The following is a 72,089-nucleotide window of genomic DNA, read 5'->3' on the forward strand; positions in this document are numbered from 1 at the left end:
CAAATCGCCCAAACAAGGGAAAAATGGGTGTTCCATACTAATCTGTATAAACATACCTAGCGGAAATATATACGTCATCTAATATTTACCAGAGTTTCTAACTGTTTCTCATATACATCCATACATAACTAAAAACATAATCTGCTATCCCAATTCCCAAAAGAGAAAGACATTGTCTAACATCTCACCAGCTCTGGCAAGGATTGTCTACTCGACCCGGCAGAACACTAGGCTTGATCCCTCGGAGGACCTGAAACAACATTTGTATGCTAGGGTGAGACACTTCTCAGTAAGACGGATTATATTATCATCAGTGTGTGGCTAACATGAGATTTCGTGTGTACATATACTGCTAACATTTAAATACATTTAATTGGCATTTTAAAATCTGTATTGCTCTGTAAATCTGAAATACATACTGCTAGCTCAATATAGCCCTTTCTATAGTAAATATGCCTATATATGCCTACAAGATACAAACTGGTCTGTAGGACTAGCATCGTCACGCCATCACATACACGTGCGACATGCTTCCCCCCATGACAGGTTGTGCAGTCCGGAGGTTGGACCTAACATATAGTCAGCCAACTATAGCTAAGTCAAACATAATAGTAGTATGATGGTGCCTACCCTGTGCCCGAAGGCAGAGTCATCTGGAACTCATAAACATAGCTGACATAATATAATCCCCTTACATGTTTTCCTGAAAAAAGCCCTAAAAGGCCAAAACCCTAGCTTTTGGGAGTGGGGATCGAAATTCCCGGATCAATAATCCACTCCGCTAGATATGTAGAGAACTACCCCTAGACCTTAGCGGTAACTTTCGATCATTGAGTTTGGTGACTATTGGCGAGAAAATAGAGGAGAGAGTCTGGATCGTGGTGAAAGAGAGAGAGAGAGAGAGAGAGAGAGAGAGAGAGAAAGATATTTATTTTTCTAAAATATCAAACCTTGCTTCACCTTTAAGTCTTTGACCCAACCACATTTGTCGAAAAAATGGAGTCTTCGTCGATGAACCATAGAAAGGTGTTCGTCGACGACCACCTGACTTCGTCGACGAACCTGAAGCTTGAATTTATTCCAAACTCTTGGGTTCTCTTCGTCGACGAGGACTTGAACTTCTTCGATGTTCCCTAGAAGGGCGCTTGTCGACGAAAATTGGGATTCTTCGACAAGGCCATGCTGCCCCTTTGTCATAAATTTTTCATCCCTCTCTTTATTAATTTATTCCTTTATCTCTTGGTTCGGGTTACTACGATTTCATTGGCTACACAAAATTCATGGAAACTTTTTCAAATGGATGTTAAATTTTCTTTTCTAAATGGTTATTTGGAGGAAGAGGTTTATGTTGATTGTAGTAATCCGAAAAAAAAAAAAACAAAAAACATTAATTATTAATTAATTAATTAATTATTAAATTAAATTAATTAATTTAATAATATTATAATAATAAGATAATACTTTTGTCTAAGTATATATATGTATTTACTTGAAGTAAAGGACAAATTGATATATATATATATATATGTCTATACATATATGTAATAATATAATAATAATAATAATAATATAAGTATTTATTTATTAAAGCATATGATTGCTTCTTTTGTAAGCATCAGAGAACCAAATTGAATTTGGTTTTCTTTTTTTTCTTTTTTTGTCTCTTACTCTCTGTTCCCTCTCCTCTCTCTCCTCATTTTCTCGACAAATATTCGGTCGATTAGAAAACCGAAGATACTGTTGGGTTCCTATCTCTGCCACCGACATTTCTACCAGAACGGATTTGTCGTAGGAGTAGCGTAGGTACCGCTCCTAGGGAAAGGTATACTCCATCCCTTTTCTCAATTTATCCTTAAATCTTTAACTAAATCGACGATCGGGCGCCACCATGGGGTCCTAGTCTCGATCGTCGTCATTTTGACTGGAACAAATTTTTAATTTGGGGGTCCTAAACACCACTCCAAAGCGAGAGTGAGATTTAGGGAATTAAGAAAATTGGTTATTTTCGGGAGTTTAATTGTTATTTGAAATTTATGGGCCTAGAAAATGTTAAAATAATATTTTATTTAGGACTGGTTTGATTAAATTAGGATTATTGAATTAGGGTTCGGGTGAGCACCACAGACATCGTTTTGGGGTCCCTGCTAGCGTAGTTTAGGAAACTAGGTAATAGGAATATATTAAATCAGAATTTTTGAGGAAATAACTGGTGAAAAATGGAAATATTATGTATATATGTATATGATTTTCATGTGAGTTCTGAAATGCCAATTGTTTAAATTGTAAATTTCTGAACCTAAGGCTATGGTATTAGATATTATTTATGAAAATGGAAAGTTAAATAACATATTTTGTGATTGATTGTGTAAGAGATTAAATGTATATTTTCAATATATCAACGATGATTATGGGTTGGCTTATTTTCAGTGAACGTATGAAATATGTTGTTAAATTGTGTGGCATGTATAAAATGAAAGTGTTGTGTTGAACTGTGATATATGTATGAGATATTGGAAATACTGGAAATGTATTGAAAATTAAAATGTGATATGATATATGTTGCATGTGTTTGGTAATTTTAAATTACAATGTATGGTTTAAGAACTCCAGTGGACCTGGAAAAGGGCACAGTACTATTGCAGATATATATGGAGCTTTAGTGCACCCACATGTTTTAGATAGAGTGTGGAGATGAGATGGTCGATGGTGCTGGGGAAGGGTAGTGTCCCCCTGGAGTTTAGACCAGTGTGGGAACAGCCAATCGTACCTACAGACTGTAGAATGTGGGTTAAAGCAAGCTCTTAGAGCTTGGTATACCTGGATTGATTCTTATTTTCTTTTCACATGGATTTTAGAGGTGTCCACATGAACACACTTTATATGTGAAAATTAATTCCTAGGGTAGTGTGATCATATGTTTGTTTGTGGATGATTTGATTATTTTTGGGAACTGCTCTGAGTTAGTTCAGGATTCAAGGAGGCTATTATAAAAGATTTCGAAACGATGTGGGTTTAATGTTTTATTTTTTGGGGCATTGAAGTTACTCAAACAGATGGTGGTATATTTATTTTATTTTAAAAAAAATATGTTAGGGATATTTTTAAAAAAATCAAGAGGGATAATTGCAAATTAATATTGACTCTGGTTGAAAAAAAAAATGAAGTTAGGAAAAAATAAGAATGGTAACTGTGTGAATAGTATATATTTTAAGCAGATTGTTGGCAGTCCGAGTTATTTAACTGCAACTAGACCAGACATTGAGTTTGGTGTTGGCATGATTAGAAAATTTATGGAGTTTCCTTATCAGTCTCACTTGCAAGCAACAAAGCATATCCTTCGTTACATTAAAGGTACACAGTTTGATGGTATTTTTTATTCCCAGACTGATAGTTTGAATCTTGTTGGATACAAAGATAGTGACTGGGTTGGAGATGCAGCATAGGTAGGAAGAACCAACAATTATTTTTTGTGATAATCAGTCAACTATTGCTTTATCTTAAAAAAAAAAATCTTAATTTTTTCTTTTTTGTGGAAGAAGAAAACACATTGATATCAAGTTTCACTGCATCAAAGAGCTAGTGAAGAGTAAGGAGATTGTCCTTGAATTTTTTAAACTTGAAAATCAGGTGGTAGATTTGCTCACGAAACCATTGAAGTCAAAATTATTCCTAAGGCTGAAGAAGATGCTAGGCATGGTGTCCATGAACAAGTTTGGTTTAAGGGAGGCAATGTTGGTCATAAACCAAGCCTAGAATTGATTTTATTAGTTAGCTTAATTTCTTATTGGCTTATTGTAATTGTGTAATATAGGACTACTCACACTAGATAACTACCCTAGGTTAAAACCTAAGTATATATATATATATATATATATATATATATATATATATATATATATATATATTGATATATTATTGCCACAAATTTGTATAGTGTGAATAGAAGGGCTGCTGAGCTTGTGTCTTCTCCTTGGACTTCTAGTTTTTTTTTTTTTCTTTGATCTTTATTAAATAATACTTCATTGAGTTTTGTTATTCTACATTATTCTTTTCAAATATATATATATATATATATATATATATATATATGCAAAGCAAGAACCTAAAACTAATGATAAGAAAAATAAAAATCATGTTGGTTTAATTTAAATTAATTTGGAATAATCTTGTCGAACTCAATTTCATAACTAAGGTTTTGGATATCGATCGGCGGATTTAATTGATTAGGAATAAATAAATATATGATGACTCTTTTAATCTAATCTAACATGTAAAAATACCTTACATCACTAGCTATATGTTAGATTCTTATTTTGTTCATATTTTGATACACTTAATCACCTAATCCTTTTTGGATTATTACTTAATTTTCCTGATGCAAAAAATGACACTTTCACATGTAACATTTGCTTTTTCTTAGAAGCATACACGCAATTATTTTTATTTTATTTTATTTTTGCGTCATGTTTAGTTTGTAAAATAGAATGGAACAAGATAGAAATAGAATGAAAAACTTCAATGGAGTGCATGATAAAATCAAGCAATAAATTCGATTGCATTCCTCTTGATTTCATTCCATTCATACGTACCAAACATGATGTTAACAAGAAGAGTTGGTTGTGTGTAGTTTGTACATCAATAATGTTCTTTTTGCAATTTTTTTCGTCTTTGAGAGATTATTGATATTAATTGGGATTCAGTTGAAATCAATTATGCGGAAACATATTAATGTGGGTGTTGTTATTCATAATTTTTCTCAACAGTAACATTTAAAAATGTATTATTATTATTATTATTATTAGAAAGGTTATCTTTAGTTATTTATTCTCTTTTTAGCATGCTTGAGGCTTTTAGCGTATTGCCTTTTCCAATTTTATTTTTCATGTACACTTCAAAGTTTGATTTCTTTTATGATTTTACTCCCTTTTGTTTTATCAAGAAAAGGCAATTGGTTTGTTTCCTTTTATTAATTTATTCCCTTCTTTTTTTTTTTATGTATTTTGTAATCCAACTACTGATATAGTGGAAGATTTGTTGGACTTTGTTATTGTGGTTTTTTCGTGCACATTGGAGGGTTTTCTTCTATGTCTCTTGTGGATAGATTTATGATTGTTTATATTTGATTAATGTTATGCTTTGATTACTTGGTAAGAAACTATTATGTCTATTTCACTTCAACAAAGAGGGGTACAATATTTCCTTGGGCTTGTTAAATTTTGGTGTAACCCCAACAAAATTGGTATCAGATCATCGGTTGTTCTTGGACTATGTTTTCTTGTCTGGGTTAAATGGAAGAGAGCTCTTGCACCATGTTCAAACTCATAGCTTCAAATTATATTCTACTTGGAAGACTAGAATGGAAGACATTTTTATGTTATAAAGACGTTTCAACCTATTAAAGTGAAGGGAATCAAATCACAAGAGGAGACCGATAATAATGGTTGGGAATTGTTGATTAGAAAATTTGCTGGACAAATTTGGCAATGGGTTGACCAAAGTATATTCCACCTTGTTGCACAAAAAGTTGAAGCTTATAAACTTTGGCAAAAATTAGAATCATTTTATGAATGAAAAACCGCACAAAACAAATCTTTTCTTATTATAAAGCTTGTGAGCTTAAAATAAAAACATGGATGTAGTGTTGCAGAGCACATGAACAATTTCCAAGAAATTCTAAATGAGCTATTCATCATTAAAATTGTGTTTGATGATGAATGCAAGTCTTTCTTCTTATGATTTTGTTATCAAATAGTTGAGAAATATTGGTGGTCTCACTTAGCAACTTGGCTACTAATGGTGATTTTACTTTGAGGGTGGTGAAAAATAATATTTTTAATGAAGAAACTAGAAAGAAAGAAAATGACACTTCTTCTTCACATTTGGAGGCACTCATTACAAAAAATGGAGAAGAAGTAAATTTAGAAAACCCAATGATAGTAATAATTGAGATAAGTCCAAAGAAAGATCCAAGTCAAGAAAGGGAATCAAATGCTACCATTGTAGGAAGCTTGTACATATTAGAAAGAGTGTAAAAAATTAAAAAGAAAGTAATCTAGAGAGAGATTTGATGAAAAGAAAGAAGATAGAGACATAGGAATAGTTTCATTTGATGGTGATGTCATCATTTGTAGTGATGATTGTGCAAATCTCACATGCCAAGACTCTACATGGGTTATTGATTCGACCACCTCATTTCATGTTACATCTCACCATGGCTTCTTCACATCTTATGACAATGGTGATTTTGGCTTTATTAGAATGGGAAATAATGCTAGAGCCAAAATTATTTTCATAAGAAAGGTTCATGTGGAAACTGATACTGGTGCAAATTGATTCTAAATCATGTGAGACATGGTCCTAAGATGTGGCTTAAAATGATATCCACTGGTGCACTTGATTATGAGGATTATGTTAATTGATTCGATTATGGGAGATGGAAATTCACTAAGGGCGTCTTAGTGGTGGCTAAAGGAAAGAAGAAAAGCACTCTTTACATGACACAAGCTAAGCTAAGCAAAGGAAAGGTGAATGCAATTGAACACTCTTCTACCGAAAGTGAGAAAGGTCTTGACATCCTTGGTTAAATGCAACATTTTCCTATTATAAGTATGCCTCTAGAAACTTGCACACATTGTTTAGCTGGTAAACCAACATAGAGTCACATTTCACATTTCTCCTCCAACTAGACAATCACCTGTTTTAGATTTGATTCAAACCAGAGTTTGCACTCTAAATGATAAGACTCTTGGTGGTGTTTCATACTTTGGTTACTTTTATTGATGACTACTCTAGAAATACATGGGGTTTTTCTTTTAAAATCTAAAGATTAGGCATTACTTGTGTTTAAAAACTTTAATGCTAGTGTTGAAAGAGAAATGGTAATGAAATTAAAATGTGTTTTGAGTGGACAACAGTAATAAGTACAAGGGTCCATTTGAAACTTACTACAAAAACCATGGTAGTAGGCATGAGAAAATGGTTTGATGTAGGATGGGTAAGGGTGACCTAGTCCTACTGATTTCAACCCTCATAAGCAAGCATACACACTCAAACACTTTAAATTAAGAATTCAGTTAATCAACATAAAAACATAAACCATGCTATATTTCACATATTCCAAGATTTTGAAAAGGTGTATGATGTTGTTCAGAAATAAGTCCCAAGAGTTCTTTCACAAAGGTATTAAGTTAAAATGCGGAAAGATGCTATTTTAATATTTCAAGAATAAAAGTTCTATGTTTAGCACAACGATATTTCCACAATTGATTTAAAGCTAGCAAGTATCAATATTGTAATCTAATGACTCAAATGTGCTTATTCAAACATGGAAGTTCAGATTTCAAGCATGGGTTTACACAAGATTAAGTAAGGACTCAAACAATGTGAAATAATATTGAAAGTTCAGATTCTGGGTGGCTACAATCGACTGGACTTAAGGGTTAGTCGCCTAAATAATTTAAGAACAAATTTCTAGAGTGGCAGTGTTGGGTCAGTCGACTAAGCCAAGGTCCTCAATCGACTGTCTGAGATTTAGAAAAAAAAATACCGAGAGTCAATAGTAGGTTAGTCGACTAACCATCAGGGTTAGTCGATTAACCATCAGGGTTAGTCGCCTGACCTGCTACGAGTTTGAATAAAAATGCAAGGATTCAAGGATATTTCTTATCCAAAGCTTCGGGAACTTTAAGCAAGGGTTCTCAAGAAATTTAAGGGTTAAATAAAGAAAAATCTTACCAAATAAAATCGTTGGATAGTTTGATTGACCACAAATTAGAACACACAAGAGAATTCCTTAACCAAGCCTTGAGTTGCAATGGAACTGTTGTGCACTTGTGATGGTCCAAGTGAATACTAACACTACCAATAACTATGAAGGATATCTTGATGTTATTCTTCACAAGTTAGACTAGCTCTGAAATCCTTTGTGCACACTTTGATAGATGGATGAATATGCAACAAATGAAATGATGTTTTGTTGGCCGTGTGGGGGTAACCTCATGGTGGCTGTGTGGGTGATGGATGGAGCTCATGAAAGAGGGAAATGAATGGAATGGCTGGATAGTTAGTGGTCTCTCACCACCTGATCTCCAGGGAGAACGAACGTAGCTTCTCGCCACTCAATCACAAGGATCAAAACAAATCTTAACAAGCTTTAACAAAGACAAAGTCTTCTAAATTCAATAACAAAATTTGATGTCTACTTTTCCAGCTATTAAAATGGAAATATATAGAGACTTAACATGGGAAAGGGGAAGACATAAACGTAACTAGCTAGCATGGGGGGACAAAATAAATGCACACAATTAATTCCCATGTAAGCATAGGAGACACACAACTCTTAACACACTCACAATTTTCAAACATAATAAAAACTCTCATTTTCTAGACACACTTAATAAGCACACAACTTACAATACATATTAAATACCAAGCACACTTGCAAGCTAAGTTATAAAAAAATATATATAAGTCAAAGGGGAGGCCTAGCTGTGTGGGCCCAATGGAGCCATGGGGGGGCCCACATGGGTCTTGATCTCGGATTTGATTTGGCATCTCAATTTGGAACTTTCTCACACAGAAACATCTTCTAGATACTCCATGAGTTCCTGTGTAGCAATGAATAAAAGGGGCATTCGGAGGTCATCCATGTGTTAGCATGTCGGCGAAGGAAACGTGGACATCTGGAGTTCATCCACATGTCATAATATCTGAAAATGACAGGGGTAATGCATGCTGATCCCCATCATGGTTCTAAAGACACCGCAATATAATGGGGTTGCAAAAGGATGAATAGTCCTTCAGCAGCACTTAAAGGTCATGTGCTAGAAAAGGTATGATGAGGCAAAGATGTATCTTATGATCACTTACAATTATTTGGTTCCGGGGCATTTGTACAAATTCCAAAAGATGAAAGAAAGCTTGATGGTAGGTCTAAACAATGTATCTTCTTAGGTTATGCACATGAAGAATTTGGTTGCAAATTACGGGATCTAGTTAGAAAGAAAATTATTAGAAGCATAGATGTGTTCTTTGAGGATGAAAAAATTGAAAACCTTAAGAAAATTGAGCAGTCAAAATTTGTGCAAAAAGGCATTGTTGACTTGAGTATGATTTCTACACCTATAATGAGTGATGAAAATAAAGGAGAGATGCAAGAAGATCATAATGATGTTCATGGTGATATTGACTGATGATACAACACCAAAATAGGATGTTGAGCAAGCACCTTCTTAATTACCTAGTGACTCAATTGAAGAGATCCTCCAGACAGAGACAACCTTCCCAGAGATATTCTTCTAATGAGTATTTGTTATTTACCAATGTAGGAGAACCTGAATGCTATCAACTATCATCTTACATGAGCACAAACAGGAGTGGATGAAAGCCATACAAGAAGAATAGCTTAAAGCTAGTTTGGTTGTGAAAGGATTTGGGCATAAGAAAGGAATTGAGTTTAATGAAATCTTCTCACTTGTGGTTAAGATGTCTTCTATCTGAGTTGTTCTAGCTTTGATGGAAAACATGAATCTAGAAATTAAGCAGCTTGATGTAAAGACCGCATTCCTTCATGGTGACTTAGATGAAACAATTTATATGGAACAAGCTGAAGAGTTTAAAGTAAAAGGTAAAAAATATCTTGTGCGCAGATTGCAGAAAAACTTGTAAGCAAGCACCTCAACAGTGGTATAAAAATTTTTATTTCTTTATGGTGGACCATGTGTATACCCGGATAACTTTAGATCATTATGTGTTTGTCAAGAAGTTCTTCGATGGTGATTTTATTTTTATTTTGCTTTATTTTGTTGATATGTTGATTGTTGGTCATGACACTAACAAAATTAGGTTTAAGAAAAAACCTAGTAAGTGTTTTGTCATGAAAGACTTAGGGCCAACCAAAAAAATCCATAGTATGAGAATTACTCGTGGCAGGAAGAATTGCAAACTCTAGCTATCTCAAAAGAAATATGTTGAAAAGGTGTTAAAGAGATTCAACATATACAAGGAAAAATTGGTTCATTCTCCACTTGTAGGCCACTTTAAGCTTTGTACTAAGCAGTCACCCACTAATGATAAAGAAAAATAAGAAATGGATATAGTGCCTTATGTATCTATAGTTGGTAGTTTGATGTATGTTATGGTTTGCACTAGGTCAAATATTGCAAATGCAATTGGTGTGGTTAGTCGATTTCTTTCAAATCTAGGTAAAGAGCATTGGGTTGCACTAAAGTTGATTCTTAGGTCTCTTAAAGGCACCTCCATGGCATGTTTATGGTTTTGTAATGATAACCCAATTTTGGATGGTTTTACTAATGCAAAGATGACAGGGAACATCAACACTAGGAAGTTTGCTTTAGGTTACTTAATGATATTTTCAAAGGGATTATTATCATGGAAATCTAGATTGCAAAAAGTGTGTTTCTTTGTCTATAATTTACATCAATTATATTGTTATTTCAAAATCTTGGAAGGAACTTGTATGGTTGCAAAAAATTTTCCACATGAGTTGAGCTTAAAGCAAGAAAAGTTTGTGCTTTATTGTGACAATTAGAGTGCCTAGGCGACCCAGGACTATCAGGTAGCCACCCAAGCTATAGAGGCTAGTAAGACAATGGTCGCCCAATCATCAGGAGATGATGTGAGCATGCAATAGGTGACAAAGGCCACGCGGCCATCAAATGACAATGACTGCCTACTAACCAGGTATGGCGAGGAGATCCCGAGTGGCCGCCACCCAGGCAATGGAGATCGTCTAGTCATCAAGAAATAAGACATATAAGCATTGGTCAAGTATAAATGTCAACTATAATATTTTTTTTTTTTATTTTTAAACATATTCTAATTTTTTATTTGGCTTTTAAAGTGCTAAAAAGGACCAAATTTATTAATAGTATTTATGACTTGAATTTTTTTGTAATATGTGGCTCATATGTTGAGTGGAACGCATGTACAAAGAGAAAACATGGTGAAACATAGAGATACTAACTTGCATAAAGAAACTAGGAATGATTTGCTGAAATTGTTGATGGTTTTGTCCAGGTGTAGAAGAAACAGTCGACAGATTTGCAGTGTTACATCGACTATTTGGTTTCAGCTTTAAACCGTCGACAATATGTCTGAAACCGTCGATGGTTTTGCTCGGTTACCCAGCACTAGTTTTTGAATTTTGAATTAGGAAGTTGTATAGGTTAGGTTTCGGGGGGGGGGAGGGGAGCTCCAAAAGGGTTATATATACATGTTTTATGTTGTAACTCTATGTCTTTGGACACAAGATAGTGAAAATTCACTGTCTTTTGCTCCCGTGGACCTAGGCATTGCTGAACCATATAATTCTTCATGTCATTGTTTTATTGCTTTCATATAATCCGTGTGATTGTGTTTTTCTGTATATATCACTGTTGGTTGTTGCATTGTGTGATTTAGGTTTTTGCTGTGCATTAATTTGCACAACAAATTGGTATCATAACAATTGGTTACAATAGCTTCTGGAATTTCTTCTGCAAAGTTCGATGTCATTAAGTTTGATGGAACAGGTAATTTTGGACTATGGCAGATAAGGGTCAAGGATCTGTTAGTGTAGCAAGGTATAGTGAAGGCCTTACACGAAGGTCAATCGAAAGACATGGATGAAACAAGTTGGAAGGAATTGGAAATGAAGGTTATGGCGACTATCAGGCTTTGCCTGGCTGATGACGTGTTGTATCAAGTCATGGATAAGGAATCTCCTGTGGCTATTTGGAAGAAACTTGAAAGTCGGTATATGTCCACGTCTTTAACGAACAAATTGTACCTTAAGAAGAAATTGTATTGGCTTAAGATGGCGGAGGGTTCGGATTTGAACCAAAACATCAATGTGTTCAATCATATTATAAGTGATTTAATGCGGATTGATATGAAGTTAGAGGAAAAAGACAAGGTATTGATGTAGTGACTCGAAGAATAATATTATTTTAATAATAAAGAGGGAGGAAAATGGAAACAGAACAGAAGGAGAAAATTTCAAGGAATTTTCAAGCTTTCTCGACGAATATAGGGATTCGTCGACGAAGGTCTTCAGGATCTCATCGACGAGGTCCCATTTTGTCGACGAGAAAATACTAAGAGAAGGATTGGGCTGCTCTAAATTTCGTTGACGAAGGGTAAGGTTCATCGATGAATTTACTAAAGGACTCGTCGACGAGGTGACGTATTTTGTCGACGAATCTGGCCTTACAAATAGTGAAAAATTGGATTTTTATGCAATTGCAGCGCCTCTCTCTCTCTCTCTCTCTCTCTCTCTCTCTCTCTCTCTCTCTCTCTCTCCTTTCTCTCTCCTATGGCCCCTCTCACTTCTCTCTTCGATTTCGGCCCCACCATTCACCGGATCGATGATCCGAAGCCACCACGATGCTCCTGGCGAAGTTCTCTACAAGTCTGCCGGAGCGGATTGTCGGTGAAGCGAAGTTAGATTTCATCTCAAATTTAGGGTAAGGCCTTTTAGTCAGTTTTGGCTTTCTGGCAGTTATAGGAAATGATGTAGGCTAAGAAATACTGATATTTTATTCTGAAAAATGTTGTTTTCAGGGTGTTATGTAGGAGGCCCTGCGAGTGTTAGGCCAGTATACTATAGGGGCTTTCCAGTAGTCAGGTAAGGGAAATATGTTATGCTAAACAATTTTAAAATATTATACGGTTTATTAAATTATGAATATTATATATTAAGTATGGTGTTTCTTCAGAATATGAATATAGTATGGAGATATGTTTACGAATTTCAGTACCATGATTTTATGAATTTCAGTGCCATGATTATACGAATTCTAGTACCATGATTATACGAATCTCAGCACCATGATTATACGAATTTCGGTATTATGATTATGCAGTTCCAGTGTTATGATTATACAGTTCTCAATATTATGACGTATGAATTACAGTTACAGTTTATTCAGTATCATGGTTATTACGGTTATTTCAGAATCATGGTAAATCAGATAGTTGCATATAAAGATATATTATATAGTATCAGACCCTGTTGGACTATGCAGTTACAGAGCACGGTACCGTTGCTACAGATATTTATGTTATGAGTGCAACCACTTATTAGATAATACGTGGTAGTAGGTCAATCACCTAGGCCCTTGATGTAGACAGGCTCCCCATCAGATATGGATTGAGGTGGGCAGATCAGACCGATGGAGTAAAGTGATTTATTCCTAGTTGGCCAGTTAGGGTAAATCCCGCCTATGGGCCGCACAACCCTGTCATGAGGGGTTAAATCATGACACACGGTTATCCACAGGGAAAGTTTTCAATTACTATTACGTATGTACAAATTTACAGAAACAGGGAACATACTTATGTACACTAGAAGTACTTTGAATAGTAACCTACAACACTGTTATGTTAAGCAACATGGAAAGGGTGGTGTATTTTATTACTTGTACTATACTTACGTATCCAGTTATACATGATTATATGAAAACATATTTTCATAATACTGTAGCTCATTTTCCACACACTAGTAATAGCATATTTCGTCTTACTGAATGTTGGCTCATCCCAGTATTAAATCATTTTTCAGGTGATCCAGGTATGCGAGTAGACCAGGCTCGCAGATAGAGGGGCTCCAGTACTACCCTATTAGCAGATAGTGAGTGTGTTTGTGGAGGATTTTTGTATATCCCAACATAGTTGAGGGTATTTTGGGAAACAGATATATGTGTATATTTTGGGAAACATGTTAGCACTATGGTATTGTATTGTATATAATTATATATGGTTATGTTTATTTAATTCTGCTTCTTGCTGCTTAGGTTAATGATTGGGTTTACCCCCAGTATGGTATCAAAGCATGTAGATTATCATAGTATAAAATAAAATAAAAAACCAGTTTATTAAGCAGGTCGTTACAGTTGATGCTATTGAATTCCCTACCTGCGTCTCATATGTATGAAAATCCAATTATGAATCTAACATGGAGAAAAGAAACCTTGAATTTGGAAGAGGTAACAAGTGCTCTGCTGGGTTTTCATCAAATAAAGTAGGCCAGCGATGAGATTTCACAAAGTGAAGGGCTTGTGGTGAAAGGTAACCAAGAACGTGGGAGAAGCAAGTTCCGGAACAGATCAAGTAGTAATAAGTCTCGATCGCAATCCAAGAAGAAGAAGGATATAAGGTGTTTTAAGTGCGGGAAAAAATGGCACATAAAATCGGAGTGTCTGGAAAGGAAGAAAGGAAATGCAAAAAATCAAGAGGGTTCTTCAAAATTGACGAATGTAGTGGAAGAAAGAGACTCAAAAAGCGGTGATGGTAATATGCTTTCCATTTCATCGTTCAGATTGCCTCACGAATTCTTGGATCCTAGATTGAGCCTGCTATTATCACATGACATCAAATAAAGATTGGTTCAGCACCTACAGGTTAGTTTATTCTAGTTCTATTTTGATAGGAAATGATTCTTCATGAAAAATTGTTGGAATAGGAAACATAAGAATTAAAATGTTTGATGGTGCTGTGAGAACACTATGTGATGTATGGCACACACCGGATCTACGAAAGAAATTAATTTCCTTAGGAACTTTGGATTGTAACAAGTTTAGTTACAAGTCTGAAAGTGGGGTAATTAAGGTGTGTAAAGACGTTCTAACAGTGATGAAGGGGTAGAAGTTAGCGGGAAATATCTATACACTTCTAGGTCTATAGTTGTAGGTGGAGCTACAGCTGCAAATTATGAGTTAGATAATACTATTTTATGGCATGTGCTGTTAGGGAATATGGGTGAGTGTGGGATGAAGGAACTTCATAAGAGGAATCTTTTGAAGGTTGTCAAAACATGAATGTTGAATTTCTGCAAGTATTGTGTTCTTGGGAAACAAAACAGGGTGCAGTTCAAAACTACCTCTCACAAAACATAGGGTGTTCTTGACTACATTCATTTGGATGTTTGGGGACCGATGAGAGTAGCATCACAAGGCAGACATATGTACTTCATGAGTTTTATTGATGATTATTCACAAAAGTTCTAGGTGTACTTCATGCGGCACAAGCCAGAGATGTTTTCCAAGTTTAAATTGTGGAAAGTTGAGGTGGAAAATTAGACCAGAAAGAGAATCAAATGCCTTGGGTCAGACAATGGAACTAAGTACGTTGAGTCGAGGTTCATGGAGTTGTGCGAGTAGCATGGCATAAGGAGACATTTCACAGTACGCAGGACACCACAATAAAATGGTGTAGCGGAAAGAATGAACCGAAGTCTAACTGAAAGGATTCAGTGTCTCATGTTGAATGTAGGGCTTGAAAAAACTTCCAGGCTGAGGCAGTGAGTATGGCATGTTTCTTAGTTTACCGATCGCCAAGGGCATCACTAGATGGGAAAGTGTCAGAGGAGGTATGGATAGGTAGTGCGGTGCGGTGGACTTCTCCAATTTGGGAGTGTTTTGTTGTCTAGCCTATGTGCACATTTCTAATGAGGAGAGATCAAAGGTTGATGCAAAGTTAAGACGTTGCATTTTTCTAGGGTATCACAAAGGTGTGAAGGGGTTCAAGTTATGGGATCCAATGGCAAACAAGGTGGTGATCAGTAAAGACGTGATTTTTGATGAGAAAGTCGTGTTGCGACGTACTTAGGAGGAAGAAGAAGAGAAATAGGTGCCAGAAAACTAGAGTAGAAATGAGCATGTGGTGTAGGTGGGGTTAAAGGCTCAAGTCAGCGATGAAAATATTCAAAATGAAGGGAGTTCTAGCTCAGGAGACCATCAGGATCATAGTACTGCTATACACAGACCTGGACACACTATCAAGTCATGACCCAGGTATGGATTTGATGATCTGGTGTCTTATGCTCTCATTACCATTTGCAAGGATCCTACTACATTTAAAGAGGCGGTGGATAGCCAAAAGAAAAGTATATCGATGGGTGTTATGGTGGAGGAGATGAAATTATTGCATAAGAATCAGATGTGGGAGTTGGTGGAGCTTCTAGAAGTGAAGAGGGCGATAGTAGGGGTGTACATGGTTCGGTTCGGTTTTGGCCAAAACCAAAAATCGAATCGAAATTTTTCGATTTTGGGATTTCCAAACCGAAATTATGCTTTAATTGAAAACCAAAATTTTGGTGGTTTGGTTGTGATTTTTCGGTTTTAAACTGATTTTTTTTTTTTTACAAAGAAAAAAAAACCTTTATTTTTCATAAAGTTGTTGAAAATTTATTGAGCATTTTAATTTTTTATAGGGACTCATAATTTTAACAAAATAAAATATGTTGGACACTTTTAACAAAAATAACCTTTATTTTTCATAAAGTTCTTAAAAATTTTTGAGGATTTTTTTTTCTATAGTGGCTATATGGCTATATTGCATGCAATATTTTTACTAGCCATATTATATACATACATATATATATATATATATATATATATATATACATATATATATATCTTATATAAATCGGTTTTTCAGTTTTTTTCGGTTCGGTTTCAACATAAAACCAAAATCGAAATTGCAATCGAAACCAAACCTTTTTATTTTTGAAAACCGCAACCGAAATCGAAAATCAAAAAATCGAACCATTTATGCTTTCGGTTCGGTTTGGGTCGAGTTTTCGATTTTTCAGTAATTTTTGTACACCCTAGGCAATAGGATGTAAGTGGGTGTATAGGAAGAAAAAAGTGGTATCAAAAATGGAAGGAGAGAAGTTCAAGGCTCAATTAGTAGAAAAGGGTTACTCACAAAAGAAATGAGTTGATTATGATGAAATCTTCTCTCCTGTAATCAGACACGCTTCCATCAGGGTAGTGTTGAGATTAGTGGTGCATTACGGTACGCATTTAGAGCAAATGGATGTAAAGATAGTGTTTCACCATGGTGATTTGGAGGAACTGATTTACATGGTACAGGGGTTTAGTCAACCTAGACAGGAGCACTTGGTTTGTAAATTGAAGAAGTCACTTTATAGGCTGAAGTAGTCTTTAAGGCAGCAGTACAAAAATTTTGACTCCTACATGATCTGGATTGGCTACAAGAGGTGTACGGGGTACTTCACACTCTAGCGTCATGTTCGACAGGCAAAAAAGTGATCTGTTAGTTATGGGATATGTGGAAGCAGACTATGCAAGGGACTTGGATGACAAAGGCCCTACAATAGGGTATGTGTTCACCCTTGTGGAAGGACCTATTTGTTGGAGGTCCATGGTACAGTCTCTGGTTGCATTGTCAACAACTGAGTCGGAGCATATGGTAGTCGCCAAAGCTGCTGAGAAAGTGTTGTAACTTACAAGTTTAGTCAAGGAATTGGGTATTTAGTAAGGTGGAGTTCAGCTGCATTGTGATAGTCATAGTGTCATCTATTTGGCGAAGAACCAAGTGTATCATGCGAGAACAAAGCACATAGATGTGAGGTTTCACAGGATCCAGGAGTTGGTTTTTTCAAGTGAACTTGTGCTTGAGAAAGTTCACACTTCTAAGAATGCAGCATATGTTTTGACAAAGCATGTTACCACGGATAAGTTCAAGCATTGCTTGGACTTGCTTAATGTTTCCAGTTGCTAGATGGGACGCAATCTCAATCTATTGTCCTAGGTGGAGCAGCAAGTTATGTTTTTGATTTTATCATAAGGGGTGTATATTCGTCAAGGTGGAAATTATTGTAACATGTGGTTCATATGTTGAGTGGAACGCATGTACAAAGAGAAAACATGGTGGAAAACAAAAATCTTGACTTGCATGAAGAAACTGGCGACAATTTGCTGAAACCATCAATGATTTTGTCTAGGTGCAGAAGAAACAGTCGATAGATTTGCAGTGTTACATCGATTGTTTGGTCTCGGCTTTAAACCGTTGACAGTATGTTTGAAATCGTCAACGGTTTTACTCAGTTACACAGCGCTGGTTTTTGAATTTTGAATTGACAAGTTGTATAGGTTGGATTTCAAGGGGAAAACCTCTTGGAGGGTTAAATATACATGTTGTATGTTGTAACTTTATGTCTTTGGAAACAAGATACTGAAAATTCACTGTCATTTGCTCTCATGGATATAGGCATTGTCGAACCACATAATTCTTTATGTCATTGTTTTATTATTTTAATATAATATGCATGATTATGTTTTTTTATATATTTCATTGGTGGTTGTTGCATTGTGTGATTAGGGTTTCTACTGCGCATTAATTTGCACAACAAATTTATAATTTGTGACCTTCGAATTGATATAGGTTTAACCCTAAAGCAGGTTAAATCGGGGTACAAACAATCTTTAAGTATCTCCAAGCCAATTCAAAACACATAATACAATAGTGCAATGCTAGAATAGACCCTAGTGTCTTTTATCCTCTTTTCTCTTTATCTCTTACTATCTCTATTTTTATCTATCCCCTCTTATCTATTATTTTCCCCTCTTCTAATTTAAGTCCTTTCACCTCCTTATCTTTCTCCTTTCTTCTACAATTTCTACATTTTCTATGATTATATCTCTATCCTTACACCTCTAATTAGTATAACAAGTCTATTTCACCCCATCTTAATTTCATCATCGCCATATAATAAAAAATGTTTGGTCTTTGATCAAACAATTGTGCTACATGATTATATATGGACGTTTTTGTAAGTTATTATGGATAAGATATCACTACAACTCACTTTTAGATGTTTTCTAAACAAGTAGGTGAATAAACTTGAAGAATCAAATGAAAAATTGATGGCAGAAATGAATTATATTCCCTATGTGATACCCAAATTGGCTTGGACTTCCTGGTCTATAGCCAACTAAATATCTTCTCTACCTCTCAAGTACTTGAACCTATAGTTAAAGAAGTTTTCTAAGAGCTACAAGTAATAGTGAGTGATTTAAATTGATTGTTGTTCCAACTTAATTTTGTACTAGGTCATTTAGCCTTGAAAAAGATTGCTTTAAATTACTTTAAGCACTTTATTTTTCTTTTAATCAAACTGGGGCATTCTCAAGTAGGACATTATCAAAACTTTTGAGGAATTCTTTAGATTAGGTAGATTTGTAAGCAACACCAATGTCACTTTCTTGACTTTGATTCTAAAGAAATTAGGGGTCGTTAATAAAAAGAATGTTTATCCAATTAGCTTGGTGGGAAGCATTTATGAGACGTCCTCACTATGAAGATCAAAAGTGCCATAAGGGAAGCCATTGGACAATACCAACATGCCTTTGTGGCCAAAAGGTAGATCATGGATGTGGCCCTTATTTTCTTCTAAATACACAAATCCACAAATCCAAATTCAAACTCTGATCACATGCTCCTAAATACTATCTAAGAGTATTTGGCAAAACATTTGTCAAATACGAACTTTAATGTATTTTATTTCAAAAAATAAAAACTTGACACAAATCTTAATTCAAAATCTCTTCGAGTACAAAGTAAGAATATATATATATATATATATATATATATGTATGTATGTATTGTGCGCACATAACTATTCATAAGTTATATGATCAAATATTAATATCTTTTAATTAAACCACATTAACATGTGGTTTTAGCATTTGCGAGCATGATGTTCTAAGCCTGAGATTAGCATTTTATGAAATTCATTTGTGGGTTGTCATCTCCTCACACAATCTAAATCCATGGCTTGAATATAAGAATTGTAATTGTTTCTTAAATTTTTTTTTTTAAAAAAAAAAATTACATAATTATTTTATTTTAGTGAATTTAAATTTTACATTAAATGTTGTAAATAAATAGAATATTTAAATTGCAATGGATTTCTTGGCTAGATGTATATATCTATATCTAGTTCATTTATGACTAATTTAAGTTTTAAAATGTATTGAACCATTGACATCTCCAATCACAACCTGTGCATCAACCCATGTCGAACCATTAACTTGGTCTTGTGCCGCGGAGTCTAATGCACAAGTAGTTTACTCCGTTTACTAGAATAAATCACAAGGATTGCAAATAATTTGAAATAACAAATCATATGACGAATATGCAAAATTATATTTATATATACATTCTATTCCATGTATTTGTGTGTACCAAACAATAATAAATTTCAAAAAAAAAAAAAAAAATTCAAGGCAAATCAAACTCCTTATTATTTTTGCAAGGTAAAAATAAATAAATAAATTGTATTGACAAAATAATGTTTGGACACAAAAAATTAGACACTGCAACAGAAGCATCGACAAATATTCATAAGTTTGCCAATGTAACGAGGCTCTCAAGTCTGTCAGCAACCATTTTCCTGTTAATTCACGCAAGAAATATAATCGTTTAATTAAAATTCACTTGCAAAAAACAAATCCATGATTTCAAAATAAGAATGCGACTTAAAAATAATGGTTTTTTCTGCTGAGAAATCTTGACCAAACTTAATGTTCACTTTATTTATATATCACAAGGCCAGGTTCACAGCTGCTAAAATATATTTACATACCTCGAGATACTGAGAGCATGTCTATGAAATCTGCCAACGGAATCACATTGGAATATTTGGAAGAAGGCATAAAAAGAATGAATGAGAATTGATATTAAATGAATTGATACAAGAGAAAGAAGAAAGCAAAATGGCAGCACTATTTAATATGAAACACAATAGTACAGCCTCTTTTTTTTTTTTTTTTTTTTTTGAAGAAATGGCAGGGAAGGTATTATGCCTATTGCTCAAGAGGCATCCATTCTAGTTCAAGATCGACTTCCCCAGATTCAACATTTTGGAGCTTGAGCGACAACTCTTGCTTCACCTTCCCATCGACAATGTTGATGGTACTGTCATCTATGAGGGCATTGTCGTGTGACTTGAGCCACTTCCCGATTTGCATATTCCCAAACATTCCTGCATCCCCAAATGCCATTGCAGATGTAATTAAGGGCTGGATATCAACCTCGGCTTCTCCCATTATGTCATCAGCTGAAAATGTGTCATGATCAAACACTTTCTGCAATGCACAAAGATTAACAGATAGGATGAAATGCCATGATTATATCAGACTCAGATAATTGGGAATTGAGCATCACACATTAATGATTTACATACATAAAAGGACTAATGAACCCAAAAAAATATGACGCTTAATTATTTAGGATCATTTTTCAATGCGTGCAGTGAATTTTGATGCATTTGGTGGATATGCATCATCTAGTTATAATACTATTGTAGTGTTTTGGACATTATTATTAAAGACCTACTTCAAAGTTTCACTCCAAGACCACATATTATCCCAAAATGAAATCTATGAACACAACTTCTTTGAAATTTCAATTCGGGGGAGGAGATTTGACTCTCTACTAATAAATGTTCAAACCAAAAACTACCAGCTTCTCCTAATGCACAATAATTAAACGGGTCCAACTTGGCAAAATCAGCCATTGTTAAATGAGTCTACAGATGACAAGATTTTATTGTGGACATGTTTATTTTGAATTCCTACCCCACAATTATTTCTATTTCACAACATCTCAACAACAATTATGAATTGACAAAATTTCCTGATGTGCTTCTCCTTTAGACTTGTTTTGATCAATTAGAATCTTTCTCACCAAGGTTTTCATTTTGTTAGTGTCCATAAGAAAGACTGGTGGCCAGAAGACTTAGTAATTCGCTGGTGAGGTCAGAGCATAAGATTAGCGACATGATTTCACTCATTTTAACTATCCATATTCCTCTGACAGCAAAACACAAAAAGGGGGGAAAGATCTTGATGTCAGCTAATTCTTTATATTTCTTTTTGCCCACTCTTTCTTTGCAAGTAATGGGCACCAATACCAGTACACAAGGTCAAGGCCAATGAATGCATTTTGGGCACCAGCCCCAGGTATACAAGGTCAAGGCCAACAAAACATTTTCGCTTGAGCATTGAACCTTGACTACAAATACACATCAATTACCATGACAAGAAGGAAAAGAGAGGAGAAAACAAAACAGGCTTACCAATTTCAAGGGCCCATAACTCTGTGGAACAGAAAGCATAAGTTCTTCATTCCAGGTTGGATTCAAGTTGCTCCTTATCACATTTGTCTGGACTGTCTAGTGACAGCAACATCAAGTTTGCATTATCAAGAAAGAAAAACAATAATCAAGAACCATCTAAATCAATATTTATACAATGGATATATAGTTAAGTTTTCTTCTTTCTTTTTTTTTTTTTTTTTCCCTCAAAATCTTATAGCAAAATAATGATATTGTACAGCATTGTAACACGGAAGGGGTAATATTAGGAAGTTCTAACCCATCATCCAACCAATCCAAGGATACTAAGCATGGTTTAAAGACCCAGACCGGCAGGTCCAACCGGGTCGGACCAGGACCAGCCACTGTTCCAGTCCAGGTGATGTCACAAACCAGTTTTGACCGGAACCAGAATCAAGCTGGTCTTACCCGGGCAACTCGGTGTCCAGTCAGACCTGGGAAGTCACACAGGTTGACTCAGGCACTCTTATAAGGGAGGAAAATGCTTTCAAAATTTTGCATGCCTCACTTCAAACCCAGGACCTCCTGGAAGAGTGGAAATAATCTTTGCCAGCACAACAGACAGCGGTTGGTGCTTCTTTTCTCAACAAAAAATATATATAATCAACTTACTTCATCTTCCCACAAGCATTTAATGCATAAAGTATATATATAAATTAAATCAACGTTAAACTCTTTTACTTTTAACTTTTAATTGAAATCAAATTACCTTACTCTTATTCAATATTTTATACATGAAAATTTTAAACTCTATTATTTGATATTAATTTGACTTCTAAAAATAATTATCAGTATATATATACATGTATATATTACTCTTGTACTACCGGTTCGACTACCGAATTGACCCTCCAGTTCAACCGGTCCAATTGACCCAGTGGCTTCACCAGATTGGTCACGTGTCCGGGTTTTAAAACTATGATATTAACAATTCGACCAAGAAAGTCGATTTCAGAAAACAACTAATTAATGCATAAAAAAAATTGATTGAAATATTAAAGAATTTGGTGCCAAAGATAAAAATCACATCTACCAGTCACATCAGGAATAGGAAGGTCCTGATGTAGACCGCCTTGCCTCCCCATGTTAGAGAGGCTGTTTCCCAAATTTGAACCTGTTACCCTTGGGCCAAGCCTCACCCTTGTAAAACAATTGGCGATGCTTACAAATGTGAATTATAGACATTTTTCAGCTTCTACGGTTCTTTCCCAAGAATTTAAAATTAAAAAAAAAAAAATAGGACCAGTCTGACTCACCTGCTGGCCAAGAGTAAGTACCACATAAGGGTCACTTGACAACATATCGCGTATGGCTAAATTTGAACCCTTTATCACTTTGACCTTCAATAGTCCAATAAATTCCACCATTCCTTCCTGTTACCAGTTTAAACACAAGATTAACTGAAGAAATTCAAAGTAGTACCAAAATAGCCTGTAAAAACCACTTTGGAGTGATCTCGTAGTTAGAACTACAAAAGCACTATTCTGAGATCATCACCAAGAAACTGGTAGCAGTTAATGTCCCCCTAGGAGGAGGTACCTTTGGGAGTAATTCCTTGAGAGGAATTCTAGAATTAGAGTGAAAGAGCAATGAATCACCACTCATACCCTCCAAAAGCATACATGGTTTCATAGTCACCAAACAGGTTGCTATCTCCTAGCCTCCACATGAACTTTTATCTTAATCCTTAAACCAACATGCAAAGGTGAGAAAAGTTAACAGTGGACACCTGTGAAGAATTTGAAGTTCGAAAACCGTCCATGATTTTTCTGGAAAAACTAGATTGGAGAGAGCTCTTCCTGGAAGGAACTGACACAATCCGCAAACTGGGCTTCAAAAAATCTTGAAGTTCATATTTAGATCTACAGCAGAAGAAGGTAAATCTGCATAAGCAACGACCTATAGACCTCCCAGTGACACCAATATATCTGCCACTGGGTGCATATTGTGCATTGTTCCAACTGATACATAGGCTATTTACCTTTCTGACAACACAAATAAGAGCAGGAAGAGAAAAAGTTTATGCAGCTCTATATTTAGTTGAAAGATATGACTAAAAATTCACTAAGCTAGCTTGATCACTATGAATTCCAACAGTATTAGTCAAGTGGTGGCATATAATTAAGGAGGTCAATTCAAGTTCAGCATGAAACAATATTTAAATATATCCATGGAATCACAAGTAGGGGTGAAAGTGAGTCAAGCTTACTCACAAGCTACTCGGACTCAACTCATCCCTTAACTCGGTTCAACTTGATTCTACTTGAGTTCGAGTCGAGTTTGAGCTACTCGAGTATTTTAAAGAGTCAAGTTCGAACTCAGTTATAATACTCGAATCGAGTTTCAAATATATTTAATATTATATGTACATTATATATATTTACATATGTATTTAATATTAATTTATAATCGAGTCGAGTTTAATCAAGTCGAGCTCGAATTGATGAACTGTAGCCAAGTCAAGTTCGAGTTTAATAATTATAAAATCAATTGAGTTTGAGCCGAGTTTCGAGCTTAACATTTTCGAGTCGAATCGAAACGAGTTCAATTATTTTATTATGTCAACTCGACTCAAATACACCCCTAATTCACAAGCAAATCAATGAACAAATATGCATAGCAAAAATCACTTTGGATTTCAGGTAACCTGATGAATCTTGACCGCTCTTCATGACTGGAATCAGGTCCAGGCTTTGAGAATCCTTCAGGAAGGAAAGCCTCATAAATTGCATTAGCAGAAGAATTTCCTCCAACCTCAAACATGGCATCAATTTCTTCATCAGACCAATCATCCAATGTCACAGACAAAACCTGACCACGCAAGTTAGTGTTATTCAAAAGTTTAATGAGTACAGCACCCTGAGGGGACAGGAACAGAAATAGCATAAACCACACAGAACTTAGCAATCAAAACCAGAATTATTTAATTTATTTATAGGATGAAATGAGCAATCAAGACAATATTAGCGTTTCAAGAATGCATGGTAATATGCCAGTGTTGTACATCTGCAGGCAAATTCAATTACACTTCCGTCTGCCTAACCTCATATAAAAATAAAACTCAACATTGGGATAGCATAGCTTATCAATCAGTTAGAATGAGATGATTGATGAATATTACCGTGAAAATGAATTTTAAAAAATACAGTGAGGCTCTCAACAAATAGCAACCACACGAAAAATTTATGAACACAGACTCTAGAAGTCAGGTTCATCCAAATCCAACAATAATAACAACAACAACAGCAGCAATAAATGAACCAATAACACTGAATCCTTCCTATTATCCACTTTCCACCCACATGGATTTTTGTGTATTCTTTCATCGCAATTATATATATTTCTTATTTTCCTCTTCTAGATGCATGCATTTTTCTTATAAATAATTTTCTGATGCTAATGAAAATTCAGAGGATCAATCAAATCCTCACAGGCATCTATGCATAGAAGCAGCACTCTCTTTTGATGCTCATGAAAATCTGGAGGACTAATCAAATTGTGGCAGCATCGGTGCATACAAGTAATAGTTTCTTCAATATCCCAGCAGTCTTCAATGAGAATATACAGTCAATGGAACATATATTTTGGGTATATTTAGTTGCATGCAAATTTAATAACAGCTGAAATCAGTATTGAGTCTGAACAAAAGAGAACCAGTTTTTAAGTGATATTCCCCACTTAACTCATATATTTTCAAAAAATAATTTTTTTTTTTTTGGAATATCCATTAATCATCATTGCTGTCCTTTATGAACAGACAGGTATTTCCAGGATAAAGAAAGCAATTATATGTGTAGATACTGCATACTAATTACCATTAACAATTTTCTACCAAAACATGGTAACCACACCAACAGAAATTAATAAAGAGGCAACCACAAAATAGTTACCTTTGAGATATGTGTACCAAGGCTTCTGTGCACACCACAACATTTTAAGCATATAAAGACTCCAATATTAGCTGACCTGAAAATGCCATTTTTGTATGGTCCTTTAAATCACAATCTACAAATATAAGTACAACAAGCAATAGCCAAGTAAATATAAATATATATATATATATATATATTTGTTCTTTTAAGTTTTTTTTTTTTAAAAAGTATTAGGTCAGGGCTCCAGTTAAGAGCAGTTCCTCACTTCTGCTCTCCCACCACCACTGATAAGCATTCAGTCTGATGTTTTATGGCGAAATTATTTACTTTCAACAATATTCCTCTAATAAAACAATCTGAGCAGGTGAGAATTGCGTATCTTGTCAAATCACTTCTTATAAGGAAATCTCGGGATATTGCTTTATATGTTTTGTTAAAGGCGGGCAAATCATTTTCACTTCAATTTGTATTTGAGACAGATTTTCTTAACTGGGTCTTTTTTTTTTTATAACAGGAGAGAGAGAGAGAGAGAGAGAGAGCTCACAAAATAAAACTAAACAAAAATTTTAAATTTCAATTGGGTGTTTTATCCTTTTTATTAAGGAAAATGGGTAAATACCCACATCCACTTAAGCTGTTCCAAGATTTTAAATTTCGATATCAATAAAAAATTTCAAGGCTTCAAAAATATGAAAATTTTCTATCTTGGCCTGAAATGTAGTAGTAAAACGTAGAAATTGTTTTTTGTGAAATCATGAGAACTGTTTATAGACATAATATGAACGACTCAGAACATAAATATGGTAAATAAAATGCAGAACGCCAAATGTATAGTGTTTATTAATGTACAATAACCATTAAATGATAAGCACAATAAAAATTTCAATTAGTGTAAATGAATCATAAATTAACCAAATATTGGTCCACATGCAAATGCAACTTATTACAGCTTTATTCAACATTTAAAATTACAAATACTTCAAGTGATTTATTAAATGAAATTCCTTAAATTCTTAAAAATTTGTTCAACACTTTTCAAACTCTGAAGATTCCCATCAAAGTTCGACAAAAATGGTATAATATTGAGTTCAATATTAGAGAATTTTGAAACTCAGAATACAATTTTTAAGTAAATTTTGCTTCTTAGCTAAATTTTGAAAAATATTGTTGAAATTTTGATCTCCTTTCAGATTATGAGGGTGGTGGAAAGTGGAAATCACAAGGGAAATTTCAACAATTTAAGACAATGGATGTTGCATGGAAGGCTGATGACAATTAAGTGAGATGACTCAATAGATATGGGACTAAAAGCAATCAATAGCTAGGATTATGAGGATACTCAGATATATGCTTGAAGGATTTTTCAGATTTGAAGAAATAACCCTGTGGGGGTTGTCTTCTCTCTTCTCTTGACACATTTTTTTTTCCTACTTTTATCCAACTTCCACTCTTCCATATCCTATACCATTTCTCGAACATAATAAAAAAAAAAAAAAACTTTGTGCCTACTCTGTAATCACAGGGATACATTTGTTCATGAACTGGCAGCATAGATGGACATTTTTTTCTGCGTCTCTACATATCTTTAAAATATGTGTTTATCAAGTATCAACTCACAAAAATGCTTAAGTAGCATGATTTTGTCAGACAGCGCCTTCATTTTTGGCTTTCCTAAAGTCTTCCAGTTATATTCAAGAGTATTTTGTGAATTTCTGAAAGCACCACGCAAACCTCTTGCTCTATCAAAAGGTCATCAACACCTAAAATATGGTTAACATCTCCAAAAAAAATCCTCCCAGATTAACTTACACCTTCCTGTTATCATCATTGTGCCACTTTAAATACAACCCAATCGGCGCTCAGTAGTGGATTTTGTAGCCTATTATCAAACAGGCAAATTTTATTTAATTTAACTTCTAGATTCTAGAATTTGTTATCTTACAATTATCATCATCTCATGAGCATTTTTTTTCTTAACTTATAAAAGTAACCACTGTGATTCTTGACTCAACGTTTTTATTATTTGAATTACAAAGAAAAATTTGTTATCTAAGTCAAAAGTAGCTTAAGTTATTTCTTTAAGTCATCCCAAACACCCCTGCAACATCCTTGTATCAACTATCATCATCTCAGGAGATACCAATTAGAAAGTCTAAAAACCGGTTCACATTGCATCAAAATCTGTCACAGCCAGCTTTAAAAAGTAGAAGTTTGCTATATTCACATAAAACTCTGTGTGCTTTTTCACTTTTCTTTTCTCCTTTTTTTTTTTTCTTTTTGTTTTTTGGGCACATGAAGGGTAAGAGAGCAAGAATTATAATTAAAATATTTTATCTACAGATTTTTAATATTTAAGTATTTTAGTTAGATAATGTTGTAATTTATCTATTTCTCTTCACTTCATTTGCAGTTTTTTGGTCCACATCCTTGACATCTAGGTAAGCTATTTTGGCTCTCATTATGAATATTGTTTTCTTTAGATACAAAGTCTTTGTTTTTTTTTAATTTCATTTTTTAATTTAATTTTATTTGGTGGGAGCAGGAAAAAAAAAATCTATTCAGAGAAAAATGAGTACAAAAAGGTGAACAAGAGACCCTTCAGAAAGAAATATAAAGATACGAAAGAACGATTTTCAATCTCTCTGCAAATCATTCAAAGAAATACCCCGAAAACCTCCTAAAGTAAAAGCCCAATGAGGCGCAAAAAAAAATACTTTTGCCAGCTGATCTCAAAAAATCCTACCATGTGAAACAAGCAGCAAATAGTAAAACAAGCAGATTGCTAAGATATCTTCCTTTAATTACACACTAGCAAAACCCCAAAACTTCATTTTCATTAAATTGTCTAAAGTAAAAGGACGAACCCCTATCCTCGTCAAAAGTTCCAAACGAATTATTCCAAAGCTACCTTGCAATTTGACAATAACAACAAAGAAGTGACCCTTAGTTTCACTTTGGACTGCGCATCACACAAACCCCAGGCTTAGGGGCTTTTTTTTCCACAGAAAAGGGGATGAATAAATTATTTCAATAATGAGTAACAATTATCAACATATCCCCCACTTTAGTTCCAACATCATGTCCACAGTGTTTGCCAAAAGATTCAAGAAACTTGAACAACAAAAACAAAATAAAGTAAAGCAAGAAACAGGAGATTCAAAAAATTCCACCAAATAAACAAGCTCTTGACGTATCCCCTCTTTTTTTGCCAACATGTCCACAGTGATTGCCAAAAGATTCAAGAAACTTGAACAACAAAAACAAAAAAGAAAAAAAAAAAAAAGTAAAGCAAAGAACAGGAGATTCAAGGTGTTATTAATTGTTATTAATTTACAAAGGTAAATTCCCCATGGCAGCTTACGAAAATTAATTGTTATTAATTTACATTCGATCTATGTTTCCAAGTCGATACGACAGTTTTATTCGGACTAAAGACTATATGTAACATACTATTTTAACTATATGGAATTTCATAGAAAATTTTGTCTCTCAATGATCCCTTGTACAGGTAGCTGCTCTCTCTTTTTCTCTTCTCTAGTGTTCCATCAGTGCTGTCGTCATTTTTACAATTGAAGAAAGAACAAGTAGTTAATCTTGTTTCCTGCCTTATCCTTTAATTTCCCAAGAATTAGGCTCTTTGATTTTAGCTTGAGGGCATGGTCCCAATCAGAGATTCAATAATATCTTCCCATGTCTTAGCCTTTGCGCAGTTATCTTTCGCAAAATATTTCATTTTAACTTCATTTGACATATAATAAAATGGTAAAACTTCAAAAACTTTCATTCTAAATCAAGCAAAAAAGCTTTAGTAGTCAATTTACACTGTAAACAAATCAGTCACATTACCACATCAATACCTAAGTTGAACTTCCAAACACTGAACAGAATCTAATCGGTTCCAAAAGTGTACAGAAGAAAACAGAAATGAAATGATAAATTGTTAGGCAAGAGCATTATGGGGATGGATATAATCATCCATAGAGCAACCACACTACTATGAAATCTGCATGCAGAAAAAAATAAAAAAAAACCTTGAGATGCATGTACACTTAGACCACTATCAAGCCTTTTATCAAATACAAAAACGAACATTGACACAAAATCAGATATCTGAAGAAACAAAGATGGCAGAACATACGCCCATTTAGGATCTGGAGCACCACAATCAGCACAAATGCGATTGTCACTTTTAAGCAGTAAATCTTTTAATCTTCTCTTACCTGTAAAAAAAATGCACATTGTGTGCTTACTGAATTATATAGAGGATACAACAATACAACATTCTATTTTCAACTTATTAAATGAAATAAATGAAGGAAAGACACAACATTTTATCTCCAAAACCGAGGTCCCTGACCTAGACAAATAAAGTCCATTTCCTCATCAGCCAAGGCCCCGGCCGTAGTAATATATATACATTTTCAGAAAATATATATAATTAATCAGTAGAATAAAATGCACATCGAAGTATACACATAACGAAAAATATATTACAAATAAGATGTACAACAACAAACAACAAAACCAAGCCTTAGTCCCACTAAGTGGGGTCGGCTATATGAATCATTTTTCGTCAATTTATGTGATCATGGGCCATTTTTTTTTATATATTCAAGGATATTAAATCCTTACTCACTATCTCCTCCCAAGTTATTTTAGGTCTACCCCTATCCCTTCTACTGCCCCCCACAGTAACTAAGTTACTCTTTCTCACAAGTGCACTATAAGGCCTATGTTGCAAGTGTCCATTCCATCTTAGTCGTCCCTCCTATCTTATCTTCTATAGGAGTTATACCTAACTTACCACGAATATGTTCATTCCTTACTTTATCTTTCAATGTTATACCACTCATCCATTTAAGCATTCTCATCTCGGCAACTTTTACTTTTTGGATATTATGTTTCTTCGTCGCCCAACATTCCGATCCATATATTACAAATAAGATGTAATTATTAAAAATGATAAATAGTTAGTTGAACAAGCAGGCAAAAATTGAAAATGGATGAGGAGAAAAGAATGATGAATATTTGGAAGTAAAGTTGTAAAAGGCATTAGCCATTAAGACACACGAATAAGTGGACCAAAGCAAACTTTCTTAAAGCAGACAATACCTCAATTGAGTTAGCCGACACTATTACATTTGGTATCAAAGCCACCTCGGGGGTACTATCATGTGGGGTAGATCCTACACAACGGTGTGGGCCACTCTGACACAGATGTCATAGATCACAAGGGAAAGCATATTACAGTCCCAGCTCGGATGTATACTAAGGAGATCTTGGTTTTATAAGGATGATTCAACCCCAACTGTGTGAGACGCCTTTTATAGGACAAAACCATGAAGCCAATGGGCCAAAGCAAACAATACCTCACTAGAGTTGGGCTGAGACCGTTACACAATGCATAACATAAATGAAACAACTATTTGATGCACAATGCACAAAATAACCCACTATGATTAAACATGATTCTGCATTAAAAAGATTAAGGTACATCCAAGTCCAAGTACAAAATCTTGGACAGTTGATAGAAGATATTGTTATTCAATGGGTTAACAATTCTTTTTCATTCATTGCACACGCTACAGTGTATCCAAGTATACAATTAACAAATAAAAAGCCCTCTAAATAGGTGTACAAATTCAATTTGGTCCAAAACATTTAAAACCCCAGTCTCTTAATTAGATTGACCTTATAAGGGCAATTTAGACTTAAAAATTAAGGAATGAAGTCTTTCTACCAAAATTAAAGTTCCTTTAAATAAAAAATTGCAAAGTTGGACAAACAGCATGTTGAGAGGAGTTGCACCATCAAGAGAGAGGTTGCTTCCCTCAGTGTAGCGCACACCTCTCAAATGAGTGGGACGTGCTGCTAAAATAGTGGAGCATGCCTCCTTTTTTGGGCCTTTTTATGGCGATTATCTCTCCAATTTCAGCACCCCAACACTTTAAGATGACTATTTTTTACCCCTGATCAATCATTAAACAAATTTTGACCTTGGATGGCCTTCTTGGTCTCCAAGGCAGATGCTTCCCAAGGGCTCTTGTCGGTCAATAATAAGACCTTAAGGTGCCTCTTCAGAGAGAGAGAGAGAGAATGCATGCATGTGTGTGTGAGAGAGACAGAGAGAGAGAGTGCCATTGTGAAGAGTGCAAGAGTCTAGGGAGATAACTCCATCAAAATTCTATTACATAAGATAACAAGACATAAAGCTTCAACTGGTTTATTATTTATTTCACTACAAGGCTTTGCATATTAGTTAAAAGCGTGACATTGGGTGTTTAGGTTTTTTAAAATTCTTTGGAATCATTAGGTAGAACCTTGATTAGGATTTGATTAATTGTTCACTGTAACCAAGCATGTAATTGATTATTTGTCTGCATAACAAATTGCATTTTTTATAATATAGTTTTTGTGTGAGTGGGGCCCTCTTCATGGATGTTTTTGAAATACTAGGGATTGGATTCCCCATTCAGTCATTCAAGATGTGGTTTCATCCCATGTGCAAACCAATATGCTCAAGTCAAATAATCAATTGAATGCTTTGAGCCCTTATCTTTTTTCTTTAGTTATAGATGAACTAACTAGAAGAATCCAAAATGAGGTTCCATGGTGTATGTTGTTTGCAGATGATATTGTTTTGAAGCTAGGCGTGAAGTAGAATCTAAGTTAAAATTATGAAAATAAGCTTTAGAATCTAGAGGCTTTAGGATAAGTAGAAATAAGACAGAATATATGAAATGTAATTTTAATAATAGTAGGAGGAATATTGGAGATAAAATTAAACTCGATGATAAAGAAATCAATAGCACTAGTAGATTTCGATACCTTGGATCTATTATGAAAGTTGAAGGAGAAATTAAAGAAGATGTAATACATAGAGTTAAAGCAAGTTGGGTAAAATGGAGAAGTGCTTCGAGTGTGCTTTGTGATTGTAGAATACCCTTAAAATTAAAAAGGAAACTTTATAGAACGACTGTAAAACTAGCTATGCTATATGGAACAGAATGTTGGGCGACTAAGAAACAATATATTCAAAAAGTAAAAGTTGCCAAGATGAGAATGCTTAGATGGATCATAGATGTGTTGCCTAGGATATTCATGGTAAGTTAGGCATAGCTCCTATGGAAGATAAGATATGGGAGGGATGACTCGGATGGTTTGGGCACTTGCAACGTAGGCCACATAGTGCGCTAGGAGGAAGAGTAAATTAGTTACTATGAACGACAGTAGAAGGAATAGAGGTAGACCTAAAATAACTTGGAATGAAATAGTAAGGATTTAATAGCCTTGAATTTGTTGAAAGAAATTTTTCATAATCGCATAAATTAGCGGAAAATGATTCATATAACCGACCCCACCTAGTGGGACATAAAGCTTGGTTTTGTTGTTGTCGTTGTTGCATTTTAGTTATTTATTAATTTTATTTATTATTATGATATGAAATTATGAATTGAGTCATGGTCCAACTGTCTCTTATTATTTTGTTTGTTTCTTACTTGGTTCAATATTTGATCCTATGGGCATTTGATTATTTTGATGACATTTGGAAAATTATATATTGTCAAAAGTTGGTAATGGGCTACCATTGCTCGAACCCAGCCCAAAATTCATCCCTTTTCATGTGTTTACCAGGAGGCCGAGTCAAACAATAGCTAAAAAATATATACTATTTGTTTGATTCATCTCTAGTTTAGATTTGTTACAGCTTTATTGGTTTATTCTTAAGTTCATTGTTTGCCATTAAATATAATTATTATGTGTATGGATGCCAATATATGATGTTTTATGCTGGGTTCATCTCATGTTCATATTCGTTTCCTTTGTATAGTCGCATTCTTTTGTTATGCCTTTAAATTTAGATTCGTTGTTGTTTTCTTGTTAACTAAAGATTAACAATTTGCGATATTGAAAGGGCAAACTCAGGCGCTCAGACCTTTCCCAAGGCATGCTGACCTTCTTAATTTGAAGCATAATTCTTGGGAATCCTGATTTGATGCACATTTGGAGTCAAAATTAGGTTCTTTTGCTCATTTCCTAAAAATAATATGATGGTGGTGACTTCATAAACTAAATTGAATTCCTTTTATTCGATGCAGTCAAGTGTCCAATTAAGATGATGACCTTGTGAAGGTTCCTACAAGTTGAAATTTAGGAGTGGTGGTCATTGTGCATGATAGGCTATAGTGTTTAGGTTATTCAATTTATATAAGCTGCAAGGTGGTGGTCCATCCTTGCCTATCACTTGATTTATTTGATTTAAAGATGGTGGCCTATCTAAAACATGGATGATTAGAAAAGAATCTAAATCAATTTTTGATAAAAAATTGTTTTCTTTTCCCAAAACTCCATTCTTTGAGATAAAGATCAAAAGAATTTTCAAATAAAATCTAAACTATCAATTTTATTATTTCTGCAGGTCCAAAGGGATTGTCTCCAAAGGGATTGTCAACTCCCTAAAGAGATTGAGTATGGAAAATTGGCAACTCTTTTTTCAGTTCCTATTGTATGCATTCACTACACTATGGTTCATGCTTGTGCCTTCCATATGCGTTGTTTTTTATGGAGAATCGTAGCAAGGAGTTGGTTTGATATCCCTGATTGGGCAATTGTCCCAAGTTATGCCATGTCAATTGGAAGGCACCAGCCACTACGCTGATTGCAAACCTTAGGCTATCTATCACACAAGGGCACACAAATTGTTGGACCAATGAGTCATAGGTATCACATATCATTAGATATATTGTGCGCCCTAGTTGAAGAACCTATCCTTTAGGTCTACCAAGGGGCACCATACCATGTTGCCATGCGTCTGATCCCACCCTATCCTTATGTACTATATACTTAGTCGACTTTTTATGTGTTGGGTATATACCAAAGTCCTTATATATGTTGTCTACTAACCAATGTGTCCTAATAGAAGGGAAGGGCATCATTTTAGGATTTAGGGTAAGATTTTGGACCCAACACCATAATATACCCTACTTTTGATCCTTGATCAGTATTTAATCAATTTTGGAACCTTGGATTGCCTCCTTGGTTTCCAAGACAAAACCCAAACCCTAGCCGCTAGGGCCGTTATATGCCTATAAATAAGACCTTATGGTGCCCATTTTTGGGGGGAGAAGAAAGAAGAGAATGGGTGCCATTGTGTAAAGTTCAAGAACCTAGTAAACAAACTCTGTGGAACTTTCCTACGCCAAGCCGCAAGATCTTAACCTTCAATTAGTTGGTCCTTTATTTTACTACGACTTTGCTGATTGATTAATGGAATATAATTTGGTGTTTAGGTATTTCAAGGAAAAAAAAAATCATTGGGTGGAAGGATGATTAGGATCAGATTCCTTGTTGATTGCAATCACACCATGCTAATGTGATTGATTAATTGTTTCTTTTTCCTTTTTCATTCTTTTTTCTTTGGATAAAGGAAGGGTTAAAATTGACAGGATACCTCTACGATACCTACCACAGCAACCATCTGCCACAAGTGTCCATTTTACATAATGAATTGTATTTTCTTGTAATATTGCGTGAGCATTGGCGTTTGGCACTTCTCTTCATGTCTTTTGAACAAGTAGGACTTGATTCCCATTTAAGAGAGATTTTTAAGTAGGCAGCTCGGGATTTCATTCAAAGTGCAAACCTACAGTCAATAATCTTTGCACGTTCTAGTTTAACATTTTAATTCTTTTTTATGTTTTATTATTTTGATGATCGTGAAATGAATTCCCCTGGCTTGCTTTTTCCTTAGATGGCACTAAAATAATTCTTCATTATTATAGTTTGTTTCTTACTTTGTTGAACATTTTTACCATGGCAATTGCTTTGTTTGATGATATTTGGAGAATATATGTTTTGATTATCCAAGTGTGTGTGTGTGTGTGTGTGTGTGCATGTGTACTAGGATTATTAGTTGTCTAATTCATTCTCTAGCTTAGATTGGCTATTGTTTGCCTGATCTATTCTTATGGGTATCGTTTGTCATCAAATAATTGCATGAATGTTGATATTTAATGTTTTATGCTAGGCTCATGTGATGTTCATATTTGAATGCTTTGTCTACGCTTTAAATTTGGATTCATCGTTTATTTTTTTTATTAAAGAAATAAAGGCTACCAATTTGCAAACAAGAAGATCTAAAGGACAAATTGAGGTGCCTAATGGACCTTGATGAAGATTTGTTGCCATTTGCAACTAGTAACTTAGTTTGCTTCTAAACTTCTTTTAGGATGGCTTTCCACGTTTGGAGTTAAAATTAAGTTTTTTTCTCATTTTCCCTAAAAATAATAAGACTATAACTCCACTAAATAAATTGGATTCTTATTCTTCAAGAATATGTCAACTTGGGTAATAGTCTAATTAAGGTTCCTATCATCAATTTACATGGTTAAGGGATAACGATCCAAGGATTCCTACCTCTTGGAATTTGGGAGTGATGGTCCTTGTGCATGATATGTTATGCAGGTTACAACTATGCCAATTTGATGAGTAACAGAAGGTCGCATGCTAACTTGCTAATGTTATGATTGCTTCATTTATTTAATTTAGAGACAATGACCTATTCTAAACTAACAAGGTTTGGTAAAGAATCCAAATCATTCTCCACCTTAAAATCCATATTTTTCAAATTTCCATTCTTTCAAATAATGACTAAAAAAGAGATTTTCAAAGAAAAACTAAAATACCTCTTTTATTATTTTCATGGACCCAAGGGCAGGGCTCACACATTCAGACATTTATTTGTTGCTTGCATAATTATATTTTCTTCAATAATATGTATCATTAAAATGACTCATACAAATGATTTAGCACAGTGAAGCATGCAGAGTGCCCAAAGGAAGTTGTGGGGCAAGGCTTCAATTTCTAATTATAAGCAAAAAAAAAACCCAAAAAAATAAAGGTACTATCACATTTAATCAAGATGCATGTGTTACACATGAAAATTTTGATGCATGAGAAAAATATTAAATGGCAAATAAAGCAAGTTGAGTTCAAAGTATGTAGCATTGACAAACACCAAAACCATAAGAACAGAAATGAAATAAAAGCATGAGTAGAGAGAATAATTTTAGTGCATGGAATTAAATTAGCAAAATATTATCTATAGGACCATGAAAGTTTGTTCTACTGAATTATTTTTATTATATCTTCACGCCCTCTGTTTGAGTCTATCACACAGAATCCCCATGCATTATAGAAAGAACTTGAAAGTATAATAGATAACTCAGACATCATAATGTTGAGGAACAATACCTGAAGTGCGTCTCCCAAGTTCAGACATTTCACTCTACTTGCAAGCCACAATCATCCAATAAAAGTAACTGCCTGGACAAAATGACCCCAAAGATAATTAGGAAAAAAAGGGGGAAGAGAAAGCAATCCATTCGGCAAAAAAAAAAAAATGTTGGAGGATGATGAGACTATAAAAAAAACCCTCCAATTAGGCAACAACACAAGGATCAGTGCACAATAATACTAGAAGAAACTCACCTTATTAACTGTCAATTAATGGGGGAACTCACAAAGAAGAATATTTCAAACAAACACTCTCATTCTCTTTGGGAATTAATGTTCTTCAAGCCTATAAATATACCCAAGGCTACATAGATGAAGAAGGCCTTCCTCATAATTTCCTTCTCCCTCTCTTTTGTTCACATAGTTCCACCACCATAGCATATCTGACTTAAGCATCAGAGGGTCCCCTGCCAGGCAAATCAAGTGGCTTCTGACATATTTACTTTGGAGACCTTATTGTTCGCATGCTTGCTAGTGGATTGAGGCCCAAGGATTGGATTTATTGTTGTGATCAATCATCATAGAAAAGCAACAAATCACCCTTTTATTGCCTAAACTAAAGCGGTTTTTTTTTTTTTTTTTTTTTGTACAAGAAGAAAAAGAAAGAAGCTAATAGCAAAAGATTTTCAACAACATATACACCTAAGCCACAGAGAAAATAAGAGGAAAAACTAATGCACATAGCTTTTCAATAAGTCAAATGCAATTCAATCACACCCGTAAAAATTATGTACCTTCATCAACTAACAACACCTTTGGATTCAAATAGAAGGATAATAGTTAAAACACTTTCATCCATTCATTCCCAAGCATATAAAAGCCGTGGGAGCAAACCCAATTAAGTAAAATCAAAAGAATGCCAGATTTTGAAATGGTCAAACTACGACAATCTCTTATTTGTTCAAATGAAAGGTCAGAGAACAACTCAATCGATTTTCATCACGAAGCAAATAGCTAGATCGACAAAAAGAATTACTAAACAAAGCTCAAATAAAATAAAATAAATTTCAGAAGACACTCAGAGAATTAATAAAAATAATGAAGGATCCGAAAAGAGAGCATTGCGAATCACCAGGGAATGAAAAGATTAGAAATTCCAGAGGGCCTTGATTCTCCGCGGAGAGATAAAACTTGATTGCCAGAGAGAGAGAGAGAGAAATTTACCAGCTAGGAGGAAGGAAGCGACTTCAGAAAACAAAGAACCTTTCAGAAAATGATCCTGGAAGGATGGGGAGGAAGGGGACGAAGCCTAGGGTCGCATTCGCATTCGCATTCGCATTCGCATTCGCATGGCAGTCTTCTTTCAAGTTTGAAATACGAATATGAACAATTGAACTATTGAACGAGGATTGAAATACGAATATGAACAATTGAACTATTGAACGAGGATTGGACTTTAGAGGATTATATTATATAATGTTTATATTGTTGAATTTATTTATATATACACTGTACATATTGAATATAAATCATTATTATTTTATTTATTATTACGGATTCTACAAATCATTCAATAATATTTAATTAATTATTGTTTTGGAAAGTGGGACCTCACCTCCCAATTCTGACTCCACGTTACTACTTTTCTGTTTTTTCTCTTCTCCTTTTACAACCGCCCATGTGTTCCTTAATTTATTTACACTGCTTTTAAAAACATTAAATTCAAAATTTATATTTTAACTTGTGTGAATTTAATTAAAATGTAAATAAAAAGTATATTGAAATTTTTAAAATTTGACATAAATTCAACTTTTAATTTATAAGTTATAACATTTTAAGTTAATAAATGTTTCATTAAATCCTAAATTTTAAACAAATAAAAAACTCAAAAGTTCTACTCCCCACAAAATTCATAAGTTTTTATGAAATTTTATAATCTTTTAAAAGCTTAAAAGTAAGTTAAGGATTTGAAGAATTTTATAAATTTTAAAAAATTAAAATAGTAAAGTTCAAAGATGTTATGTGTGCATGCGCGCGCGCGCGTGTGTGTGTGAGAGAGAGAGAGAGAGAGAGAGAGAGAGAGAGAGAGAGAGAGAGAAAGAAAGAGAGTTTTAAAAAATTAAAAAGGTAAATTACAAAAGATCTTATCCCTATATTGATGCAAAGAGAGAGATTACAAAACTTTAAAAGCCTAACTTGTCAGTTGCAACAACAACAAAAAATTATGTTTTTTATTTTTTATTTTTAAAAAATATAAAAAAATTTCTCAATTTTTCAATATTTTTGCAAAAAAAATTGAAGAAAAAAAAAGCTCTCTAAATTTTTATGCTTGTAGTATTGTGTTTTTTATTCATTTTTTTAAAAAAAATAAAATAAAATTTAATTACTATTGCACTGAATTGTGTATATTTTTTTGCTATTAATTGTAATATTTTCTAAAATATATGTTTTTGCTGCAATAGTAAAAGTTTGGAGATCATAATAAAACAAGGGGTTCAAGCATCTCCAACATTAAGTTTAATGCAAATAACGAAATTTTGAAAAGTTTGGAGATCATACGTCAAAACTCTCATTTTTACCAAAATCATAAAATCGAAAAATCGACATTTTTACTCGGTGAAACTTTGCAAATAAGAAGTTAATACGTGCATATAAACATAAGTTAACTTTTTAGCGGTTTAGTTTTCTAAAAAGACTTATGTAAACAAATCCCCTTACCTTTTCTCGAACTCCGAAACATGAACTATACGGCTCCCAAAACAGTGAACCGAGTTCTCATAACCTATAAACAACATAACAGTACTTCAACATAATCCTATTTACTATAGATCCACCGAACCAAAAACGAACTTAGACTCTTATCTCAAGTTCGGGATGAAACACGGAAATCCTCAAAACGAAGATCTAATCCGCTATAACCGTAGAGGCTTCCCCCCTGATCCACGTAGTAATGTCGAATTGTGGATTCGGGTGATAAATAGCGGAGGATCGAGGAGAGAGAGAGAGAAAGAGAGAGAGAGAGAGAGAGAGAGAGAGAGAGAGAGAAAGAGAGTTTTGACTTTCTTAACCATGAAGCAATGAAATAGATATTTATAATTTAGTTGACCCAGCTAGACTCATCGACAAAGTGGAGCGCTCGTCGATGAGCAGAAGAAGGGCATTCGTTGACGACAGAGTTGGCCTCATCAACAAGCCTGAGATTTCAAAATTCCTAAAATCTCTCAGTATCCACTCATCAACGATCCTTTGGACCTCGCCGACAAGCCACAGAAGAGACTTCGTCGACGAGAGAAAGAGCCTCGTCGATGAGCCCTGTTGTTTTCACCTTTCTAAATTCCTTCCCCTTTTCTTATTTGTTTAATCCACATTTCCTCAGGTCAGGTCCTTACAACCTCCTCTCCTTATAAGAATTTCATCCTCGAAATTTGTTAACCATTTCTAAGCATAACCTTACCTTATAACTCAGTTCTACAGAAGAGTCGAAAGCCACCCACATAGCAGCTCCTACCCAAGTTTATTAAATACCCTCATATATGGCAGAGGAATACCGTGGTTACAACATGATGCTTCGGGAGATTACAATACACATACAAAACTCTCCCAAAGACCATATCCAAAATAACCTAAAACACCTATTCTACTATACGTACATACATTCTTACTTACATGATATTTTAGTTACATGTCTAACTCTAACTATCTCTGAATAACTGAGGGTACTTCTGGTATATCTCTGACTTTAATTCCCATGAAGCTTCCTCCACTACATGATTATGTCATAATACCTTCACTAACGGTATCTCCTTAGTTCGTAACTGCTGCACCTTCTGATCTAATATCTATACCAGAACCTCTTCGTATGCTAATACGTCACTGATCTCTAAAGGCTCATAACTCAGCACATGCGAAGGGTCTGGCACGTACTTCCTCAACACTAATACGTGAAACATGTTGTGAACTCTGGATAGTGCTGGGGGTAATGCCACTCGATACTCAACCGGACCTACGCTTTCTAGGATCTCAAATAACCCAATGTACCGAGGGCTTAGTGTCCCCTTCTTCCCAAATCTCATTACTCATCTCATCGGAGCAGTCTTCAAGAACACCATATCTTCTGTCTCGAACTCTAGCTCTCATCAATGAGTATCTGCATAACTCTTTTGCCAACTTTAAGCTATCTTGATTCTATCTCTAATCAACTAGAACTTTGCAGAGGCCAACTGAATCAGTTCCGGTCCTAGTATCTGCCGCTCGCCTACTTGATCCTAGTACAACAGAGATCGACACCGGCAATCATACAATGCCTCATATGGTGTCATCTCTATACTGGTCTGGTAGCTGTTATTATACGCAAATTCCACAAGCAGTAGATACCGTATCCAACTGTCCCCAAAATCTAGTACGCATGCCCAGAGCATATCTTCTAATGTCTAAATAGTCCTCTCGGATTATCCATCCGTCTGCGTGTGAAACGGCGTACTGAATGTGACCTGTGATCCCAAGGCATTCTGTAAACTCTTCCAGAATCGAAAAGTAAAACGTGGGTCTCGATCTGAAAAGATAGAAAATGGGATACCATGGAGTCATACAATCTCCTACACATATAGCTTTGCTAGCTTATTGAGAGAATAACTAACTCTGATTGAAATGAAATGTGTAGTCTTTGTCAGCCGATCTACCACAACCCATATAGCATTCTGCCCATGCACCCATAGGCAACCCTAATACGAAATCCATCGAGATATGCTCCCATTTTCACTTGAGAATGTCAAGTGGCTGAAGGGGTCTTGCTAACCTCTGGTGCTCTGCCTTGACCTGCTGACATGTCAGGCACTGCTCTACGAAATTGAAAATCTCTCTTTTCATGTTATACCTCTAGAAAGATTCCCTCAAGTTTTGGTACATCTTCGTATTTCCTAGATGTATAGTGTAAAGCGAACGATGTGTCTCCTCTAGAATAACCCGTTTAATCTCGGCGTCATTCGGTACACATACCCTGCTATGGAATCTCAATATCCCATCATCAGCAAAATTTAAACCCGGCTTTAAACCACTATGTACCCCTTCCATAACTTCTACCAGCTCTTCATCTGTCATTTGAGCTGTTTGGATCCTCTCCTGTAAGGTCGGCTGTACCACCAAGTTAGCAAGAAGAGCCTGGTGATTTCCTTACACAACTTCTAAGCCCAGCCTTTCCAGGTCCATATAGATCTGATGCTGTACTCCCACCGTTGAGACTAACGCATAAACATACTTCTGACTTAGAGCATCAGCTATGACATTTGCTTTTCCTAGGTGATAGCTAATAGTACAGTCGTAGTCCTTTATCAACTTGAGTCATCTACACTACCTCATATTTAGCTCTTTCTGGGTGAATATGTACTTAAGATTTTTATGGTCGGTAAAAATCTTACACCTTTCACCCTACAGGTAGTGCCTTTAGATTTTCAATGCAAACACTACCACTGCTAATTCCATATTATGTGTTAGGTAGTTATTCTCGTACTCCTTGAGTTGACGAGAAGCATAAGCAATCACCTTTCCTCGCTGTATTAGGACACACCAGAGACCTTCTTAGAGGTGTCACTGAAGATAACAAATCCACCATCCCTAGATGGAATGGTCAGAACTAGAGCAGAAACCAACCGCTGTTTTAGCTCCTAGAAACACAGCTCACACTCATCTGTTTAATCAAACTTCATGTTCTTCCTCGTGAGCCGCGTCAATGGACCTGATAAATTGGAGAACCCTTCTACGAACCATCGGTAGTATCCAGCAAGACCTATAAAACTTCTAACCTCCTAAACATTCCTCGGCCTCACCCAATCCACTACCGCTTCTATTTTACTTGGATCCACTAATACCCCTTATTTGGACACTACATGCCCTAGAAACGTAATATGTTCCAACCAGAACTCGCATTTCTTCAGTTTAGCATATAACATCTTTTCCCTGAGCATTTGAAGTACCAATCTCAGATGAACTTCATGTTCTGCAGCACTCCTAGAATACATTAGGATGTTATCTATAAATACCACAATGAACTAGTCTAAGTATTCGTGAAATACGTTGTTCATCAAATCCATAAATGTCACAGGTGCATTCGTCAAACCGAAAGGCATAACCATAAATTCGTAATGGCCATACCGAATTTGAAAAGCTGTCTTTGGAATGTCCTCCGCTTTCACCTTCAGCTGGTGATACCTAGATCGTAGATCGATCTTAGAAAAAATATGTGTGCCTTGTAGCTGGTCAAACAGATCATCAATCCTGGGTAGCAGGTATCTGTTCTTTATCGTCACCTTGTTAAGCTCTCTGTAGTTGATGCACATCCTCATCGACCCATCCTTCTTCTTTACAAATAGCACCAGTGCTCCCCAGGGTGAAACACTCGGTCGAATGTACCCCTTATCTAGTAGCTCCTGAAGGTGCTCCTTCAACTCTCTCAATTCTGCTGGAGCCATATGATATTAAGCTTTTGATATTGGCGTCTTACCTGGAACCAACTCTATAACAAACTCCACCTCTCAATCTTGAGGTAATCCCGGCAAGTCCTCTAGAAACACCTCTGGGAACTCGCACACTATAGGAATCCCCTCCAATTTACGTTCTTCTTTCGGCGTGTCTTTCACAAACGTTAGATACCTTTGGCATCCCTCTTAAAGTAACCTCCTAATATGCATAGCTGAAAGGATCTATGGTGTTGAACACACACACGACCCTAAGAACTTGAATTCCTACTCCCCTGGAGGTCTAAACACTACCTCTCTCCTGTGACAATCGATACTGGCATAATTGGTAGATAATCAATCCATCCCAAGGATGATATCAAAGTCATGCATTTCAAATACGATAAAACTGACTAGTAGTACCCTCTTCTAAATTTCTACTGGAAAGTCACGGACTACTTTACTACATATGACTACAGACCCAGATGGCGTAGCCACTACTAGTTCATGATCTAGCTGTTGAACCTCTAATCCACACAGTTTAATGAATCCCCGAGAAATAAAGGAATGTGTTGCCCTTGAATCGAATAATATAACAACTTTATGAGAAAGCATTTAAATGATACCTATAACTACATCACCAGCATTCTCTGCGTCGCCTAGGGTCAGGCAATACACCCTTGCTTGGGTTGTTCCCCTTGTTGACCACCACGTTGCGCCTGTGTACTTCCTATGTATGGATGTTGTGGGGCTTCGTTGTTCTCCTGCATGATACAGTCTTTCAACTATCTCATGAATATATATACCCTTATAATCCTTGTAATTAGAGAGAATCAATAGAGATAATTATTCTTCTCCAATTTTAACATGGTATCAGAGCCCTAGATCTTAACCTATTTTTTTCTTTTCTTTTCTCTTCTTTGCTGCCGTTGCCCACCATTTCAGAACGCATGCTCGGCCTCCCGCTCGACCTTTCTCCGGCAGCTCATCATTGCGGCGTTCTCTCGTTCCTCTAGTGGCATCTCCTTCTCAGAGTTCTGCATCGTCACACCAATGGTGAGAATTTTCCTTTCTCGCTTCAGTCGTCTCTCTCAGTTCGGCAAAGCCAGTGCAACAAATTTCCAGCTATTTCTTCTGGTGATCTCTTCTCAGTTTGGTGTTTAGTCTTCATTCTCCGCGCTCTCTCGAACTACCGCCGTCGGCATCCCTTTCTGCTTGTCTTCAGGCAGCTCCAGTTCGACGTTCTCTCAGTTCTCCAGCTTCTCTGATATCCATAGAGTCGATCTTTGATATATATTTGTTGAGAATTGAAAATTAATAGTATATCTCTAGAAAGTATTGAACACCGAAAAACACCACAATATATCCAAGCATTCTGCTCAAACAAATCTAATGGCTGTCATCTCTATCCTTGTGTTCATTGGTGATATCAAGAACTTGACAGGGGTTGGGAAGTGGTGGCCCACACAACCTTGGATTTCCCTCATATGCAGAAGCCCAAAGCACTGAAGTTGTGTACCTATCGGTATTGGTCCTTGAAGATTTTTGTTTGAGACATTAAGGAAAGACAAGAAATTGAGGCTAGTCAATGATTAAGGGATTTGACTTGATAGATGGTTGTTGGATAGGTCCAGTGTTTCCAAGTTTCGAAGATTGGATATTTGATTTAGGATTTCCACGTGTTTCCAGTTGTTTTGCTAGTTAATCCTCAGTTAAGAGCTCTCAATTTGCAGGCTGCGAGTATAATCCTTGTCTCAGTTTCGGCTTGCCTTAGTGGTATCAACACTCCGACGGCACCTTCGGCTTCTCTAATTAAACTCAAAGATTATCAAATCGAAGGTTTATATTTTTTGTCGTTGCAAAGCTCTGAGTTGACCCGATTCGACGATTTTTTATTTATCTAAACTATCTGACGTTATGGAAGCATCTGGTTCTTCAATGGCTGAAAATAATGTCACAGGTTCTTCAACCTCTTCTGAGATTGCTATCCCTGGTCTTACCAGTGAACAATACTGTCAACTCTTGGATCTTTTATCGCCCTTGAATACCAACTTTGCCAATTTTGCTGGTAACCTCGTCTCTTGTCATTCTACTTCTCTTTTTAACACTAAATGGATTGTTGATTCAGGTGCCTCCGATCACATGACTTCCAATTTGTCTTCTCTTGATAATATTCAACTTCTCAATCAGCCATGCCCCATTAAGCTTCAAAATGGTGACATTGTTTCTGTAACTCATACCGGCACTATGTGGTTTTCTCCTACTTTCTCTCTTTCTAATGTTCTTTATGTGCCTTCATTTAAATTTAACTTATTATCCGTCAGCAAACTTTCCAAGGATCTCAATTGTGTTGCTATATTTTTTCCCACCTTTTATGTCTTTCAAGACCTATCAACGTGGAGGCTGATTAGAACGTGTGAAGTATGGGATGGGCTTTACCACTATAAACCTCCTTTCGCCTCAGTTTTTCACTCTTAACGTTTTTTTGACACTACTCTTTGGCATCAACGTCTTGGTCACCTTTCTATCTCATGTATTCCGAAAACCTTAAATAGTTCTTCTTCTCATCTGTCTTGTGATGTTTGTGCTAAAGCAAAACACACTCGTTTACCTTTTTTTTTAACTACAACTAAGAGCACATTTTGTTTTAATAAGCTTTACTGTGATATATGGGGTGGTTATCCTATGGCTTCACTTTCTGGTGCACATTATTTTTTAACAATCGTGGATGACTACTCGCGTGCTACATGGGTCTATCTTATGCGCATGAAATCTGATACTTTCTCTTGCCTTACGAATTTTTGCGCCATGATTAAAAATCAATTCAATTGCACTGTTAAGCATGTGTGCACTGATAATGGTAGAGAATTTCTATCCACTTCACTCCAAACTTTTTTCCATGATCAAGGTATTTTTCATGAACACACATGTGTGGATACACCTTAACAGAATGGTGTTGCTGAGTGTAAACATCGCCATCTTCTTAATGTGGCTCGGTGTTTACGTTTTCAAACTAATCTTCCCATCTCTTTTTGGAGTGAATGCATTCTCACAGCCACTTATTTAATTAACCGCACTTCTTCACCCTGCCTCAATCTTAAGTCCCCTTATGAACTTCTTTTTCAGAAAACCACCGTCCTATACACACTTGCGAGTGTTTGGGTGCTTGTGCTATGCCCAAACTGCTCGTCAACACAGCGATAAATTCTCTCTCCGTGCTCTTCGATGTGTTTTGTTAGGTTATCATGCTCATCATAAGGCTTATTGTGTTTACGATTTTAAAAATAGAAAAATTTTTATCTCTTGTGATGTCACTTTTGAAGAAAATGTTTTTCCCTATCATCTCATCTCTCCCACTCCTACATCTTCTCCAGTCCTTCCTCTTCCTATTCCTGATATACATTCTTCCTACACTTTACCTCCTCCACCATCCACACCTAACCCTAACCCCTCATATCTCCCTCCTTCTCCCTTGGCCTCCTCCCCGACACCTCCACCCTCACCCCCTCCACCCACCTCTTCACGGCCCAAACGAGCTATCACACATCCCTTTTACTTGGCTAATTATATCTGTCCTACTTTACCAAAGTCCTCCACGACTTCACAAGTTTCAAGATGTTCCTCAAGTACGGTTCATTGTCTCTCATCTTTTTTATCTTATCATCATTTCTCTAACCAACATTTGGCTTTTCTTTCTATCATATCCTAACATCCCGAACCCACCTCATATTCTTGGGTTGTGCTGCACCCACATTGGCATGATATCATGGCTTATGAAATCCAAGCCTTATAAACCAATAATACATGGGTTCTTCAACACCTTCCACCTAGAAAAAAACCAATTGGCTGCAAATGGGTGTTCAAAAAAAAACTTCGGGCTGATGGATCCATAGAGCGACACAAAGCTCGCTTGGTGGCTAAGGGCTACACTCAGGTAGAAGGTTTGGATTATCATGACACTTTTACTCCTATTACTAAACTTGTTACTGTTAGGTGTGTTTTTGCAGTGGCTGCAACTCAAAATTGGCATCTCCTTTAATTGGACGTCAAAAATGCTTTTCTCCATGGTGACCTCGATGAGGAGGTCTATATGCTCCCTCCACCAGGTTATTGCAAACAGGGGGAGACTCGTGTTTGTTATCTTCAAAAATCCTTTTATGGTATTAAGCAAGCCTCTCGCAATTGGTTCTCTAAATTATCTTTTATTTTACTTGCTGCGGGTTTCACCCAATCTCAGGCCAACCATTCTCTTTTCACCCATTCTCAGGGTCAGTCGTTTACTCTCATACTTGTTTATGTTGATGACATTCTCATGGCAGGTAATGATCTCTTCAATATTAGCACTTTCAAAGTCATGCTTGCTCAGAAATTCAAACTAAAGGATCTTGGCAAATTGAAATATTTCCTTGGCCTTATAGTTGCTTGCTCTCCCACTGGCATATTTCTTAATCAATGCAAATATGCTCTTGACATCCTCACTGATAGCGGTCATCTCGGTGCTTGTACTGCCCACTTTCCCATGGAACAAAATCTCAAGCTCAATAATACTGATGGTGATCTTCTCTCCGATCCAAGCTCTTTTCGGCGACTCGTTGGACGTTTGATATATCTCACCATCACTCATCCCGACATTGTGTTTCCGATCAACATTCTCAGTCAATTTATGCACTAGCCAAGACAGCCACATTATGATGTTATTGTACGTGTTCTTCGATATATTAAGACGTCTCCAGGACAAAGTTTATTTTTTCCTACTGCCAACACTCTTCAAGTCTCAGCCTATTCTGAATCAGATTGGGCTAGTTGTCCCCTCACTCGCCGCTCCACCACTGGTTTTTTCATTCAGTTGGGCACTAGTCCAATTTCCTAGTGCACTAAGAAACAAACTACCGTGTTTCGCTCCTCCGCCAAAGCTGAGTACCGTGCACTTGCTTCCACTACATGTGAACTTACATGACACAAAACTTTTTTAAATAATCTTGGAGTACCGCATTCCCAGCCTATGCTCTTATATTGTGACAACCAAACGACTCTTCACATTGTCCAGAATCCAGTTTTCCACGAACGTACAAAACATATAAAAATTGATTGTCACATTGTTCATGAGAAGTTATAGGCTGACTTTTTCTTTACTAATTATATTCCTACCCACAATCAGCTTGCCAATATCTTCACCAAAGTTTAGGGTCGTGAATATTTCCAAGACTTATCACGCAAGTTGGGCATTACAGATCTTTATGCTACAACTTGAGGGGGAGTATTAGAGAAATATAGTTTCCATCTTAGACAAATATAAACCTTCCATTTTTTCAACTATCTCATGTATATATATACCCTTGTAATCCTTGTAATTAGAGAGAATTATTCTTCTCCAATTTTAACAACTAACATGAAAAGTGTTTTTGTTTTTTGATAACAAAAGATTTAAGCAGTTTAGAAATTATTTCAAGGAAAATTTAGAAAAAAAAATCACATTTTTGAAGAAAAATAGAAAAACTAATTTAAAAATTCTCAATTATGATGAAGTTGAGTTTTTAAAAAAATGAATGAAAGTGAATTAACCAAGAAAGGGCATGAGAGATGACCACGAGGCCATATATAGCATAAATTGGGGTTAGAGAAAATTAAGTGCATATACTAGAATGCTTAAGATCTAGCAATGACTTGAAGTGGTTTCACCATGCTTCCCCGCTTTTTGGGCCATATTTCTCTCATGTCCATGATCTCAACTTCTAATGCATTAACTTACACCTCTCTCATACTGTTTGATGTGGAATTTTCATGACGAGGTGACAAGTAGAACAAGTTATCTTTGTAGAGTTTAGGCTCAACCATCTAAGGATGATATTATAAATCGAATTTCCATTTATTGAGATCAAGTCTACTATCATTGTCATCAGTTTAGGTATGTGCTCATGGTTACTTGCATGGTTATGACACCTTGTAACTACATGACTTCCCTCCTAAACTCACTTCCCTCCTAAACTCAAGAGTGGTATGTTCAAAAGCTTTAGCCTCTCCTTGTCTATTTTCATTTTTGGCAAAGACGTATTACTTCATCTCAGCTACATCATCCATAAGAATTTAGGATTTTGATTTGCAATCATTACAATGAGTATTAGAGTATTTTTATGAGAATGGATATTATTTTCAAATCAAATATTGGAAAAAAGGTTATGAGTTCGCTGTTGTTGAGTTAGGGGTCGCTTCTTACTAGCTTTCAACTTCTCAGCCTAGGGGGATAGAGCATATCTTTATGTGTTATAGGTCCTCAAAAGACGACTTGTTTTTTGGGTGTGCTCCTTTTTAACCTTATTCAGATTTATTAATCTTTTTTCTTGAGAGTTTGGGTGCATTTATCATTTATAGGATGTGTAGCAGCGTTTATCATTTATATGATGTGTGGTACCATGGTTGTGGCACAACCTGTTGTAAAGGTGTATTGGCCCAATTTCGTATTTGATCATTTAGGTTGTTAGTTGTAATCAAGTTATTCTTTTGTGATGCTTTACACTGTTAGTTTGAAAAAAGGGTTATAGTGCCCGCTTTTCAATCCTAACTTTTTTCCCATCAATTTTCAAAGTGAATATGTCAGGCAACTATTGTGCTTGCAAGGTTGAAATTTTATGATTTTATCCATAACATTGCACATGCATAGAATTGTGAAATTTGTCTCATTTAATCAACATAGACGAGATTCATTGAATCGTGAAATGCCAAATGTCAATGCATTTGTAGTTAAGCAAGCGTCGTGTTGCATTATAACACAAGAAACAAGTGATGCACCACAACATGAAAATTGTCCACCATTTCGCAAATAAGGAAGGGGGAAACATTTTTTATTTTTTATCTTCTACAAATAATCTAGTCCTAAGGCTTGGTTTACTCGTGGAAAATAGTTCATCTTTTTATTTTTAGTTTTTCAAATAATTCTAAAAACATTGCCTTATTTTTTAAAATTTTCTAAATTTAGTTGTAAAATTTGAAAAACATAGGATGTGTTTTTTTTTCTTTATTCTTTTTGAAAATAAATATTAATTGCGTCACATGCCATTAATGCGCATTTTAATTATGTGTATTGAAAAAATAAAATATTTTTATTTTAATATTTTCTTAAATTCACTGAATAAAATTTTTGAGTCCCTCTCCTTGAATATAAACATTTCAAAAATCAAATATCAAGTTAGATCTATAAAATATACAAAATTTTAAGACAAATTTATGTCTTTTATTTAAATTCAAGAAAACTAGGTTATATTTAAAAAATTAATAAATTTTAAATCTTCTGTGAATCAGAATAAAATTTAATATAATTTTATATTATATTGAAGCATTTCGCCCAAGGTAGAGATTCCTTCCTTTCTCTCTCTTTCCTCTTGTTTGACCAATATATTCAAAAGGGCGGTTCCTCAACCTACCTAACCCACACCCACCAGCTCCTTTTCAACGATCTGCTCATCCAAATCCATATAATTGTTCATCAGATTACATTCTCACAAGCGATATTGTTTGATAAAGAATCACTAGAATTTTGAATAAGTAAATGATGATCAGAATATGTAGATTAGAATGTGGAACTGAGAAAATGTGCGAGCGATGACATATTTTCTGATTTTCTGGGTAAACTTTTTCAATTAAATAAACCTACCAAATTAATATTTACACACAATGAGGCACAAATTCTCAGCGCCGATGATCAGACCTCACTTCTAGTTTTAGCTCTACTTAGCGGCGGATGATTTTTGCTTTCTCAGCTGAAAAATGAAAAGAAGAGTAGCAACAAATAGTAATACGACACCTGTGATCCCACACACCAATCCGGCCACCACCAGCACGTTCCTCGCGTGATCGCGACCCTCTCCTGCCCGGTTGCCGGCGGCGCCTCCCCACCAGGCCGGATCGCTCATGTTCTTCGCCACCGGCAACGGTACGCTCGACGACGGCGAGGCGGAGAAGTTGCCGCCGAAGAATGACGCCATCTCCGGCGACTCGTGGCCGGTCGACGGCTCGTTCTGGTATGTAAGGCCGTGCTCCGATGGCCGGATCTCCCTCGCTTGCGATTGTCCGATGGCGAGCACTGCGATTAGTGGCAAGTAGACGGTCAGGACGATGCCGGATCTCGGGGGGAGCAACATTTTCGGTCGGAAATCTCTCTCTCACTCGCTCTACTAGATATCTTTTGGAAGAAGATGAATCTCTCCCAAATTTTCGAGAATTTAGGGTACGTGGGCAGCGTGATTCTGTGTGGGACTGTGTTTCTTTCCGCGGGCTGGTACAGCGAACGCGTGATTTCTTTTTGTCGGCGAAACGCCTCGTGACGAGCCGCTTTCCGCCGCTAATGCCGTGACTTCAAGTGCTATAATCACGTTACTGCCACAGTTCCTTTTACATCTCCCAAAAATTTCCATAAAAGTTTTTTTTTTTTTTTAAATTATCTTTACCAATTTAATAATAAGCACTCCCAACATATCATAGCTCATTAAACTATACTTCATTTTTGGAAATTTAAATTGTGAGATTTTGATCTTTAAACTATTAATTATAACTTTGTTGAGATTTATAAATATACAAGATTTTAATTTTGATAAAATAAGAAACTTTGAGGATCAAATCCTTACTATTTAAACTTCTATTAAAAATAAAAATAAAAAATAAAAAATTTATAATGTCATTTGTTCTTATAATATGCTAACACTAAATCATATTACACTCATATTTTTTTTTTAATGAAATGTAATATATTAGCTTTTATTTTATTAAGTTTAAATATTATGTTTGATTTGCGAAATTGAATATGTTATAAATGAAATCATTATTTTGTTAAAATATAAGAGTTTGCAAAACAAAGTTGGTGTTAGTTTTAGACAAGCAAAAAAAAGAGGTAGTTCGGTGCACAAAACTTCTGCATATGCAGGGTCCATGAAAAGGCGAACCACAATGGGTCTATAGTATGTAACCTTACTGTATATTTTTGCAAGAGGGTGTTTCTAGGCCTCAAACCCATAGTTTAAGACAAGTGTGACGTGTAACGCCCCGAACCCTTAAACCCGGGTCCGGCGCGTTATACCTGATAAAATCTCTCATAATCCATAATCAACATATACGCAGCGAAAAACATAAATATAATCTCCACAAATAGAACATAATACCAGAGTTTACTAATTCTAATTATAACATCTTTACTATCCATCCAACATCTGCATTACCATAAATACATACCTCTCCACACATTCTAGTATTTTCACAACCATTCCTTACTCAACAACCTTAAAACATAAAGACATAAAACATAAATATTTATATTCTCCAAAATTAACATAGAAATATACCATTTTCTTTTTCTATTTCCTAATAATGCTATAAAATCTCGAGCTCTCAAAGCTCGATCTCGAAAAAATCCTAAAAAAGATAAATTCATATTCAGGTGAGACACATCTCAGTAGGAGAACGATACTTAAACAGTAGTTGTGCCAAATAAAGTCTTATAACAACATATTTCCATTTGGAAAATCATTACATAATTTCTCAATCATTCTCTGAACCTACTCAATCACATGCAAAGATTTAACCCCACGAGATTACCTAAGGATATGAGGGTTACCCCCCAACAGTACACTCCTCTGCTCTGATACATTCGCAACCAAAGGTCATTATTGAAGCATATCATGGCACTCACCTATACTCGTAACCCTCAGTATTAATTGATCTCGTATCACACAGTTCAAACAAGTTTACCCGGTGGAGGCTCCTAAGAATAAGGGAAATCTCCACGCGCTATACAGTAAGGTTCCCTCCTCCCTCGTGCCCTCAACACGTTATGGCCGCCTACTGGTACACCTGATACAAACCAGTGCACTCGCCTTTCTTCACAAGCTCTCATCAAGGAGTTTTGTCTTGCTCAAACGTAATATGTTTCTACTGCATAAATACTGCTAATACCATAATACATTATTCGTTCTGTCATTGTTCACCATTCACCTATGTCATGTCATAACTTTAACATTTCACTTCATTTCACTTTAAGTGACTCTTTCCCATTTTACATTATTCACATTTCACATTTCATTTCCATTTCATTCATTTCATTTCATTTCCATTTCATTCATTTCATTTCATTTCATACCCAACATCTTTCAGCTGTTTTACCCAACATCTTTCAGCTATTTTACCCAACATTTTTCAGTTGTCATACATTTACCCAACATCTTTCAGTTGTTTTACCTAACATTTTTGAAATTAGGAATAGCTTCTTAAGAGGGGGGGGGGTGAATTGGTTTCAAATTTTTTTTTAGAATTTGTTCTTTTAAGAAACAATCACAATCAATTACAACAAGATCAAACTCTCAATTTTAAGTAACAATTGTGTGAAAATTTGTTGTTCTTAATTAAGCCCTTGTATTCACAGTATTCTCTTCCTATTCCCAATGTTCATTTTTTAATAAACTTTCAGATTCAAAGGTCAGGATAATCAACCAAATATCCCTTTCGTGTTTCTGCAATCATACTGATTTAATCCAAAAGAATTAAATTACCCTTCCGATCTATTTAATTACCAAACATTTCCATTGAAATTTAAACACCCACGCAATTATATCCTTGAAAGATAAGAGTAGGTGAGAATAAAACACAAGGATTTTTACGAGGTTCGGCTTCAACACAGCCTACGTCCTCGCCCTTGGCCAAACCTCCAAAGGATTCACTATTATCGTTCCTTTATCAGTTGGAACAACAATGATTATAAGCACTCCTTGGGTAAGGCTAGAGCCCGCCTTCTCCAAACAATCTCCCCTTGTTTGGTCCAACGATTCAATACTCAAATCGTGCTACAAGCCCTGTTACAATGTAGAGAGACAACACGTACAAAATTTGTTCCTCAAAAGAGCTAATTAGTACAAGTTTAAAACAGATATGCACTTCATTACATTCAGAATATGAATTTCAAATGAACTCTTAGAAATTTATCACCGTGGATTCTCTCCATGAAGATCAGCAAAAGCCCCTTTTTCCCAATGATCAACACCGTGAGAGAAACCAGCAGAACTTCTTAGTTTCGAGCAAGATGAGAGCAATATAGGGTCACGTTCGAATTTCAGAGTTGAGAGAGTTGACAGTAGATTGTGAGCTCTTACTAATCTTGGTGTATAATTCAGTTGATGTCTTGGGGGTATTTATAGATGTATAAACCTCCTTTGCCTTTTTCTCCAAAGGATACTCAGACTATGTTCCATAAAATAACTTATTTGAGTTTCCAAATTTTTTGAATTTCAAAAATTATATTCATGAAATTTGAAATTGCCGTGAGGCAGACGTAATGTGAAAGTCTTGGACAGTCGTTTGTTCATTTAATATGAAACAATAACGATCAGAAGATCATAATCAAAAGGTGACTTCGTCTGTCCCTTAAGTTGGCAGTCGTCTGTCATCAGAATTAAGGTGGACAGTAATCTATCCCATATAATACAGTCGTCTGTGCCATGTGAACTTTTGAGCCTTATTAGTAACATATAAGTGATCAGTCCGTGTATGAAATTTTAAATTCACAGACTTCCACTTTTTACTAACTCGTCTAGGAAGGATGGACTCCTTGACGATTCATTTGTCCAGGCTTTTCTGTGTTTCATTAAGCATTGGTAATTTAGCCAGTTTGTCTGTCTATAACCACACCTCTTTGGTCAACTTAATAAATTTATTTTCTTAGTCACTTTTTATTTCTCTCTCATTTATTACTTGGAATATAAACTTGTTTAACTTGTTGGAAAACAGTTCTCAAGTTTATTATCTGTAATGTCTCTCAAGTCATCTTTGTCCCTATTAGCTTCAAATGACACTTCATATTTGATAAACTTAAGGACTTAACAAAGACTGTCCTACGACTCCCTTTGTTATTCTGTTTGGCTCTGATTCTCATTTTTGTTTTCTTTCGCTTTTGCTGATCTTTCGACTTCTCTGAATTTGATGTGAGCTTTCAAACTTCTTTAAACTGCTTGATTTTCAACCTTGATTCAGACTTTGAGCTCGACTATGATCTTTGATTTTTTCCTGAACTGGATCATTTTGCTGATGTAAACTTTCCACGTTCCTTGATCCTTGTGAGCTTTCAAGATATGGCATTTTAAAGTCTAAGCTTTATTTTCTTTGAGTTTTCATATTGATCTCTTTAATCCTTATGCTTTTGTGATCTTCAGACTTTGATCCATTCTACATGAATATTTTCAACATTGATTCCTGAAAAAATACAATACTCAACTAGAGCATGTTAAATCCTACTTGTTTGTTAGCATCAAAATGGAGTATCAAACCTAGTAAGGCCAACAATTTTTCAGCTGTTACACATTTACTCAGCATCTTTCAACTGTTTTACTCAACATCTTTCAGCTGTTTTACCCAACATCTTTCAGCTATTTACCCCGACGAAGTTTTGTCAGTTGTAGGTTAGTAACTCTGGTATGTGCATTAACCCACCCAACACATAATCCGTAGCATGGAGTGTGGGGTTAAGTGATTTCGAGCAGTGGGGCATGTTTCCTTAAACCGTGCATCTCTTCATAGGCATACATTTGGGTGGCACGAAGTGCGGGTTGTCGAGCCACGGTGTGTAAGACGTGGTAACCATGAAAATTCAAACCCGAGGAGGGCATGAAAATAACGAGGCATCAACATTTAAGGTGTGAGACGAAGAGAACCGGGCAGGGGTGTGCAAGAGGAAGCCGAAAAAAAAAAATATGTGCCCATGTCATCATTGCAGGGTCACATAACATAGCGATAAACCCCTAAACTCGAAAAAATATAAAGGGAAATGGCTGGCTTTTACCCCTACCGAACATATCACTACTATAAAACAATTTATTTTTCCATTTCAATTCATAAAGTTCTCTGGTTTATATATATTTTTGTTTCCCTTACTACTTGGTTTCTTGAACTACACCAAAAACAAATTTAGGGACCGCGCCCCCACTCCAAAAGATGCCTGCGGTGGCTCACCCTTCTGAAATTAAAAATTCTATGTTGCCAGTATTATTCCTGAATAAAATATTTATTTTATATTTTCTAAACCCATAGATTTTAAATAAATAAACTACATTGACCTATAGTCAAATTACCAAAATCTTCAAATCTTCACTCTCGCTATTGGGTAGGGCCTAGAACTCCTAATTGGAAATTTACTTATGTCAGATGCGACGACAACACTAGACCCCGTGGTAGTGCCTGATCGTCGATTTGACTGCCGATTTAATAGAAATTTGAGAATTAGGGAAAAATTATCTTACCCTAGGATATTGCCCTACGCTCCACACGACCAATCTACTCCATAGAATATGTCGTGGGAGTTATGAATCATGACATCTCCGTTTTCCAATTGTCCGAATATTCGGCCTCGCCCGAATTGAGAGGGAGAGAGACGAAGAGGAGTGGAGAGGTGAAGCGGGATACCTGCGCAGAGATTGTCTGTAAGAGATGCAGAGATGATGAAATGTGGAATTGAATTTCATTGAAATCGTCCATCTTTTACATTTAATATATTATTTTATATTTATATATTCTATATATATATTTACACTAAACTTTATTTCAATGAACTTATATAAATATATATTTATATGTCTTTATTTCAATTTTTTTTTCTTTTCCACACTATTTCTTTTATTTAATTAATTAATTAATTAATTCAATAATAATTAATTAATTAATTAATAATTAGTCTTAATTTTTTTTCATACTATTTCTTTTTATTTGTTTATTTAATACATTAATTTAATAGTGTTTAACCAATTAATTAATTAATAATATTAATTAATAAATTTTTTTTATTTTTTTTTTCGGGTTATTACATAACGCCCCGATTTCATCCCATTTTTTTTTTCATTCCATCAATAATAATTAAATCATATACATCAAACATCACATCGGCCACGTCAACAACTCTGATACCACTCACATGACCCGACCTGCATTCGGTACCTGGTAAACAGACATTTTATTTATACTAACCTAACAGCGGAATACATAATGTACATATCATCCCGAAAACAATACCCAGAGTATCAATATCCATATACATACTTTTCTATCTCATACCCAAAACAATACAATCCTAGGGGAATCACACCTCCCTAGTCTAAAAACTCACCTTGTATATCAGGGTCCCAACTGCCTACTATCTCGGAGTTCTATCACCTGGTTTGTCTCTATTCCTTGAAAAGTTTAGATAATTTGGGTGAGACACAATTCAGTAAGATAGAATAAATTATTTACAGTGTGTGGTAATATGAATTCAATTATAACACATTTTACTTTTCAAATTATCAATTCATCTAAGAAAATACACTGATATATATGCTCATAATCATATAGATATAAAACACAAGCTTTCATAAGCTTTAAAACCATTTCTCAAGTTCATTCATATACAACCCATATTTACCAGCGAAGTTTCTGAGGATAGGGGAGATTGCACGCCTATACATGCAGCTTCCTTATGCTCTGATATCGTTTGTAACCTTACTCAATTAACTAGTGTTCAGCTACAATTAATACCCATCAAGGCACTCACCTTACTCAGTAAGCCCTTAGGCAGAAAGTTTTACTTCGCTTCAATTATTTATGTTACTAAATCACACATATCCATTTCTCAATTTCATCATTCTTTATTTCTCATTTTCCATTATTTCTTTCATTTTTCATTTTTTTCTCATCTTTATCATTCTTTCACTTTCCATTCCCATTTTACTATTCAGCACATGAGTATCCTTGGTCCCTAGTACCAATGTCGTGTTTGTAACTCATGGATGCCCTGAGGATCTCTTTTTCGCGTCGTGCTTCCCCCCATGGTCAGGGTTGTGCAGCCCGAAGGCTGGATCTAACTACGGTTGGCCAATCCGGTTAGATCAAACTATCATATCATATATCCCGCGTCTATAGTATGACTAGCCAGCCTATAGCTCTGATCCGGACTCAGGGGGCACAATAACTCTACTATACAACTCAGTTGACTGCTATGTCACACGCTCCAAGAGTTCATGTGGTTGCACTATCACCACTAGCAATGGTACCATACTCAATATCACTACCCATCATTAGGGTTTTCATAACCATCCGTCAGGGTTATCATTGCCACATACCCGCAATCATTATGCGGTATTGGCATTTCACCAATCACATTTCAATGATCCCATTGCAGTTTTGCACTTTGCAATGTTCACATTTCCTATTATTTACAATCAGTATTCTTAATTCAATCGTCACATTTCAATTTCCATATTTCAATATACACATTTCAAAATTCACATTTCAATTTTCACAATTCAATATTCATATTGCAGAATTTTACATTGCAATATTTCCCATTTCCATATTCATAATTTCTCATTTTCATAGAAATCATTCTACTCACATATGTATATCACATTTTATCATTTCCTAGTAAACATACTAGTTCTTTCATATTTCATCATTTCTTAGAAAAATACACATCAACATATAACACATTTCAGTATTTGTCATATGCCACACAGTTTCATCTAATACTCATAACATACTAGTTTTCAAGGAAAATACCATAACTTCAATATTCATGTAATTATTCAATCAATAATAACAAATTACTGCTATAATTTATTCTCCTTACGTGGTTTCCTGAACTATGCCTGTAGGGATTCCAAAATTATACCCGTGATGCTCACCCGAACCCTGAATTCAATAACCTTAGTTCAATCCCAAAATACCCAGTATTCTCACATTTCCAAATCTACATTAATTAAATAACAATTAATCTCTAAATAACCCCTTTATCCTAGTTTTGAGGCTATGCCTACGACAACCCAACAAGAAATCCGCTCCGCTAGACTTGTAGAGAATCATTCTTAGATTCTCGTGGTGGTGTTTGATCATCAATTTGACTTAAAATTTAAGAAAATTTGAGGTAAGAGTGAGAATTTACCTTACCCCAGGAGACTACGTCGTTCTTAGGACAAATCCACTCCAATAAAAATGTCGTTGGCGGAGAATGGAACCTAGCGGTATTTTTCATTCTCTTATCGGTGCTTGTTTGGCCAAGAAAATCGAAGAGAGAGAGAGAGAGAGAGAGAGAGAGAGAGAGCTGGAGAGATAAGAAAGTAATCTCTCTGTTTCTCAGAGAACCTGAAGGTTTTTTTTTTTTTTAACTTTACATTTATACACACACACACACACACACACACATACGTACATATATATATTACTTTATCTATATATATATATAATTATATATCCATCATAGTATTTATTTAATTACTTTAATTTAATAATGATTAATTAATTAATTGATTAATAATTTTATTTTATTTTATTATTATTTTTTTTGAAATCACTACATCTTCCTGTAATGATTATTTTTGGGGCGTTACATTCTCCTCTCCTTATAAAAATTTCGTCCTTGAAATTTGTTAAATATAATCCTACTTTTATCACAGTCTTAGATAATGTTTATTCGGCTCTAGGAAGAGCTGACGACCACCCACATAGCAGCCTCGTCCCAAATATATTAATAACCCTCACTTATGGCGGAGGAATGCCGTGGTTACAAGGGAGGGTCTTGGGAGATTACAACCATTGAAAGAAAATTCTCCCCCAAACCATTCATAAACCAAATCAAACACTACCTATCCTATACTATATTATATAAATCAAAATACATACATCATTATTTACTTTTTCTCTAACTGGTTCAACTCTGAATTCCACTGAATAAATATGGATATCTCTAGCACATCTGATCCTCTAATTCTTAGGAAGCCTTCTCAATGGTATGATTGCGCCATAAAACTTTTATCAGTGGAATCTTCTTCATGCATAGCTCCTGTTCCTTCCAGTCTAAAATCTGCACTGGCACCTCTTCATAAGTTAAGGTATCACCCAGCTCTAGTGCTCATAGCTGATTACATGGAAGGGGTCTGAGACATATTTCCTCAAAATAGAAACATGGAATACATCATAGATCCTAGATAGGAACAGTGATAATGCCAACCTATAGGCAAATGGACCCACTTTTTCAAGAATCTTGAATGGTCCAATATACCTAGGGCTCAGTTTACCCTTCCTCTCAAATCTCATAACTCCTTTCAATGGTGCCACCCTTAGAAATACATGATCCCCAATGTCAAAATCTAACTCTCGTTGGCGAGTATCTGCATAAATCTTCTGCTGACTTTGTGTTGATCTGCTGTATCAGCTCTGATCCTAATATCTGTCTTTCCCCAATCTCATCCCAGTATAATGGGGATCGACATCGCCTGTCATATAATGCCTCAAATGGTGCCATCTCAATGCTGGTCTGATAACTATTATTATACGCAAACTCAACTAGTGGCACATATCGTATCCAATTGCCTCCAAAGTCCAGCACACATACACGTATAATATCCTCCAATATATATATTGTTCTCTTCGTATGCCCATCTGATTGAGGATGAAATGTTGTGCTGAATGACAATTGAGAACCCATGGCTCCTTGTAAACTCCTCCAGAAACAGGATGTAAACTGCGGGTCCTCGGTTTGAAACTATGGACACTGGGACGCCATGGAGTCTAACTATCTCCTAGATATATAACTCAGCCAATATGTCCATTGAGTAGTTAACTCTGATCGGAAAATAGAGGGCAGTCTTTGTCAGTTGATCCATAACAAATAGCATTTTGTCCATGCAGCACCGGCGGTAATCCCATGACGAAATCCATTGCTATATGTTCCCACTTCTACTCAGGAATATAAAGCGGCTGTAATGATCCCGCCGGTCTCTAATGCTCAGCTTTCATCTATTGGCATGTCAAACACTGTGCTACAAACTCATCAATTTCTCTTTTCATTTTGCTCCACCAAAAAGACTCCCGAAGATTCCTATACATTTTAGAGCTACCAAGATGTACCGTATATAGGGATCAGTGTGCTTCCTCCAGAGTTACTTTCTTAATCTTAGGATCAGCAGGTACACACAGCCTGAAACAGAACCTCAAGGCTCCATCATCTGAGATGCTAAGCTTTGTCTCCTGACCATCCCGTACCTTCTCCATAAGCTCTACTAATTCTGCATCATTCGTCTGAACTGCTTTAATTTTCTACTATAGAGTTGGCTGCAAAACCAGATTAGCAATAAATGTCTGGTGATCGCCCTCTACCAGCTCCATACTGAGCCTCTCTAGATCCATTTGGATTGGATGCTAAATCTATACTGTAGATACAGATGAATCCACTGATTTTTGGCTCAAGCATCAGCGACCATATTAGCCTTTCCCTAGTGGTAGCTGATAGTGCAGTCGTAATCCTTTATTAGCTCCAGTCATCTTCTCTGCCTCATATTTAACTCTTTTTGCATGAAAAAGTATTTTAAACTCTTATGGTTAGTGAAAATATCACACCTACCCCCATAAAGATAGTGTCTCCAAATCTTCAACGCATAAACCACTACTGCTAACTCCAAATCACGGGAGGGGTAGTTCTTCTCATATTTTTTTTAGCTTTCGTGAGGCATAGGCTATCTGTAATGACCCAGAAATTTAATAATTAGGAAATATAATGAATGAAATGGATTAATGGATAAAAAGGGGAAAAGGAAGGGATTTTTAAAAGAAAAGTAGGCCTCGTCAACGAATGTCCTGTCTTCATCAACGAGTTCCCTTCTAAGATCGTCGACGAACACCAGTTCCTCGTCGACGAAGGAATCCTAAGAGAGTATATTTTGGAACTTTGAATTTCATCGATGAAGGTATCTTCTTGTCGACGAAGTCTCTATAGCGCCTCGTCGACAAATCCATGTGTCTTGTCGACGAAGCCCTGCTTATAAATTGAGTTTTCTTCATTTCAGCGAGGAAACTCAGGAAACTTCTTCTTCTCTCTCTAAAATATGATTTTCCTAGCCTTCTCTCTTCGATTTTGGGCCGAATTTGACTTAGTTTGACGATTCGGAACTACCGCGAAGTTCATAGGATCGTTCTCTGTAAGGTTGTAGGAGCTGATCGTTGGTTTGAAGGGTTTGAGAAATATCCCAAAATTAGGGTAAGCATATTATTTTGGGATTTTCTTAATGAATAATGTTATTTGGAGTTTAGGAAATAGTAAATAAGTGTTTTTCTTAAGATTTGAGTTAATTGGAATTTATTTTAATTGTGGGTATCAGTTTGTGGATCCTACAAGCGTAGTTTGAAGTCAGGTAAGGGGGAAATTTATGTATTAAATCAGGTTTTTCATGAATTAAAATGGATTATGTGTTATATATGTTTTAATATGGATTTAAAATGCCAACCATGTAAAACCATGTTTTCTGAGCCTAGGAATGTTTATATAGTTATGTATATGTGAAAGTATATGGATGAAAGTGAAAAGTATTTTCTGAGGAATTATGTAAGAAATGAAATGTATCTTCAACATATAAATGTTAAATGTGGGTTGGCTTATTTTATAGGAATATGTATGAACTTATTATTAATTGTATGATATGAAATTCTGTGCAAATATATGCTAAATGTATGAGATGCAGGCTAAACAAGTAAAGTATTAAGAATAAAATGTGACATAGACAATGTTACTAGCAGATTCTAGCGCATTTCCATGTGGACTAACAAATGATGGCTAAAGACTAGCTGTAGTACGAAGGAATGAAATGAAAATGTTATGTAATGAAATGACAATGGAATGACTATGAAATGAAATGACAAATGTGAACGAAGTAAATGGGAAAGAGTCACTTAAAGTGAAATGAAATGCAATGTTTAAAACTATGAACATGAACAGATGTGTATGAATAAATAATGACAGAAAGGAATAAAGTATTATGTTATTAGAAGTACCTATGTATGTAGAACATGTTATGATTAGGCGAGGCGAACTCTTCGCCTAAGGGCTTGCTGAGAAAGGCGAGTGCACTAGTAACTTTAGATGTGGCAGTGGTTGCATAACGTGCTAGGGCAGAGGGAACCTACTTGTATGGGCGGATAGATTTCCATATCCTTAGGGCTTTTACCGGTAAACTATTGTTGAATGCGTGAATATGAGATCAAGTTAACGCTTGAGGGCTTATTGAATAAGGTGAGTGTGCTGGTATGCTTAAGTTGTGACCTTAGGGTTACCTATGTATCAAAGTAGAGGGGTGCTACTTGTATGGGCGGGTAATCACTCCAAAATTTGGGTAATCTCATGGGTTAAATATTTGCATGTGATTGTTTAGGTTCAGAAAACGATTTCAATGTTAAGAGATGTTTTGCAAATGTAATTAAAATGATATCTATTTACCTCATGTTAGACACACGCTGTTTTAATATGTATGTTTCTTCCCCTACTGAGATGTGTCTCACCCGAATATGAATGTTTCTTTTTCAGGATATCCTCGAGGTCGGGCTTAGGAGTTCGAGGGTATTTTAGCATTTTTTAGGACTATATAAGAAAGGGTATATGTTGAGCATATTTTGGGGATGTATATGTTTATGTTTTATGTCTTTATGTTTTATGGCTGTTGAGTAAGGATGGTTGTGAAAATACTGAAATGTTTTGGAGATGTATGTATTTATGGAAATGCAGGTGATGGTTGGTTTTTATGGATTTATAGATAGAAAATAGAAAACTCTGGTATTACGGTATTATGGTATATATTGTATGGAGATTATGTTTATGTTTTCCGCTGCGTATGTTATGGATTATGATTTATCAGGATATTATTAGGTATAACCCATCGGACTCGGGATTAGGGGTTCAGGGCATTACATTATCACTCTCCCACGCTACATCAACACGCATCCGAGCCTTTTATGGGACACATCACTGTAAATTACAAAACCCTCTTCTCCTGAAGGAATCTTCAACACAGGTGCAGTGATGAGTCATTGCTTCAACTCCTGAAAGCTTCGTTCACACTTATTAGACCACTCAAATCACACTCCTTTCCTGGTTAATCTAGTCAGTGAGCTTGATAGTCTAAAGAAGCCTTCAACAAACCTGCGGTAGTACCTAGCCAATCCCTAGAAACTCCTAATCTCCTACACATTCTTCGATCGTACCCAGTCTACTACTGCCTCAATCTTACTCGGATAAATAGAAATACCACCCTTGGATATAACGTGTCCAAGGAAGGTAACTTGCTCTAGCCAGAATTCGCACTTCTTGAGCTTCGCATACAACTTCCTTTCTCTTAGCACCTGAAGCACAATCCTTAGATGTTCCTTATGCTCCTTTGGGCTGTTCGAATACACTAGTATATCATCAATAAATATTACCACAAACTAGTCCAAATACAGGTGGAAGACCTTGTTCATCAAATCTATTAACACTGCAGGAGCATTTTTCAAACCAAATGGCATAACCAAGAATTCATAGTGGCCATACTGTGTTCTAAATGCCGCCTTCGGAACATATTCCGCCCTGACTTTCACCTAATGGTACCCAAAGCGTAAATCTATCTTTGAGAATATCTGTGTCCCTTATAACTAATCAAACAAATCATCGATACGAAGGAGCGGGTATTTATTCTTGATAGTTTATTTATTTCCTTGTAGTCGATGCACATCCTCTTCAACCCATCCTTCTTCTTTACAAATAATATTGGCTCTCCCCAGGGTGACACACTGGGCCGAATAAATCCCTTATATAATAGTTCCTACAAATGTTCCTTTAATTCTTTTAGCTATGCCAATGTCATTATGTATAGCGCCTTTGAAATCGGATGTCCCCGGAACCAGAACCAGATCAATAACAAAATCAACCTCACGATTAGGAGGTAGTTCTGACAAATCCTTGGGGAACACATAAGGAAAATCCCTCACTACTAGGATATCCTTTATCCTCAACTCTCCTTCTAATACCACCTTCACATAGGCCAAAAATCCCAAAAAAGCTCCTAGCAACAATCTCCTCGCCTGAATGACAGATAGTAACTAAGGTGGGCAGCACACATGATCCCACGAATTTGTACTCCTATCCTTATGGAGGTCTGAACACTACCTTTCTCTGATGGCAGTCAATGCTGGCATAGTGGGCAGCTAGCCAGTCCATCCCCCGGATAACCTCAAACCCATGCATCTCTAAAACCACCAGATCAGCTGACAAAGACCTCCCCTGAATATCTATTGAACAATCCCTGAGTATCTTTCTACATATCCCTACAGCCTCAATCGGCATAGTGACAGACAAGCTAACATCTAGCTGTTGAGGTTCAAACCCACACAACTTAACATATTATCGGGCGATAAAATAATGAGTTGCCCCAGAATCAAACAAAATAGTAGCTTTAAATGAAAGTATTGAAATAGTACCTGTCACCACATCTCTTGCCACCTCAGCATCTCCTGGCGTTAGTGTATAAACTCGCGCCGGAGCAGTATTCCTCTACTGTTCGCCTCGAGGTTCCTGATAGCCTCTTTTATACGGTCGAGGAGCAGCCACTATCGCTGGTGGTTCCTAGTAGTTTCTTGCCATATGTCCACGTTGATGGCGTCAATAACAGACAATCTCCCTCACCCGGCACTCTTTTGGGTGTCTCCTAAAACATATGGGGCAGGAAAGGGGCATCTGTCTGCCCCATACTGCTCGTTCTCCTCCTCCCTGTCATCGTCCCCCTTTGTTATCATGTCTCCTCCACAGCCCTCGACTGGACCCTGTCTAAAACTCTAAAGGTACAAGCCTCTTTCCTTGGCTCTGTGCTGCAACGCCTCTCTGCAAACCACTCTTAATCACCGCAGCTTTGTCAACTATCTTTGAGAAAGTCTAAGCCCGAAAGCCTACCATCTGCTCATATAAATTCTATCTTAGGCCCTACTCAAACTTCCTCACCTTCCTCTCCTCATCTGGCACCAGATATGGGGCAAACTGGGATAGCTCTATGAATATAGATGTATATTGCTGCACCGTCATAGGCCCTCGTGTCAGATGTAGAAACTTTAATGCCTTCGCATTCCTGACAATAGCAGGGAAGTACCGCTCGAAGAAGATCTCCTTGAAGTGGCTCTACGTTATCTTCACAGGTTCAGACCTCTGCTCCTCCAATAATCTCATCGACCTCCACCAGCATTTTGCTTCCCCTGTCAATTTAAATGTTGCAAATAACACCCTCTGCTCGTTCGTACACGAGAGGACTACTAGTATGTCCTTTATGTCCTGGACCCAATTCTCTGTTACTAGTGGGTCATCTGCTCTAGCAAATAATGGGGGTCGCATATGCATGAACTGCTCAATCGTCCAGCTCCGCTCCCCCGAGCTCCTAGCCATCTCAGCCATCACCTACTAGGTGACGATACGCAATACTGCGGCAAGGTCTCCACCACCCATACTTGAAGGTCTTGCTCCATCACTTCTTGCACTTGTGTTACTGTTCCTCGGATCCATCTTGCAAAGGGGACAACTAGTCTTAGCATATAATTACTATCACACAACCAATACACTGCTATAACTCATAAATTACTCTTCTACGACCATTTATCTCCACATCCTCAATCCCCATTTAAGATTCTGTCCTACCACTCAGAAACAAGACCCAACGATACTATCCATGATTTTCCTGAAATCGTCACCCTAGGAAAAACATGGAAATAATCCCCATACTCCTGTCTCTAGGCCACAAGATAGAACCCAAAATTCTAATCTCATCCTCTAACAATAACTAACTTGTTTTCCAATCTACTCGTCTCTTTTTTTCCTCAAAATTCATTCTTATACTTTGGTATTATATTTCGATGTTTACTAAGGTTTGTAGAACTTAGCAACCTAGGCTCTGATACCAAACTGTGACACCCCGATTTCATACCATTTTTTTTCATTCCATCAATAATAATTAAATCATACACATAAAACATCACATTGGCCACATCAACAACTGTGATACCGCTCACATGACCCGACTTGCATTGGGTACCGGGTAAATAGACATTTTATTTATATTAACCTAACAGTGGAAGACATAATGTACATATGATGAGAATCAACAAGCACCATTGAAGGATCCATTGCATGTTTTAATTGGGCCTATCACTAGAGCGAGATCAAAGAAGATCAAAGAAGCACTTTATGGGCTTATTGAAGATATTTGGGCTTTTTCAAAAACGGGGCACTCCAAGCTTGGCCTAAAGAAAGATAAGGGTTTAATAAACTTAATCCATGTTTTTGACGGAGCTGATCTTGCTTAATGGTTGTAATCTCCTTAATAATTGTGTGCTAATTTAAATATGGGATTTGACTTAATGGTGCAATATTGTAAGACAACTTAGTTTGCATGGGTTTTTAGTAAGTTGTGAGAGTCATTAATGTGTCTAGTAAGTTGGTGTATTTGTTATGTGTGTCTCCCATGCTTGTGTGAGAATTGCTAAGTATTTAATGTCCTTGTCTCCCATGCTTGTGTGGGAATTGCTAAGTATTTAATGTTCTTGTCCCTCATGCTTGTGTGGGAATTGCTAAGTGTTTTTTGTCCTTGCCCCCATGCTAGCTATATATATCTCACCATTGTAAGAGGACAACATAATGGAGTAAAAATGTGAGGCATTGTTTCTTCTTGGTTCTTTAGAGAACTTGGGAACTTCTCAAGGAATCCTTCCTTGTGGCGTTCAAATTTTATACCTTTGGTTTGTAATTTAATTATAATCATTGGGTCGAGGTTTTATATCTTAGGTTTGTGATGCAATTATAATAATTGGGTCAAGGTTTGTTACTTTATACCTTCGGTTCATGATTATGCTATAATCATTGGGTCAGGGTTTGTTACTTTATACTTTCGGTTCATGTTTCATTTATAAACATTTGGATGGAGTTTCCTATCAAAAATCTAAATTTTAGCTTTCTTGGGCAAGCATTCCAATATTGGTTGTTGGGTCTCAACGCGTGTCAATTGAAGTTCGCATCATTTACCATCTAGAATACAGTACCCAGAGTATCAATATCCATATACATACATTTCTATCCCATACCCAAAACAATACAATCCTAGGGGAATCACACCTCCCTAGTCCAAAAACTCACCCTATATATTAGGGTCTCGACTCCCTACTATCTCGGAGCTCTATCACCTAGTCTGTCTCTATTCCTTGAAAAGTTTAGATAATTTGGATGAGACACATCTTAGTAAAATGGAATAAATTATTTACAGTGTGTGGCAATATAAGTTCAGTTATAACACATTTTACTTTTCAAATTTTCAATTCATTTGAGAAAATACACTGATGTATATGCTTATAATCATAATATAAAACACAAGATTTTATAAGCTTTAAAACCATTTTTCAAGTTCATTTATATACAACCTATATTTACCAGCAAAGTTTTTGAGGATAGGGGAGACTGCACGCCCATACATGCAGCTCCCCTTTGCTCTGATATCATTTGTAAGCTTACTCGATTAACTAGGGTTCGGCTACAACTGATACCCATTAGGGCACTCACCTTACTCAGTAAGCCCTCAAGCGGAGAGTTTTATTTCGCCTCAATTATTTATGTTATTAACTCACATATATCCATTTCTCCATTTCATCATTCTTTATTTCCAATTTTCCATTGTTTCTTTCATTTTTCATTTTAGCTAATCTTTATCATTCTTTGACTTTCCATTTCCATTTTACTATCTAGCACATGAGTATCCTTGGTACCTAGTACCATTAACTCATGGTTGCCCTGAGGATCTCTTTTCCACGCCATGCTTCCCCCCATGTTCTGGGTTGTGCGACCCGAAGGCTGGATCTAACCGCGATTGGCCGACCTGGTTAGATCAAAATATCATATCATATATCCCGCGTCTGTAGTACAACTGACAAACCTATAGCCCTGATCAGGACTTTAGGGGGCATAACTACTCTACTATATAGCTCAGTCGACTACCATGACACATGCTTCAAGAGTTCGTGTGGTTGTACTATCACCACTAGCAACGGTACCGTGCTCAATATCACTGCCCATCATTAGGGTTTCCATAACCATCCGTCAGGGTTATCATTGCCACATACTCGCAATCATTATACGGTATTGACATGTCATCAATCACATTTCAAGGATCCCATTGCAGCTTTCGCACTTTGCAATGTTCACATTTCCTAGTATTTACAATCAGTATTCTTAATTCAATCGTCACATTTCAATTTTCATATTTCAATATACACATTTCAGAATTCACATTTCAATTTTCACAATTCAATGTTCATATTGCAGAATTTTACATTCCAATATTTCTCATTTCCATATTCATAATTTCTCGTTTTCATAGAAATCATTCTACTCACGTATATACATCACATTTTATCATTTTCTAGTAAACATACCAATACTTTCATATTTCATCATTTCTCAGAAAAATACTGTGATGACCCAAAAATATATACATGATTAAAGCATAATAATAATAAAATAATAAAAATAGTCATTGAGTTATTATCAATACAGAAGTGTTTTTTTGTAGGATCCTTGATTTCATGTTTGATGCCTAAGAAAGACCTTGCCTAAGCGAGTGCTCAGAGACCATTGCGGCTCAGTCGCTCCCTGGAGGTCGGCCTGGTCAAAATGGAATTTCATAGGATAAACATGATAGACACTGTTTGTACACGTAAATAAGTAAATATACATAAAATAGTGTTTTGACAGACATAATTTGTAGAAATACATAATAAGATGATAATAATATAGGTATCATATGTGGGGCCCACAAGACTATGTGGGGTCCACATGAGTCCCGGAGCCACAAGACACTGTTTATATACGTAAATAAGTACATAAAATAATGTTTTGACTGATATAATTTGTAAAAATATACGATAAAATAATAATAATAATAATATAGGTATCCTATGCGGGGCCTACAAGACTATGTGGGGCCCACATGAGTCCCGAAGCCGTATGGAGGTTTACACGAGTCTCAAAGTTACGTAGGATGCATGAAATCGTATAGGAGTTATTCGAGTTACGTAGGATCCATTCGGGTCTCGAAGTTGTGTGGGGCCCACAAGACCATGTGGGGCCCATATGAGTTTTCAAAATTTAAATTTAATTCTTATTCAAAAATAAATAATAAAATAAATAAATACTAAAAATAGTTTAAAAGTAATAACAATGATAATAATAATGATAAATAATGATTAAGAAAAATAATAAAATAATAAAATAATTAATTAACTAATTGATTAATTAATTAGGTAAGTAGTTAATTAAAAATTTATTTAATAGGAATGGTGGCAAGCACTCTCACATGGCCTCCATCCCCATCCCATACTCAACCCATACCTTGCCCATTCTTTAATTTAAAAAAAAATTATAATTTCACCTATCTCCCCACACTTTTACAAATTCCATTTCTTCCCCAAAATTTTCCTATAAATAGGGAGCTCTCAACCTTCATTTTTCACAACAATTTTCTAAGGAAGGGAAAGATTAGTGAGTGAAAGAAATTGTGGTGGAGAGAGAATTTTTGAGTAAGTTCTCAATCACCTACTCTTTCCGATCTCATTTCTTAGAGATAGTTATAGGTTCGTAAGGAAGAAGATAAGTAAATTTTGATTATATTAGTTTTTTTTTTATTTAAAATTTATATTCGAGTTTATTTTATAAGTAAATTCAATTATGTTAATCAGTTCCACAAAATTTTCATGAGTTTATTTTTACGCATATTTAATTATACCAGTTCTATCTTTAATATACTTGCATTTATTTTTGGGTTAAGAAATGTTCTAATCTCCTCGGGTAAATTTTCAGCATTTCTTTCTATTGAAAAATAAAATTATATATATTTTTAACACAAAAATTGTGTGGCATGAGTTTATTTCTACGTTACATTTTTTTATGAAAATATGAGTAAAGATGAGATTTTTACGATATTATTTTAAATTGCATAAATTATAATAAGATGATTTTAAAACCCCTTATGGCAACAAAAGTTCAAAGTTACAGATGCTCGGTACCGCAGCTTAAAGTTTATACGGATCAGAGTGCACCCACACTGTTTACAGAGTGGTTATTTATGTTAATGGATTTCTCTTGAGTGCACACCTGGTTCCGGACCAGAATTTAATAAGGAAAATCTCACTTAAAGTTTACGTACGTTTTGGTCGGCCAACCAGCTAAGTCCAGTCTTCGGACTACACAACCCAGTCATGGGGGTAAACATGACTTACGGCAAACAGGCCTAAGGGTGGTTTTTATAATATATGTTTATACATATTTAATTACGTATACAAAGTTACTGATGATTTGAAGGAAAAGTGTAAGTTTACGTGAAAAGGATCATTTTGGTGCTTAAATGAAGATCTAAGGAAAACGTATAAGGAAAAGTATATGTATGTTTATCATTAAATGTTTATACAATTTTAAAGTTAAAAGTTTAATTTAGCAGTTATAGTATATAATTATAAAATTTTATTATTGTAATTGATGACAAAAGTTTTATGCAAAAATTTTTAAATTAATATTTATTCGAAAAGAAAATTTGAAGTTATAGTATTAAATATTGTTTTACGAAATTTTTAAAAAGCTCATTTTAGCCACACACTAATAATAATCTTATTTACTTACTGAGCGTCGTCGCACTCCAATTATATTTTTATTTCAGATAACTCTGAAGAGCATGTTGGAAATCAGGCTTAACAAGCATGTGGGTGGGGGTAGAAAAATAAAGATTGTTTAGAAAT

The 72,089-nt window shown here is 35.6% G+C and overlaps 2 protein-coding genes across 4 annotated transcripts; both read right to left on the minus strand.

Moving 5' to 3' along the window:
- Positions 1-20,317: 20,317 nt before the first annotated feature.
- On the minus strand, positions 20,318-38,526 carry LOC131160248 (ADP-ribosylation factor GTPase-activating protein AGD12-like). 3 transcript variants are annotated; one of them, XM_058115690.1, is made up of 9 exons: positions 38,257-38,526; positions 37,051-37,122; positions 29,936-30,017; positions 25,816-25,891; positions 24,573-24,736; positions 23,655-23,787; positions 23,182-23,298; positions 21,887-21,982; positions 20,318-20,894 (listed from the first exon to the last, which is right to left on the minus strand). In XM_058115690.1, the coding sequence occupies exons 2-9, from the start codon at positions 37,076-37,078 to the stop codon at positions 20,613-20,615; spliced, it is 978 nt and encodes a 325-aa protein (XP_057971673.1). In that variant the 5' UTR covers positions 37,079-37,122; positions 38,257-38,526; the 3' UTR covers positions 20,318-20,612. The 3 variants fall into 3 exon arrangements, with proteins under 3 accessions (XP_057971673.1, XP_057971674.1, XP_057971675.1); XM_058115691.1 differs by having other exon boundaries at positions 37,051-37,118; positions 38,257-38,507; XM_058115692.1 differs by having other exon boundaries at positions 37,051-37,118; positions 37,288-38,462.
- Positions 38,527-50,986: 12,460 nt separating this feature from the next.
- Positions 50,987-51,858, minus strand: LOC131160258 (uncharacterized). Its single transcript, XM_058115713.1, has one exon. The coding sequence runs from the start codon at positions 51,614-51,616 to the stop codon at positions 51,203-51,205; it is 414 nt and encodes a 137-aa protein (XP_057971696.1). The 5' UTR covers positions 51,617-51,858; the 3' UTR covers positions 50,987-51,202.
- Between the last annotated feature and the right edge of the window lie 20,231 nt (positions 51,859-72,089).

Source organism: Malania oleifera, chromosome 7 (genome assembly GCF_029873635.1).
Source record: "Malania oleifera isolate guangnan ecotype guangnan chromosome 7, ASM2987363v1, whole genome shotgun sequence".
In the NCBI taxonomy this organism is placed as follows: Eukaryota; Viridiplantae; Streptophyta; class Magnoliopsida; order Santalales; family Ximeniaceae; genus Malania; species Malania oleifera.

What these genes read in the sequence shown, in the direction of transcription:
- LOC131160248 (XM_058115690.1), bottom strand. Translation starts at nt 37,078, where the DNA reads ATGTCTGAACTTGGGAGACGCACTTCAG. An exon ending in ACTTGGGAGACGCACTTCAG is followed by an intron (nt 30,018 to 37,050) that starts GTATTGTTCCTC and finishes TTTTTTTTACAG; the next exon opens with GTAAGAGAAGATTAAAAGAT. An exon ending in TACTTACTCTTGGCCAGCAG is followed by an intron (nt 21,983 to 23,181) that starts GTGAGTCAGACT and finishes TGCTGTCACTAG; the next exon opens with ACAGTCCAGACAAATGTGAT.
- LOC131160258 (XM_058115713.1), bottom strand. Translation starts at nt 51,616, where the DNA reads ATGTTGCTCCCCCCGAGATCCGGCATCGTCCTGACCGTCTACTTGCCA.